Genomic DNA, 72,089 nt, shown 5'->3' on the forward strand with positions numbered 1-72,089 from the left:
TGGAATGGCCCGTTATGTGAAGTCCGCGGGTGCACCGCAGTCGCGAACCTTCTCTGCGAGTGCACCAGCTGTGACTCCGAAAGAGCCGCCCTCTCAGCTACACCAGGCCAGCTGTCTATAGAAGTGCCCTCTCACAGAAGACGAAATCCTAGGGCACTGCCGGACATACCCGGCCTCGAACGCGAGCCGCTATGAGGGCGTTGTTGCGGTTTCTTCGAGAAACCGCATTGAACGACGAATTGTGGCTGTTCACAGACAATGTTGGCGTGTCGTACTTGGGACGGCGCTGTTGCCCTCACTTCGTAGTGTCGTCACGCACTCTTCTTCTTTTTCATACTTTTACACAGCATTGCCCCTTCCCAAGTACAGGTTAGCAAACCGAAGATTTCCTTTCTAAATATCGTAGTTAGAGCGCAACTAACGTAACAAGAAAAACAGAGACAGGAAAGAGCGCTGACTTTCAAGATTTTCTTTGGTGAACATTCCTGTCTGTCCTTTCTCTCTCTCTCTCTCCCTCGAAGGTAGCTACCGAAATGTTACACGCATTTAAAACAGCACCAAAATACACGACAGCGAAAAAGAAAGCATTTTCATAAACTCCACCATCTTTTCAAAAATAAAAAGAAAAAAAGAAAGACAGCAGGGCGAAAATACAAGAAAGGGATCTGGTTCTTCTTTTGTTTTCGTGCTGCTCTCTTTTCCTTTTTTATTTTTTTATTTTTCTGATGATGAAGCTATCCGGACTTCGTAGATACGTTGAAAAGCGCCTTTGGGGATCCCTATATACGTCTCGCATTAAAAGAAGCGCCGCGGCAGTGCGCAACCTACGCAGTTCTTACATATCGCCGCACTCAGCAGGAGCGTGGGGGAAAAAGACCGCAAAGACGAGGAGGAGTGAGTGAGGGAACAGGTAAATACGCTGCAGCCGAAGGTATCGCGCGCGCGCGTCTTGCGCGCCGCCGTTACAGCTGAAACTGGAAGTGGACACACGGGTCGCGCACGCACTGTAGGCAGGGAGGACGGCCAGCGGCTTAAAATATGAAGCGGCTGCGGCAAGAGGGGCCGCCGGTCTCGCATTCCACGCGTTTTCTTTTTTGTTTTGTTTCTTTCGCTCCCTGGTAGCTGCCTCCGTTGAGCGCTGTTTGAGCTCCCGGAGCTTCCAGTCAAAAGCGGCCTGACATGTGTATCTCACTGCCCAGTCGTTGCTCTCTCCGTGGGCGTTATTATTATCATTTCAGAGCGACGTTTTATTAAGATCAAACTGCCTCACACACACAATTTGCGTGGATGGCTGCGTGGCCGTAGAAACTGGGCTGATTTCGCAGACGACAGCGTAATTAAATGTCTGGTAACTTGGTGGCGAGATCCGGATATTAAAAAAAAAAAAAACTGCGCTCGTGCGTGTGTTCTTGCAAGCGATTTAAGAGTGTGGTGGTAAAGTAACTAAATTCGTTGCTGGGCTAGTTGATTCATAATCGAAAATACAGGACAGCGGAGTCAACACAGGACAGAGAAAGAACACGGACGCACAGGACAGTGCGCTTGCCCTGCGCATGAGTATTCTTTCTCTGTCCTGTGTTGAATCGGTGCTATCCTGTATTTAAGAACCTGGTAGGATATTCCAATATTGCCACGTGCGCTTATTTTCTTAGTTTTAATGTTACGGGTCTTCACCCACAAAAGAATATGTTTCGACCACTCGTTCCAGGCCGCGCAGCAATGTTTGGAAACTTCGCGATTGTGTTAGACTGTTCCGTTGCAATTACGTGCAGGAAACGTGCAACTGTTTGTTCTATAGACCTTACGCCAGCCCCAGCGATAACGCTGGAAGGTTCGAACACCGATGTATATAAGACGGCGCGTCCCGACGATGATTAGATTAACGACGTCCGCGCTTGCAGTTGACATTGTACAGCGAGTGTTGCCTGTAGCTTGAGTCTTTCTTTTACTGGGTGCAAGTTCGCCCAATAAAGCGTTTCATCTAGTAGCGGTTGCGCTTGCTTCCTCATCGTCACTACTGCGTGGCATTAGTCACGGGGTCGTGACGTCGACGAAGACAACAGCCGGCGGGGTCAAGATGAAACTCTTTATTTGGCCGAACTTGTGGCCGGGAAATGAAAAACTCAGAGTACAGCAATACACGCTGTACACTGATAGCGGCAAACTGGCCGTCGGCCGTCGAACAACTGAAAAGCGGTCAAGCGCGTCGGCTTTTATACAGACGCTATCGAACTTTCCAGCAATATCGCTGGTGGCGGCGTTATCTCCCGACAAAGCTGGAACATTCGCGTGCGGCGCGCAATCTTAACAAAACGATCTACTACAATCGCGAAGCTTCTCGAACACTGCTTCGCTGACATCGTCGAGCGTTGATAACCGTCCTTGCTGGTCAAACCCGAATACATCAAAATAAAACAAGAAGTGGGCGTGGCAATATGATGTTTTCAACGTTTCATTTCTGGCCGGCTCCGCGGTACAGTGGGTACGGTGCTCGGCTGCTGACACGAAGGTCGCGGGATCGATCCCACCCGCGGCGGTCGCATTTCGATGGAGGCAAAATGCTAGAGGGCCCGTGTACTTTAGAGTTTGGTACACATTAGTTTGTGGTCGAAATTATCCGGAGCCTTCTACGGCGGTGTGCCTCGAAATCATATCAATTTTGCACGTAAAACACCACATATTATTATTATTATTGTTGTTGTTGGCGATAATTTTCCCAATCTTCATTAAAGAGCCTCTCTTTCTTTTCCCGATCCTTTCTTTGAACTCCCCCGCGCTGTATAAACAATGTAACTATCCAACGCAGCCTTTTGAAAATGGCGTAAGTTGCCTTTGGAAAATTTCACATGTCATAAGTAGCCAACAGACGCTTGCAGCGGTTAACCTAATCCACGGGCGCCTGCGTAATAGGTTTCGATCGCTTGTGCAAGAACAGGCGTCTCTTTTCTTTCTTACCTTTTTTTTTTTTTTGCAGTAAGGGTAACACAGCCGTCTAGTATTATATGGTTATCTTTCGTCGAAACTGGCTAAGGTTTATATTCTGGGAGTCCGTGAAACTTAAGCGGCGCGCGCTCATGCGTTAGAAACTAAATCGCGGAGATATTTAACCAGCTTCAAGAGCGTGAAAGAGCCGCCCGCGTTGTAATAGTTTATGCGGTAATAGTTATAAACTACGCTGTTCATACACACTCCGCAGGGTCCTCATATTTTCCTCGCGGCCGAATTCTCGTACACATCAATTATTAAGGCGACAGCATTGCAGGATAATGGATAGGTAGGCAAGTTGGTATGCGTCATAGGTCGGCGAACTCACTCATGAGTCGACTCAATCAGACTCAGATCGAGTCGTGAGTCTGGGTCTGAGTGAGTGCGGGGGACTAATATTTTGGTGACTTTGAGTACGAGTGAGTCCGGTTGAGAAAAAGTCTAGTGAGTATGTGTCCGAGTGAGTCCGGTTAAGGAAAACTTTGGTGAGTCTGAGTCCGAGTAAGCCCTTAGCGCAAAATATATTTTTTGAGTGAGTCTGAGTGAGCTCCACACCTTTTTGCCTACCTGTCATTCTATCTACACCACTTCAGCATTACTATCAGCTTTTTGTCGGCTCACGTTTATACTCCCGCCGGCTCACACATACTTCAAAGCCCTAGAGTTCATACGCCAGCTCAGTATTTATTGATCAGTGGCATGAGTTACAGTGGGGGGAGGTACCGTGGCCTGCCCCCGCAAACTATTTCACAAGAAGTTCTTGATTAAAAATGTCTCGTCTGAGTCATCTCTTTTAATAAAAATGTCCTTACTGGATTGCAACCACTCATAACTCATATCTGAAGGTACGAGATCAAAAGGCGCCAAGTAGAGCACCAATTATGCGAGATATTGGTGTGAAAGAGCACGGACACCATAGTCGATAAAGCTAATTATACGCTAACGGACTCATGACTCGACTCACTCAGAGTCACTGAGTCTGAGTGAGTCCGAGAGAGTAAATAATTTGGTGAGTTTGAGTCCGAGTGAGTCAGGCTGAGAAAACTTTCGGTCAGTCTGAGTCCGAGTGAGTCCGGTTGAGGAAACTTTTCGTGAGTCCGAGTCCGAGTGAGCTCTAAGGGCAAAATAAGTTTCATGAGCGAGTCTGAGTGAGCTCCACATTTTTGCCGACCTATGGTATATGGGTTCATAATTATGGTATAACAGCGCTTGACGACGTTTTTTTTGCGTGATCGATACAGGCTTCATATAAGGAATGTTTTCAATAAAATATTTCAGTTGAGAGTGCCGCGCATATCTTGTCTTCTCCTCGTTACTTGAGTATTCGTTGTCTAGCTCTGCCTTACTACAATTATGAAGGCAAAAGCCCTCGATGCCTCACGGAATGCGAGAAGTGACCGTCTGCAGCGTCGGTGTCAACACAAATCGCTCCGAGAAATATCACGTGATTACAGATGACTTCATGAGGACGCCACAATGACGTCACAGATCGCCCAAATTTGTGACGTTTATGACAATTTATGTGACAGGGGACAAGTGTAATCCACTGAGATAAAAGAGAAATGAAATGTGTAGCGATCGCTGTAGCTCTAAATCCTGCGCTAAATGCAGCTACACTACTGTGAAACCTCAGGAAGCGCGTAGCACGGGCACCCAGCGATTCCCGTTCGTAGAGTCCCCACTGCTCCGTTTACCAAACCGTCGATGACGTCAACATTTGAGGTAAGCGTGTAGAGTTTCTCCGGCACGAGTAGAGAATCCTGTTAGGGAGATTAGCAAACTCAGTGTGTGGCATGCACGCAACTTTTTGCTGAGCTTTATTGACTTCCTGCTTGTTACGGCCGTTGAGATAGGCGTCGTCTGCAGCGAGTTCCGTCAAGCTGTTTCCCCCTTCAGATGTAGCGACGAAGGCGCCGGTGGGAGGAGAAAACGCGCGCTTGGCGAGGCCGTGGCGCCCTCTCTTGAGTGGCGTGGGTGCCCGTCGCATGTTTCCGAAGCGTTTTGAGAGATCTTAAGTTAATTATTGCGATTACTTCTTCGTTAATTTTGTTAACTATAATAGTTCAGACCTTGTTCGTTTAGTTTAACTCGGTTTTAAGCATTGCTAGCCTTGTTTTAAGCCTGTATTGACCACTTAATTTTTAGCGTGATCACGCCATATGAGATCTACGAATGGACGACAAGCCGTGCGCCAAAAGCTGGCAAGCGCCGTCGAGTCGTCTTAGGCATAAGGCACTGTGTGTCTTTTTTCATAAGTGTCTTTTTTCCTGACTGAAGCGTTGGGCGCGTGCGTGCGCGTGCCGCATAGCTTTCGGTACGGTTTTATGATTCATTAGACCCCCCTCCCCATTTTGCTCTTTATTCGTTCTGCATTTTTTGTTTCCTTTTGTACGGATGATTACACATTGCCATAGCCTCGGTGCTTACTGAGGAGGACCGCTGCGATCATCGCTGTGTGCCGAAACGAGGATCCTTCGAAAACGTATTAGACGCACCTATAACTGCTTACACGCGTGCAGCCGTAACGGGGCCGCGGCGCCGCATTTTGATGGGACATTACGCATATTAGTTCAGTGCAGCACCGCCGCAGCCATGGACAGGGAGAGACCCCAAAATGCCATTGTTTTATCGGCTCGTGTTTCAAAACTGCTTCAAATCTCCGTAATATAGCGCATACTTAATGAGTTTAATAGGCTCCTAATGCTCAACCAGTGTCTCTAGCACTTATCCCCGTCCGTGACTAAGTGCAGCCTATATGTTGTCTGAACTGTTTATGTGCTTACCTGATAATTCATCTACATGACGCAAGTACCACCTGCTGACTTCAGAACTTCATATAAGGGGACCTTATTGTTTGTATTTTCGAGACGTCATATTGGAGCGTCATGGCGTTATTCAAGTGGTATATTGTATGTTCTCTGTATGTGTTATGTTCCGGTGTTACTGGGAGAACGCTGTTTTATGTTGTGCGCCAACGTCTCCTTATATCATGTCAATAATAATTATTTTAAAAAATTACAGCATATCCACGGGTGAATGATGAAGAGCTTGGGCGAAGCTCCTGAAGCAATCACGTTTACATCGTGAAATGTTCAGTGGTTTCGCCCAGCAGTAATCAAAGCGATACGCCGCTTTGAGGCGTATCGCTTTGAGAGGCTGCGCTCGCTTGGAGGCAGCCTCTCGAGCTCGCACCTCGGGATCCTGCCGACGAGCACGAGACGCAGCGGCCTTCCGCACCCGGCGCTCCTCGTCGTCCATGGTCCGCCAAGCAGCACGATCCGGCAGGCGCAGTCCTCCACGTACGGCGACGATCAAGGAGAATGACAGATAACGGGCGCAGCAGCCAATCTGAGAGCAGCGGCACCTATAAGGCCATCTAGCGTGCATTCACCCAACCGCCATATTGCACACATCTCTATGGGACAGCGCCATCTAGTATATCGTCACCCAACTGCAGTTTGCATGCATCTCTATGGGACAGCGCCATCTATTGAATGATACGGGAGATGCGATGGCGGGGGAACGCCGGATGGAGCGACGACCGACCAGGTGATGCTATAAGAGCTTCGCCCCTAAATGTGCAATTGAATAAGTACGTAACACAGTCTGCATGGTTAGAAAAACTGCTTGACAATTTAGAGGACTATTCAATCCACCATGAGAGAGCGCCATGCTGTTCCTAATACACGTACGGTGCGATCGAAGTGAACAACATCCACAGTTTTCTAGTGAAGACCAGGTACGACCGTTGTCCATGGAGCCGAGTGAACAGGACCTCCGAAACAGTGTTCTTGCGTTTCAGCGTCATCTGCGGAGCAAGTTTCTCAGGCGACATTTCTCTGAGATTGTGTGTTGATTTGAAACTCTTCCTGGCTATGACAAGCAAGAAGGTCACTTTCCGTGAGGAACGTCAAACCTTATTTGAAACACGCAATATTATTATAAGCACGCTCCGCTACGTGCAGTGACGGAACTGTCACTACAAACGCTATGCGCTTGTTCCCGTGGCACCGGACAAGCCGATTACTACTTGCCGTGGCCTCCTAGATTGCGCGCCGGCAGAAACCTACCGGCGCACAATCTCGGCGGCCATGTTAAAAAGTCACAGTTTCGGCGCAAGGGCGAAGCAATGAATGCGATAGCAACAAATTGGAATGTCACACGAAGAACGGCAAGCAGCTTGAAACTTGCAGCATGCTGGTCAAGGACAAAGTACGTATGAAAAGAACACACACTGGACGAGGACAGACTAAAAACTGTCACAGCTCGACACTTGCAGTGCTCAAACACAAAGAAGGCCACACGAAAAAAACGCACAGGCATACACAGGACGAGCGCGTACTAACAACTGTCATAGTTCTTCCTTCTTTGTGTTTGAGCAGCGTGCTGCAAGTGTTCACTACGCACGACCAACTAGCCCCTACTTTGGCTCTTCTAGCTAGCACGCAAACGCGGCCGCTGCAGCGATCGAAGTGACCTTTGTGGGGCATGTAGATTCTACGCAAACTCTGCGGTGAAAGCAAAAGCCTTATAAACCTCCCCACCTCACGAGATAAGCGCGCGACCACGCCCTGTAGGGCAAAGTAAAGATCGGACGTGCGCTACGTTACTAGAAACGTTGGACGCGCGCATCCTAACTCTTGCCGGTGAATGCAAGTTTCATCTTGCCTGGTTAGTCCCTGTGGCATATAAAAGCTACACGTCGGGTCCATTCTGTCCAGCGGTCCGTACTGGTTATTTGCATCGCACCATATTGTTCTCGGAAGATTCCGCGCGAACGCAGATACCAAAATCGCTGCGTCTTTTCTTGAAAAAGGAATTTCGATTTTCTCGACGTTGCCTACACGAAGTACTTCAAGCACAAGGTCAGGCAGTCGGACTCACCCACGTGCGCCACATGTAACACTCGGGAAGACTTGAAGCACGTACTCTGCGACTGTTGCCGTTACAACGCCGAACAACAGATTCTGAAGGTAGCACTGGTAGCACTTCATTTGCAACGCGGCTCGAGCTTGGAGCTGCGGCACCTTCTCGGCCCGTGGCAAGACAGCGGTTCTGCGATGCGCAACATAAAAGCGCTGTTGGCGTTCTTGAGGAAGACTCAGCTTAACCAAAGCGCGTGAATGACTTTTTGTGTATATATGTGCGTTTGTGACTACGTACTATTTGTGTGTATATGGTTTATATGTGATCATTGTATATACCATAGTCATCACCCGACACCTGGAGTCGCAAGCCAGGCGACAAACCAGGCTAACCTCTCCGGGAATTTCATTAAAGAATATTATCTCTCTCTCTCTCCTAACTCTTGCGAAACACGAGCGGGGCGACGACCGTTGATGATGATGATGTGTGGCCGATTACCCTCTGTACCGGGTGGACTCCTCTATTGGTGCTCTAGCATAATAAAAAACAATAACTGTACACACAGTCAAGGGGCACATAACACCAGCACTGTGCGTGTCTCGTGTCCTTCCACCACGTTACCACGTCTCGTTTCTACAACACCCGATGTACCTAGCATGGTAGCTAACGCCGCGTCTAAAGCACGCCTTTGACGCCTTCTCGCGGGTAAGTGAACACGCTGAAGTACCTCCGAGCTCTGCGTACCGCCAGCGGTAAATGGGGCATATAAGTAGCTCGCCGTTAGTATGCTCGAGGATGCATGGCGCGTGGCAGAATTGTCTATCATAGAGCAGGTAGCGCAAAAAATACGGGGACACAAGAAAGCAACATAAACACCACACGAGCGCTGTAAGATTTGCCCTATGCTCACCAAAGAAAAGAAGAAATCCTGCACGAAGAACTATGTTCACCGTTACACCGATTGTGTGACTCACGTGGTATACAAGATACCACTCAGCTGTGGAAAAGAGTACATTCGGCAGACGGGCTGATGTTTCTACACCAGAGCATGTGAGCATTTTTTAATTTAAAAAACAATTCAGGCGGACATCTTGCAGATCACTGAAACAAGTGTAAATGCGCTCTGCACTTTGATAACGCGACGTTTATCAAGCATGCAAAAACAGAAAGATAAATAATTGAGGCAGCTCACATTAGGAAATCCGGTATCAAGTGTGTAAGTACGCCAAGTGTGTATCTAAGTGACAAAGAGATGCAGGTTTTGTATGCTCACCCATGATGCGTTTGAGTTGTTGCTAACATGTGCACATGCATAAATGCGGGCTTCATGCTTTTCAATAAATCAGTTGGAAGTCAGCGTCAGTCTATGTCGTTTGTGTGTCTTCTCTTGTCTTCGTTTCATTGCGCTGCACATACTCAGTATATATCAAGACATGTACCAACTAGCCCATCAACGGATCCTTCTGCATGAATTGATTGCACGTTATTGTTTACGTCAGTGTTATTTGTTTTTTTTTCTTTCCTTCTATCTTCGTTTTCTCTGTTTCCCCCTTCCCGAAATAGCAGGCAGGCGTTGGGCCCCTTTAGGTGGCAGCTATCAACCTGTTCCGTCCCTATTTCCTCTTTGTCCCATGTGTATTGTGTATCAGAACCTAATAATAATAATAATAATAATAATAATAATAATAATAATAATAATAATAATAATAATAATAATAATAATAATAAATGGTATACATGGCACGGATGATATGACATGCGTATATGGCATTCACGATGGAGAAGTCGAGTGCAACGTGTTTTGCATGCTGCACTTGAATGTTCAACTTTGCCATGTGTACGATGGGAATTTGGAGCGCGAATAGCACGAAATTCGTGAGGTGGCTTCTCCGCGGCAACCGGGAGTTTCACCTCGCTCTGCACGGCGAATGGCACCAGCGGGACGATGCATGGAAAATAGATGCGCAAGTCTGGCTGCCCTTAGGAGCCTTTTGCTGTAGCCCTAACCAAGATGGCTGACCACAGGTGAATCCTTAGAAAAGAGGAGGCCACCTGTTGTGCGAGTTGAGGTTTCACCCAACTGGTGTCAAGCCTTAACGAACCGACGTGTTTGTTTTGAGAGTGCAGTCAACTTAATACCGCAAGCTGACCTCTGAAGTGAAAGTACTTTTTATAAATGCATTTAAGGAGAGTTTGGTGGTACATATATGGGGCGCCGGCTACTCCCTTTATATCAAAGTATATTTTACTAGGAGTTTATACCATGAGTAATTAACGGGCACTTAAAGTATCGTTTTAAACGCAAGGTCTTCAATGGAGACTTAGTATAGCCTATTGAGAAATATCCGCGTGAATTGTCGGAGTGACGAATGATTTCGGTTCAATGTTTTTCTCACAGCAAAGAATCGTGCAATAATAAAAAAGAAATGCAAAGGCACGTGACTAGGCGATAGGGCGCAGCTAGCACTCCTGCGCACGGACGAACATTCTATCAAAGACTTATATTCTATCACCGCCGTGTGTCTGCAGTGCTAAAAAAAGCGTGATGGATCCCGAAACTATACCCCAATTCATTGTTTCCTCGCCATTTCCCACTTGCATTGAAAATAGCGGCTCCGAAACTCCAAAACGCACCCACTAACTCAATTTTAAACATACAAAAGCGCTTGACGTAACCGAAATTAGGGACCATAATTGGCTGACGCATATTCAGTGAGTTTTATGGATGTACGACACGCTTTCGTTGTATGTAGGCGCGCATTGGTGTATCAGAACAAGACATTCAGGGTAAAAGATGGAAGCTTGAACTGATTAGAAATCCTCGTAATGATGAAACTCGCTTTCGGATGGACAGCGCTACTCATGCCCCCGTAAATTAGGCTGTGGTATGGTAGTCACCACGCTGCCACCCGTGCATGCGAATTTCCGTAACTACTGGCTCCGAACTCGGTCGCCACTTTATGCGCATCGCTTGAACTCAGCACCCACTCCGCGGCTGCTATCGCCGATACTCTGAATGTGTGTCCGCCGCGGTGGTATTACGGTGCTTGGGTGCTGAGCCGGAAGTCGTGGGTTCGATCCCGGCCGCGGCGGTCCCATTTCGATGGTGGCGAAACGCATTCCGGAGGCCCTTGTACCGTGCGATGTCAGTGCGCGTTAATAATAAACGAAAGGTGGTCGAAATTATCCAGAGCTCTCCGCAAAGACATATCTTATAGCCTGAGCTGTTTGGAATCCCAACGGCAACGGGTCGAAGTCTCGTGTAGCGGCTCACACTTTGGCTCTTCCACATGTAGGCATGCGCAGGGTTCCCCTTCAGGGGGGGGGGGGGCGAAGGTTCGTCGCAGCGCCCCCCCTCCCAATTTTGTCAATGTATGGCGCTGACATTGCGCCCCCCCCCCAAGTCGCAGCGACCCCCCCTCCCTATATTGCGCCCCCCCGCCAAGTCGCAGCGACCCCCCCTCCCTATTATGTCAATATGTGGGGCTGACTTTGCGCCCCCCCCCTCTTAGGTGAATAGGGGGGGGGGCGGCCGCCCCTCCCCTGTGCGCACGCCTATGCTTCCACATACGTCCCATCCTCGGTTGAATTAACAACCGCAGACTGGCGTGCGCCGCAGCTACCATGTCGATGGCCGAACGCGCGATTAGCGTGTTCTAAGACTCCCTGCAGAGACGGCGCCGTATACCATCTTAAGCACCCTTGCTCGTCGTGAGTGTAGTTAAAGGCAAGAAAAAAAAAAGTTATGGAGATCCTGAAAAAGACGTACGCCAGTGTGGTATATATATAGTATATATAAACATACATATTCGGCACGCGAGTGACCGAACCCAACCATGCTGGTTTCCCAGCTGTCCGTCCGCTTCACGATGCCGTAATTTTCTTCTCTTCTTTCTCTACTTTTCCTTTGTTAACGCAACGCCATGGGAGAGGTTGACCGGTTTTACGTCTCTACGGCTGCGTTTCTATTTCGACGTGCGCGCCGTCCCTGTTCTTCTTCTTCTTCTACGTCGCGGGCGTCGCCTAGTTTCGGCTCATTGCGCTGCTTTCGTTTCCCTAGCTCTTTTTTTCTTTTTTAATGCATTTGTTTGTATCCCTTACCTGCTTTCTTGAATGTGCACGGCCATATCTCGCCTTGATGCTCTAGCACCTTAAAATACGTTATCTTTATATTACTATGGTTAAGCCTACTAGTTCAAACTTGGGTTCTGATCTATATAGCGTCACTAAACGTGGAAAACATAACATGCCCTCTTAATGTTCGCGACTTGGGTTAGCCCTTGTACTGTTACGCTCGAGTGCGCGGGTTTGACTCCCTACAACGTAAGCCGTAATTGGATGGGCACGAAATGCAAGAAATAAATGAAAGAAATGCAAGAAAAACGCCCGAGAGCTTAGGTACAGCCATACGCGTTAAGGAACACCCTGGTGGTGATCGGAATTAATCGGGATTCTGCCTCACTACTGCGTGCCTCATTCATATTGTGGCTTTGACACGCAGGACCCAGGAGTTCTTTGACCCCTGAACTGCAGGATGGAAGGCTCTCCCAGCGATCTCTTACCTTCAGCTGCGCGAGCTCATTGCATTTTATGCTTGCGAACTTCTCTACTTCATGACCCCACCTAACTCTATGCCGTACACGGCTACGTTTCACACCCCTTGGTGTCCATTCCGTCGCCCTCACAAAGCATCGGTTATCAATCCACTAAGCGCGCGTTGTTGAGGAGTTGTGGGGCCCGGGCCACCAGAATGGCAGTCTTTTGCAGAAATTTTACGCTTGCCCGGCAAGAGTGTCCTACATATAGGCTGCCTCTCCCGATACAGCAACAACCTCATTTCTTTCGTTCATCTTTCTTTGTGACGTTGAACTTAAAGTTTTAAGGCGCTCCCACTAGAGAATGCAGTGTCTTTACTTGTCTTTATTTTCTTATTCAAGGCGTGTGCAACTCAACATACGCTGTGTAACTCTATCAAAAAGAAATAAGAGAGAGAGAGAGATCTCGCACGCTTTCATTGTTTTGCAATCAGCGTGCGTGCAGAATTACAAATCTGGAACGCCACCGGTGGTGGTTCGTTAAGCGGTCAGTGCGGACTGCAAAACAAAACAAAACAAACACATGAGGAGGGCGCGAAGCGGCCTCATTTGGGACACGCGGACGTGACTGGCCTCTTATCTTTAGCGCGATCCGTGAAGGTCGTATGCAGATGGGGTCAGTGTATCGGCGTGTTCGGCCATTATCGTATGCCTACGTCACGAATCATAAGTCAGCGTTTTATATTATATTATGGTGAACGTCGCTTTTGTTCTGTTGTACACGACCTCATCAAACTGTTACGACATCTTGACAACAATTGCAGCACGGGCGACGCGGTGGCGTTCAGCTGTCCGGGACAGCTGTTCAGCCGTTCAGCTGTTCGGTCGTGGGTTCAATCCCGGAAAGCTGCGGCCGCATTTATTTAGATGTAAAAAAACACTAGTGCACGCAAGTGAACATTAAGCAATCACAGCTTGCCAAATACAATGTGATGTCTTTCACATAGCCTCACTGTTTCTCCCGGATGCCAAAGTAAATGAAAGAACTTTCGGTCGGTGAATCAATCAATCAATCAATCAATCAATCAATCAATCAATCAATCAATCAATCAATCAATCAATCAATCACTCAATCAATCAATCGCTTCACGAAAACATGAAGAAATAACGATGAATGATGACGGGACGCCCATGACATCGCCATTGCTCTTAAATGCTACCAATGATAAGTTAATTACAGGCCCAAGAAGACAGACATCGGCCGACAAAATCAGAGACGTAACGGCAAGCTGTTGGGGCAAATTCATGGTGGATTTGTCGTCAGACGTCTTTCATCACTGCATCTTTCATCATCTGCAAAGCCTCCACTAATAGTATGTCCGACACAAGTTGTACGATCTTCGACGCTGTGCTGACCAAATACATTGTAGGGCCGCCTTTGAGTCGCAGAATACAGCTAATCGATTAGCCGGTTGTTGGTTGATATAGTCGACGGCAGCTCGCCTGGACGGAAACGCTTTCACCGTCGACAAGTTCTTGGGGCCATGGGACTGTTCCGAAAGGCAACGAAAGCGCTGCTGGGATTTTTTAAACGTAACGGACGGATTCGCCGTCTGTGATGTCCAGCTCGGAACTGTTGTTACGTCGGCGGCAGCAGTGACTTCTCTCTCCTCCTCTCTAACTCTTCCCCTTCTCCCCGTTCCCAGTGCAGGGTAGTCAACCGCCCTAGTGAACCTCGGTGCCTTTCTTTTATACTCCTTCACTCACGGAAATAGTCTTCAACTTTTCTTCGACACTCAAGAACGGAACCGGAGAGAGAGAGGAAAGGCAGGGATGTGAACCAGTCTAGAAAACTGGTACCCTACCCTACACTGGAGCAAGGGATGGGGAAGTTACGAAGGTAGAGATGGACAGAAAGAGAGAGAGAGAGACGGGCAGCACGCGTGCACAAAGTCGATATAGTGACATGTGACTTCGACCCTGAAGAGAGAGAGAAGGAATATAGGAAATGTAGCGAGGTTAACTAGACTACGCCCAGTTTGCTACCCTGCACATTGAGAGGGGAATCGACCGCTCCTGGCCTTTATCCGCGAAACCGAACTCTTTCTTTTTATTTAACTTATGCCGTAGGGCATACTGGCGCCAATGAAAAAAAAGTACTGCAGGAGAGCTCGTATGGCTTTCTGGGCTGATTCGCTATGTGACCAGGCTCCCAAGATCTTTCGTTTAGTAAAAGGGCTCTCCAGTGTGCCTTGAGGAGACTCGATGATCGACACTCAATATTACCTCCCAATAGAGCTGAAATTAATTTTCTCCTCGAAGGGTTCTACCAGAATGAATGACCGAGGTCTTGTTCTCAACAATTTCCAAACGAGCGAGGACACTGCCCTCGCTCTAGAGGACACTGCCCCATCGGCAAAGAACGCTTCCAGGAACGTCTCTCGAAGAAAGCTACAGGGCACACAAACAAACGCGCAACCGCCGCGCCTCCCTGAATCCTGAGCCACCGCCTCGGCGACGTCCAGACTGTTCGCTCGCCACCAGCTTCCCTCATCAAGACACTTAATGAGCGTGTTCTCAACAGCTCGTCGCGCGCGTGCAGGCTGTCCCCGCCTCGGGAGCCCAACACGTCGTCAGTAGGTTAAGTAGCCCGCCGTGTGTTTACTCCACTTTTTATTTCCTCCGATATTTTACTCCCTTACGAAAGAGGCTCCAGCTACTCCCTCTGCCGCGGGACTTGTTTCACTCCCACAGTTTTCACCCTCTTTTGAGCAAAGAGCGCGGGCCGACCCCGATTCAAGGTGTAGAGAGGAGACAGAGCGGAGGGGGGGGGTGTAGGCAAGGAGATGAACGAAAGCTACACCGGGCGAGCGAACCGTCTCGCTTCTACCGCCACGCGCGCAGAAGCCGGTGAACCGGATGAATGTGTATACACTATACGCAGAGATGCTGCGAGGAGGAGAGGTGGGTGAGAGTACTGTGCTCCCCTTTTATTTTGGACAGCTCTTTAGGAGGCAAGGAGGAGGAGAGAAGTCGCGTGGCTGCTGTCGTGGACCGGCAGCAGACACGAGTCGTTGAGCGGCCGGCGAGAGGCCCGACACCACCACCTCGGTGACCGACATCCTCAAGAAGCCCGACTCCCAAGGCCTCTGAGGAAAGGACCGCTCGAAAAGGATCTCGTTGAAGTTCTGAGTGGTGCGCGACGTTAGATCCCTCGTATTTTAAGGTTGCAGTTCAGTGGCGATCGTGGCTAACCGCTTGCTCTTGAGTGAACGACGATCTAATTGAGCGTGTGTCGCTTGTATGACCTCTGGACTGTTTCGACTCGAACGACTTTCTGCAGCTCCTCCTCTACTTCCGTGGATTGTCGTCAGCGACTCGTAGCGCTGGAAAGCGGCGAGATTTCGGACGTCTCCTACCCAAATCGGAATCATGCACTGGATAATCTCTTACACGTAGCAACGCTCGACTACAAGCGACTCCGATTCAGATCGTTAAGCGGATAATCATTACGCGTAACCGTGTTCGCCGCTACAAGCGGCCCTGAAGAAAAGATCGAAGAATAAGCTTCGAGAGACGGAGTCGTCGGTTACGAATCTTGTTTTGGGACCTGCGAAACGTCCGCGACAAGTTTCTCTCTGGAACGACTGACTTTGACAAGCTGACAGCCAGGACCTGATTGGAAGTGTACGCCTGCGTGTGTGTGTGTGTGTACGCGCGCTTAAGTGAACCCACGACCTTCTTGACCCGTGAGTGTCCCTCTGCAAGACCACCGACTGTGCAGGCGTCCTATACTCCAGTCGGCCAGTCTCGCGTCGTGACATCCGTTGCGGATCGTCCACTGAAGGAAAAAAAAGGTGCAACTGTCACTACCGTGCGCGTCACTCGATTACGGTGATTGCATAAGAAGGTGCGGAGGTGTTCTCAAGCCAGCGACTCCTCCGTGTCCTGGATTCACCTTCTTTCTCTCCTCCACACTGTCCCCTATAAGTCCCTGAACTTTGACCAGAACTTCGATTGCGACGCACGTAGATTGCGCAAGAAGGTGATGCAGCGTATTGTCAGTACATGTTCATCAGCGTAGCGCAGACTCGATGCAAAAGGGGTTTACGACACACCCGCTGCAGTCATAACAGTGCGAAATCGGCGCCCACGCCCCGCCTCCTCTATTGATCCTCTCAATCAAAATCGTGTGGACGGGTACGCAACATCGTGCTTGAAGGCACGCGCGGGGTTGATATCGTTTCTTTGAGCGGACGCTCCATGAAATTGCGCCGACTGTCACGTGGGATTAAGGCGCGCGCGCACTTCATTTGCGGACAGTTCTATCAATCGTGGCGCGAGGAACGCGGCGAAGGTGAGAGCGAGTCTGACAGGTCGCTGAATTTCGATGAAGTAATCAACACCTACACGGTAGCGCTCAATCAACGCCACCCCTGTTGCGTAACTATAACCATCCGCGACAGAGAGACAGACTCTAAAGAACTTTCACACGATGGTGTTTTTCTTTCTTTCTTTTTCTTTTTTTGAAATCAGCGGGATTGTATTCGCGCTCCGCAAGGTTTGACAAACTTGGTGCCTCAAAACAACGTCCCACTTTCACTATTGCTGTGTTTTTATTCGTTGTAAGTGCTACGCTTTAGGTGTAGCGCCTGCAGTGAGCCCCCTGGGTGGGCGAGAGTTCAAACACTCGGCCGATAACAGATGTATAAGCGTTTAGGTCTGACACGCGTTTAGGCTTGGGTGCTTTTTTCTTTCTTCGTCTACAAAAAAAAAAAAAAAGTCGCCCCAAGTGCAGTCCGCGTGGCCTTCGAGGTCCTTTTTTCGAAGTCGCGCTGCCGCCCCATCGTCGCGAAAGCAAGTAAAAAAATCTTGTTCGACCTTTTCTTACCGTTGTTAGAGATCGCGAATATAGTTCACGCACGTTCGTGTTATCGCCGACTACGCCTCTGTATCTACGAGTGGTGGCTTTAGCCGCAACGACTTTCAGGTCGACCGCTGTGTAACAAGCAAAAAAAAAAAAAAAAAGCCTAGCGCTTTCACACGCGGTCACGTGCTTGACTTTGTCCCAGTGGGCGGCCGTGCACCCGTTGGGAGTCAGTGACGCAACCGGTCTCTCCGTAGAGGCGAGTTTTTTTTTTCTTTTTCTTTTTAGTTCTCCGTGACTCGAGGCGTAGTTGTGCACGGCGGCAACTGCACTGCCTTATTTTCACTGCTCGGCGTGCGTGCGTGCGTGCGAATCTGCAACAGTGTGGGGACCTCATGTCGCGCGTTGTAGGGGGCGCTAGCGCTGCTGTCCCGCATTTTCTGTACTTTCGCTAGATTTAAAGTTTTTTTGTTGTTGACGACTGAGAAAGGTGTTCTCGTGACACGACCCCGACGCGGTCGTGTTTTCACGACGCTGCTGCTGTGCTGGATACACCTGTCGATTCGTAGAGACAGCTACGCGAGGGCGCAGAATTTTTCCCGCCTGCAGGTCTTCTCACGTTCGCGATTCCTTACGTAACCTACACAGACACTCACAACTGCGTATTCGCGTAGAACTACAGTGAACACACTACAATTCTGCACGTGGAGTTGTGTGTAGAATTGTGTGTGTACAAAGAAGTGCGTAGAATCGTGAATACACACGTGGTTCACGACCACAACTGCGCACTACTCGGTTTTTATTTGCTGCGGCACTTCCACTCGTCAAGTGTCCTACGCTACTCGCATCTCCAGAACGACTTCTTTGGACTCCCGTTTTGAAATCGACGAAAGCGTGTGCACATTCGGTCCAGTGACGCCTCCGTGCTTGTGTGTGCGTGGATTCACTCCGACCTGTTTTGCTGCGTGAAAGCATTCCACTTCTGTGCGGGGTATCTGTGAAAGTGTTATTGGTTGATTGACTGAGCGAGTGTCGGTGGGGGTGACAAACGTGTGCTGCCTATCCGTTACGTGTAATACCGACCGTTGAACTGTGCTTCTTTTGGGAACGTCTTCCTAGTGTGGTGCCCGGTGGGACGCCCTTGCCAAGAGCTCGTCGCTGAGGGTACTACATCGACAGCACTACTGGAGCGACGCTGCGAAGGTAAGCTCTCTCGATTTTTCGTTTACTCCTATGCGGCGCCCAATTACTCGTCTTTTAGGGCACGCTAACCAGGAGGCAGCTGGAATAAATAATCGGGCTTAATTTTATACTTTTTAAAATCAATTGTTCAGTTAGCGCTCGTATGTGAGCGCTAAACGTAGTTTAAGAACATTATCGATCTTTGACTTCGTTATTATTGAGGAATGGTACATTATAAACGTGTTTTCTTTTAAAAGACTTACGATACAGTTTAAGCGGGTAACATGAAAGAAAATTTAAACAACTTCTTGATATACTTTCTTCTGGCTACGGGGTACACATTCGTACAAGAAACGTGAAAGCAGTATGCGAGCAAACGGAAGTGGTTAGTGAGTAATAATTAGCGCGACAGCTAATTGATACGTTTTCGTGTTATCTGTATCCGTGCGGAAATGAAATCCATACATTCGTGCTGAAATTCGAGCTTATGAACAAGAAATTCCTGGAATCACTGTTCAAATGTTCAAATTTGTTGCGCCTCTCGCAGTTAATTGACGTAGTTAAATGCTGAAATCGGGGTTTCCAGGTCACGTGGGCAAAAAAAGCAACAGCCTCCTCATGCCTGTTGTGTTTTCACTTACGTGAAAATGGCTGCACGGGTATGACACTGTGAATAATTGGTACGTTGACGCTAACTCCCAAATTCTCACGTCATTGTAGCTGTATGTGAAACGCACATCAGGTGTGCACATCGCTGTCTGTTACGACTCCATGGTTTATAGATAGCTGTTACTGACGTCACTGGAACTACCGTGTCGGAGTACCACCATGGTGGGACGCGAAGCTAGTGATGTAACGGTGATGCTATCAGCACATCGATATCCAGGTTTTTTCTCGTTATTCGTGCACTGAGGCCAGTAACTTTCCGGTCGCGTCGTTATCACATCGAAGCAGGTTAACCGCGACGGGATTATGCTATATTTACGTTATCATAGCCGCCATTTTGGAGTACCAGTGCTTTATAAGGAAATCTGTCAATGACGTCACGTGCAAGCTATGAACAGAAGTCAGAGGCAAATATATGGCGCACTATTTTTCATGGGACAGACGTAGAACAGTTGGGAAACTTCGTGAACCCGAATAAAAAAACAAAACAAAAAACTGAATTTCGTTCCCTATACCGTGCGAAAACGAAGCAACAAAACTAGGTGACCAAATTCTAGGCTGAGATGGTTTATATATCTTTGTTTTTTTTTATTGTTTTTTTTCTGATTTGGAAATTGCACGCATGGGCCAGCATCCCTGTGGCCGCGGTGATGCCACGCTCATTTTTAGCCCTACTTTGATACTTTCTCGCTTTGGTACCTCGATCAAAATTTTGATTTGAATTTTCTTTCACGAGCATTGTGTGTTTCCGTGATGTATCACGGCTTAAACCCGTTCGTGTCTTTATTAACTATTTGGCGGTTCTTTTCTCTCTTCCTTCTGTCAAAGTGCACGGATTTTTACTAAGTATATCATGCTGCTCCCTGCACATGTATTTAAACATGTCCTGCTGCTCCCTTGCTGATCGGAAGTCGAAGCTTTGTCAAGCTGTAGATCGCGGCTTTTTCCGTGAACCCATAATTCTCATGGAGAAAACGATCCTGTGATTGATTGATTGATTGATTGATTGATTGATTGATTGATTGATTGATTGATTGATTGATTGATTGATTGATTGATTGAAGTGCGGCAACATTTCGAGGCCCATTGCCGTTTGATGTCGTGGTTATATTGAAGCTCACCATTTAGCTAGCTGCAACATAAGAACCTTCAAAATCGCAAAAAAAAAGTAAAAATAAAAATAAAATGCTGTGCAGGTCCATCAGGAATGCCTTAAAAGGGCAAAGAAAGCATTATTGTTTCACCTCCCCACGTATAGGGTAGCAAACAGGGCAAAGTCTAGCTAACCTCCCTGTCTTTCCCTCTTTCTCTCTCCACATTTTAAAAGGTGCTGCTACGCCTATCACGATCAGCGTGTACAACCATATCAGCGCCCCTTAAACGCAGCGTCTTCCCGTCTCACATTTACGATTTCGAGAAGTCGTGACCGTGCCTGCCGATCGGCGCGATTTGTCCCTGCCGCGCCCTAGTTTTCTCCCGCGCCATTCTCAAGTCTTGTGGAGCGCGCCATTCGCAATACCCGACCGCACGGCGCGCGAGCGCGCGCCGCGTGTGTATAATAAGCTCTAAAACAGTTCGGCGTGGCGCGGCGCCCAGCGGTAATTTGAACGCGATTAAGATAACGATCTCCTAATGAATGACAATCAATTTGCGCCGCCTTTCAACGCCTCCGTTGTTCCTCGCTCGAGCTTCCGTTTTGCTCGGTGCGTGTCACGCGTTGCTCTTTATCGGCCGCTACCGTCGGCATCGTGTTACAGTTCTCGATCGCTGTTTTATTATTTTCTTCTTTGTTATTCCTGGCGCCCGCGTGCGTGCGTGCCAACGAGCGCGCTTTGTGACGTGGCGTTGGTTTTGTTTTTATAGCGAGTTTGCGCTCTGTTCTTGACGTTGTTCGATGGAGGTTCTATTTTCTTGTCTCCCTGACATCTGCGGCACGCATGGCGTTGCGAGTGCTTGCTATTAATAAGTCGCTATGCAGGCTAGAGCGCACTAGCTGAGGCCGACCTCTCTACCTTCCAATAAATTATCTCTCTCTTTTATATTTTTATCGCGCTAATCGCGAAAATGCGTTGATATTTCGATTTTCGGTCGACACCGGCTGACGCCACAGCGAATAACGCTGGTTCTGAGTTTTAAGAAAGAGAGGAAAGAAAAATGTGGCTAGCACGTGTCTCTGGATTGAATCTAGCTTCTAGATAAGCGTTATGCCGAGGCCAAATCCTCTTTTTATTATTATTTTTATACATTGTAGCTGTACTTATGATCTCTGCTTTTCTTGTCAATATATTTACCTGCGTATCCTATGTGTTTTATTGGATATCATTGTTCTGTTTCACATGCTATTACAATGTTCAATCTTTTCATTTACGCAACACACTCCTGCTTAGGACACTGCTGCCTATGACTCGTAAAGCAAGCTGGCTGTGTGAAGTAAATAAATAACCAAAATAAAAAGAAATAAAATAATGAAATACCACTTTTCACGCCATACAGCTGTAGTACATACATCCACAGGCAATGTAAACGCAATTTTCTTGTATATCGCCATTTTTGGCGCTGTTTTCTTTCTCACTAAGATGGCTTATTTGCAGAAATGTATGTTACATAAATGTTCTCGGGTTTTTGCGGGTTTGAAATTTCTACGTCTGAATCACACTCCTCTGGAGAGATCGAGCGCGTGGTTATGAATGCTGGTGCCGTCCGCAGCTTGCTACCTTGCGTTATCTACAAGGTTCCGTTCATGCTTGAATTACTATAACGTCCTTTCACCCGGCGCTTCACTTTGACTGAAGAATGTCGATGGCACATGCACCTTTTGTCAGGAATGTTCACCGCATATACAGCCGGCATGATTTCTTGAGAACCGCTGAGTCATTTCGTGAGAACCGCTGAGAACCGCGGCGCTCTGCTCAGCTCGGTAAAGTGAAGTGTGAAATTCGAGTCGAGGCTTGTTTCGGAATACGGGGGTTATAGCTCGAGGACCTAGCGTGCGGCGTGACTACGTTTTGTATCATTACGGCGTCAGCCTCTGAATACTTTTGCAAAAAACGGCGGCTAAACTCTGTCTATCTGATCTCGCTTTCCAACTTTCTTTGCTTCATTTTGCTTCCCTGGAGAGCTATATAGCCCGACCACTGAAATCAATCCTAGGTCACCAGGCGCCATGCTATTTCCGGCGTACGACCGCAGCATCGCTTCCGTAGCTTCCTTCCTTCCGTTGACAGAAAGGAAGCCACAACTCGTTTTCAGTCTCTCTCTAGCCTATCTCATACAAAGACACAACCTTTCTGTTATTCCTCACAGCGCGCTCCTTCGCACCCGTTTCGCACTGATCTTGGCACACGAGGGCACCCCGAGGCGCACGCGTGCCCTTGGCAGAGTTGGATCGTCGCGGTGCTCCCCAGGCGAACGTAGCAATTAATGGCTGGTAAAACGGCGCCGCGCGCGCTTCACGTCAGGTGGCGCGGATCGTCGTGCCAGTGCCAGTGCTGCTGCTGCGTGCGCTTGAAGGTTCCTTCCCAATTGTTCATTTTCTTTGGCTTTTGTCCCATTTTCCCGAGCTTCATCCCACAATGCGTCACGTCTCGCGCATGATGCTATGAATAAAAATGGCTGGCGTTTTACGTGCCAAAACAACGATATGATCATGAAGCTCGCATGATTATGAAACGGCGTAACCAAAAGACACCAAACACTGGCGATGAAGAAGACACGAACACAAGCGCCGGACTCTAACTAATCTTAATATTGACTTGGACACACACTTTCATACTCGCACAGTAGTCACACACACCATAATAAACATAAAGGGAACAAATATATCGGATTTGCCTATTCAAATACAAAAAAATCTTTCTGTTTCGTTTGTGTTTTTTGTACCGTATGTGACGACGTGTGGGTATAAATGTGTGTGTCGAGGTGAATAAAGATTATTTGAGAGTCCGACGCTTGTGTTCGTGTCTTCGTCAGTTTTTCGCGTCTTTTCGTTGCGCCGTTTCATAATCGTGAAACCTTACCAACTTGCCCAACTATCAGTGCTACAGAACACGAAGCGCGCCTTTGTGGATTAGTCTGGATTAATATTAGCCACTGGGGTATTGTTAACGAGCACCTGAATATGATAGCACGGTTGTCCTTTGCATTTCGTCCCCACCGAAATGCGGACGCCGCAACCGGGAATCGAACCCACGACTTCGAATATAGCAGCGCGTCACCTTGCCTGCCAAGCTACCGTGGCACGCCGCGCATGATTTGCTTTTCTTGCTTGGGGCCATTCGGATAATATTAGTCGTACGATGAAGCCCTTATTGCCTCACTATCGTAATAATCACGACTACTGTATGGTCATCTTCTGTTCGCGGTGTCACTGGAAATATCTCAAAGGGGCACTAAATGCGAAAATAGTTGTAGATCACCCTTTCTTAACGTTAAGAACGCCTCTCTGGCCACGCGAATATGCTCGCAAAACCAGGAAGCTCTAATGAAAGAAAATAACAGGGGATGCTCGATGCATCCCTTGACGTTTGCGTATGAACTCGTCTTGGCGTCTGCTGGAGCGTACATAATTCGTTTTAGATAGAAATATAATTTACATCGTGCTCTGAAGGAGCGAGAGACAACATGACAAGGTTTCCGAAATTCTGTTTCGGTAATATGGCCACACCGTGGGCTACAGACAGTTGCAGTACGGCTCAGCAGAACCTGCGTATCGTGTATTTTTCAGAGGCAGATGGGGTTAACGTTGGGTCACGTCGGATATCTCGAAAACTCTTGCTTCCCGCGATGGTAGCACGTATGCGAGAGCTTGCCTCAACTTCTTTCCCAATTCTCTCTCCGATTTTCTTTTCCGGGGCTAGTTTGACACCGCACTTCGGAAAGCGTTGGTAAGTTGTCCTTTGGCATCCTTAAGATGTTTCAAGGACGTTTCAAATATTTATTTATTTGGACTATACCAGACCCTCAATCGTGTACGAGCATCGTCTCCTGGAGACGCTTTTTGGCCCTGGTTACTTACCAAAATACGAAGCAAGTTCAAATCGCCGGAACACAAGTTGGTCACGTTGTTCTTATCATATTCGGCAAACGTCGTCATCAAACTAGCGTTACGGTGGTGCTTAGTTTCCTCGCACTGTCAAACAGTGGCTTTCTGGTCATCTGCCCATTGGGCAGTCACCACAGGTAGGGCTTAAGTCAGGGCCTCTTCTTTAGCGCAAGAAACTTCTGAAACAACAGATGAAAAGAACGCGACACACACATTTTATTTCTGATTCTTTTGATCCCTTGTTTCAGAAGTTTCTGGCGTTAAAGAAGAAATCATGGATCACCAACTACCCCGAACGTGCACGTGGCTGTCAGGGTACAAACGGTGGCTGGGGGAGGGGGTGGTGGAGGGGGAGGTAAAAGCGCTAGACTTCTCAACGGCGGTATTAGGGCTGCTCTTTCTTTCACGACGTTCCACCCCCCTTTGTGGTGATCGGTGAGACATGTGCACATTCTTGTCCCCCTCGCAATGACACGCTTGTTTACCCTGAGTACAAGCGCGTATACAATGTGTACGCTGTTGTGTATTTTGCATACTGACACGTCTGTATACCTGACACGCTTATATAAACGCGCCACCCTCTCCTACGCAATATATATATAAGAATGAAAAGTTGCATGAAACACTTCTTTGGAGGCTCCGCGTGTGTTTTGCGCTGACATTCGAACATGCATGTCAAAGGAATATCCCGAGTATCAGGTTTATTAGGGTCAAATGAAGGTCACCAGGCAACGGTGATAGCGAGGGCGCACGTTTCACTGGCGAGAGCTTTTAAACGGTGGCCCCCAGCTCTACACTCAAACGAGAAATGCACCTGAATCGCCGACGGCATTCCAGACAACCACATCGTTTGCTACGATCGCAGTTTTTTTCTCTTTCTTTTTTGTTCCTTTGACGCTCGTTCTTGGATTTCCTTGTCGCAAGATGGCTTACTGTTCTCACCGAGGTACAGCAGGTCCCCGATTTGAGGAAAAAAAAAAGAGAAAAAAAAGTAAGGAATAGACAGCGAGGGTCCGTACTTTATAGCGACCGCTAAAGAGGAAACCGAGCGATACTTTGAAACCGGCCCGCGCAGGCGCGTATTTGGCAACAGGGGTGCATGCGTGCGGACTTCTGCTGGGTTTCTTGCACGCTTTGATGTCGGTCGAGCATCGTGTACGAGAAGCCTTTCCGGGAAAGAAAAAAGAAAAAGAGAGAGAAAACTTTTCGAAGGGAAGCTGCACCTGTTCTATATCGGGCAGCGTGCGGCATAGCATCGCTGGGAGGGAACGCGGGGGGTTGCTATGAAATGCTCAATGTGAGTGACCGAGTCTCCGCTGCCGCCTGTAGTTGCGCGCGCATTTGAGCGCTGTTTTACTGCTACTGCGCGCGCGCTAAAGTAATGTCACCTGACCCGCGCGTGGTCGAGACAATGGCGTCTCCTTGTGTGATCTAAGGTCTCCCATCGGTTGTGTGTATACAGTTGACTTGTAAGTGTAACCACGAGCTGCCGCTTCAGCTTTGCGCTTAGACGGCCTTTGTCTCAGCAGCCGCTTTTGGATACACTGTAGAAGTAGCGATCCCTTCCGGTTTTTCCGTTTTCGGGGAATGACACAGACCGTTGCTGTGTTTTTTCCTGTCAGAGGTTGGGCGGAAGACCTTTGATCTCGTGCCACTGGTGGGAGCAGTGCGACGACCCGCCACCAGGAAGAGAGGATATCTATCTATCTATCTATCTATCTATCTATCTATCTATCTATCTATCTATCTATCTATCTATCTATCTATCTATCTATCTATCTATCTATCTATCTATCTATCTATCTATCTATCTATCTATCTATCTATCTATCTATCTATCTATCCTTTCTTTCTTTCTTTCTTTCTTTCTTTCTTTCTTTCTTTCTTTCTTTCTTTCTTTCTTTGCGTTCGGTCGCTTTTTCAGATTCTCGCCAGATATACACTAGAATTTAATGGAAAGATAACAGTATTAACGTATTACCGGGGTTTCACGTGCCAAAACGAAGCTATAATTACGAGGCATTATTGGTGAGCTACGGAAATTTAGTCCAGCCCGGCCTCTTTAACGTGCATCTAAACGTAACTGCACGGGCCTGTAGCATTTTGCTTCCTACTTTCGGGTCAGCAGCCAAGCACCGTAGCCACTGTACTAACGTGGCAGCCGAAACAGAATGATTGAAAATGAAATTACTAGCTATGAATTCTGATGGTGTGGGTTACTCCGTCCTGAACCTAAGCATGGACTCCGCGAGATAAAACGTAACTAATTTATACTGTGCGTAAACAGCGAGGGTCGAAGCCTATACACCTTTTCAAATTCTCACGCCAGGGAGGCGCCATATTGAAATGCGCGCCGTCTAACGTGCAAGATTGGCGAAATCGCCATCTTGGGCTGCGCGTACTCGAACCGGCGCGCTATCTGTTGGTGTGAGGTCCCTGCTAAAGCCTGTGTTTGCTGATTTTTCGTTTCTTTAAGCTGTTTTGTTTGGTATCGTCGCTGACATTGACGTATTCGTCGCTGTCTGAACCGTTCAGCGGCGCGCATTCGCCCGTGCGACGCAAGAATTAGCTGCGCGTCTGCGAACGGCAGTGCTTCGTCGTCGGTACCAGTAGCAGCCAGCGTAGTACCAGTACACTCTAGTACCAGGTCGATCACGGCGTGAAGTGTTAGTAATCGGTAACTAGAGCGTTCTTGCAGCTGTCTACCGCTTTCCTTTATTGGCGTACTAAATGTCTACGGATTATCCATCAGTTTCAAACCTCCGCGCATACTCGTTCGCGGCGCGTAAGTTTGTCAGCTGTAAACTGTAAACACCGCACAATCCTTCTTCACAGATACAGTTGACCTACATTCACCCCGACGACATCGAAGACTAGGTCGAGGAGACCTGTGAGTGGCCAGAAATACCGCAAGCGAACATTGTTTATATCTCGTTGAGGCGAATGCGTGGGGTCTTCGCCAGGTGTGCAACTACGAGGCACTGGAGTCGCGCAGCTACGTGCAGTTTGACTGTGTGGGTCAGTCACTGGCGCAGTGTGAAGGAAAAAGTCGTGCTGGTGAAGGGGAATGTGACACCGTCGCAAGCCGTGAACAGTAGGCCCCATCGCGCGTGGGTTTCCGCGAGGCCGTCCGCTGAAGTACGGCGCGCGCAGGCTGCACATGCGTAACCGGGCAAGGTGGAGTTTGCAGCCGTGTCGGCCGCTGTGTTATGGACGATATGAAGTGTGAATCCGCAACATTCTCACGAGTTAGTAGGTGAGTCATCAGTGGCTTGCGTACCTTTCTTTCTTATCTAGGATGCTGCTTGGGAACGTTGTTCTCGTCGTTTTTCTTGCCGCCAACGAAATACCGGGAACAGAGGCGTGACCAGGGCGACACGAGCAAGTTCTTACTACTTAGTGAAGCCACCCACTGCTGCCGCAATTCAGGCGACGAAGGAAAACGATGCAGCGCGAACATGCCACGCTTGCACTCATCGCGTGGCGTACATGCGCTGCGGACACAGGATTGCACCTTAAATATTTCTCTTCCGCTGCTTGTTCGTTCACCCGTACACGACACAGTGATGACCAGATGACTTGCTATGCGAATGCAGTAAATTTTCTGCCATGGTAGTCACTTCGTATCGGACACAGGCGCATAACACATTCACACAAACGCGTACCGAAGCAACACACACACAGCACTGGCGCAGCCCAAAGCACGGAAGTTTTTCCGATTTACCGACGCCACCCATTTCTTCTGCAATTCCGGCGACGACGGAAAGTGATACAGCGAGAACATGTCACACTTGCAATCCTCGCGCGGCGTGCTGTGCTGCGGGAACACAATCACGCCTAAAATGTTCCTTTTCCGCTGATTGTTCGTGCACCCGTGCACGACACAGTGATGGCCAGACGATCGGTTCTTTGAATACGCACAATTTCCGGCCATGACAATCGCTTTTTATCGCAAAGAAGGGCCTAATTCACACACAATATCCAACCGTACCAAGCGTACAGATACAACATGCGCAGCCCAAAGCGCGATGGCAACACTGAAAACATACCCTCGACCCCTGCAGCGCACTGGTGCGAGCATGGGTGCGAGGGTGCTCCTGTGAAAAGGTGTATACATGCAACTTCTCAACTTTCTTAGATAGAACAAGGTTCTGCCCCATGCTTAAGTAACGGTATAGGATGCTAATACTGAACGCATTTCTCTTTGCGATTGGCTGTAGCCTGCCAGTCGTGATTGGGTACTGCCTGATGCATACGTGCTCCAACCCACTTTTTAAGCGTGAAATGCTTTTAGCTTCGATTGTCGGCGACCTTCGTCTAACTTTGAGCTAAAGGCGAGCGCCATTGTCCGTGCACTGAAACAAGTACGTCCGGGTCCTCAAACCAGAACATTCGTGCAAGGCATAAAACTATTCCTGTTGTGGGCTCCTGGCCAGTGGTCGGCCGGAGCCTATAGATACAACATGAAGGCAGCTACAAGAAAAATTCATCATCATCATCATCAGCCTGTCACGCCCACTGCAGGGCAAAGACCTCTCCCATGTTCCGCCAATCAACCCGGTCCTGTGCTTTCTGCTGCCACGTTATACCTGCAAACTTCTTAATCAAGAAAAATTAGGCGTCCTTTACCTATATGGAGAATCGGAGGAAGCGAAGGTTGGCGTGTGCGTGCCTAATATGTTCCATGTTTAGAATAACAGAGAGCTGAGCTAGTTGGTAAGTATTCATTCTAAAAAGACAGGGCGTGCAAACACGGACACAAGAAAAAAGGCAGGACACCACTGGTGTCCTGGCTTCTTTCTTGAGTCCGTGTTTGCTCGCCCTGTCTTTCTAGAGTGAGTACCATGTTTATTTCTTAAAGAGTTTCGTGGCGCTGGTTTTGCCGCCGCTTCGAGAGATGGCGCCACACTGTGTCCGGCACTTGAGATATATCTGTATATGGCCCTTCTATGCGGCGCACCAGCGTCCGGCCTGCGAACGCCTTGGCCTGCATCGCGTCGTGGCCGCATACGCTAGGCAAAGCCCAATATTTATCCCATACAGTGGCAGGAGCAAAGGCGCCCATATCGACCAGTGCACCGTACAGTGCGGTGTGCCTTTGCGAACACGCACAATGCCCAATTTAAGCTTGTGGCTATTTTAATCTCCAACCAATCTCTTCTGGCAGTAGCCATTTCGTGCTTATATTACATATATTCTTGATTACGGGAGAGCAAACCATTTCTTAATTGTAAGTCTCCCTTTTATGGTAACGTTTCCTTTCTACTTAGTAAGTGATGTAGGTGCACGTAGTTTTGCGCGTCTTCTCAAGATTTAGTAGCGATAATAAATCTTCATTAGCTCCCCACATTATTGAAACACTTAGGCGTGCAAGGTAGTCAATGAGTTGTTGCAATTCATTCGCAGCTTTGCTGGGCAGTGCGATACCACCTGAAGAGAGCGTACATCTCCCTGATATAGGAGGAGTTTGTCCTTACTATATTATTACTGAGCCCCATTTTAACTATTAAGATTTACAAGAATGTAGTAAATACCTCTGAAGCGCTTTGCGCGTGATGCGCGCACGCGCGCGCGCACACACACACACACACACACACACACACACACACACACACACACACACACACACACACACACACACACACGCACACGCACATACTTTGAACACAGAGAAAGAGATAGAGAAATTCTATTTAACGTGCCTGTATAGGTCGCGAGTAGAACTACGTGTTTATTATATATGATAAGGTGACGGCATGTCCTACGGCACTGTAGGACAATAAAGACCTCGGGACACGCTGAGTATAGCGGCACATTTCAATAGCACATACACTCACGCGCGTGACGTCCGCTGGCGTCTTCCGGTTCCGAAGTGTTTGTTAGACACATCGATACCTCCTCCTACGCCATTCAAGTGCGGTCAGAGCATAAGCCACGCCCCGCGACGAAATGCATATTATTAGATCTGACCAGCGTGGCGTAATATACGCATCACTGGACTTCGGCGAACGTATAGATACCGGATTCAATCACAATGCGACCTCCGTTCAGCTCCTCCCAAGCCTTTGATGCGCCCAACCGCCCCTTCCTCGGTCATTCTCGTGTACCGTATTCGCGGGCTTACGACGGCGACCCATGTATCAGTCGAATTCCCTACTCCACATGACCGGCCATTAAAACAAGTTTTGCGAACACTTCTGCTGCTTGAATATTTCTGTTTCGTGAATAATTATGTTATAGAGCTCTAACATAATAGGAATTTTGACGTTTACAGGTGAGTTCTTTATATTGGCCTTTCAATGATTGCGTTATGTTACAAAATATAAATTCACCCGACTTTGTAGTAGCACGATGAATTTGTGTCTGTACAAGTCTCTTTCATAAAGCGCAGTTCTCGTGTTATCCCTCCCGGTTCATTGTTGTTTTGTTTAATGGCACAGATACGTGTGGGTGCTCAAAACGAATGAATCCCGCCTTTCTTGGACAGCAGCTTGGTGATCTCAGCCAACCCGGAAGCTAACTAAAACGGGGTTGTTATGAAATTTAATAATAACTACGTAGGGGTTGACGTGACTTTACTGCGCCGCCTCTGGTTAGGGCTGGCTTTCATGAAAGCATGCTCTCTTTGTATTGGAATGTAAGACTGGGAATGCCCGCGGCTCCTGCAATGCGACAGCGCAGTCGACTGAAAACGCCAAAGTAATTTAATGCGTGTCTCTCACACTGCGGCTCGTTATTAAGGCGAGAGCCTTAGATGCCTCATTAAATGCGAATATTGGGCGTCGGTATCGGTGTCCCGTGGCGCTGGCGTCAACACGAGTGATGCAAAAAGACATCACGTGATGGCGTCATCATGACGTCACATATAGCCGAAATTTGTGACGTTCATGTCACTGTGACGTCACATAACTTGGCGTCGCATGATGACGTCATCACCTGACATTGTCGCTTGGTGAAAGGTGGACCGCTCACGGAGGCAGCGCCAAACCAGGTGAGGAGCAAAAAGTTTGCAATGCTCCGATCTGCTTCAAAAGAGAAATGCTGCTACATGCTGCTACAAAGTGTGACTTTTGTTAGTAGCTGCCCCGAACCTGCTCCGAAATGACGCTGGGAAAATGAAAACAATGAACTTTAACCGTGTGATCATACAGCGAACCTAAAGAACACCAAGAACAAGCTGTATGCTATCATCCTAGTATAGTATGCAGCTTGTATACTAGCCTGTATGCTAGCTGCATACTAGCGTTTTCGATGTGTGTCTGATTGAGCTGTGTATTTGTGCCTGACAAGCAGACTATTTTGGTGAAATGCGTGCGAGATTAGTCTGATATCATACTGCTTACTAACTGCTTCTGCGACGATGGTGATGTGTGACCTATTACATTTATCGCTTTATCAGCTTTGACCTAATTATTGCACAGTAACTGGCATGTGAAGTGTATAGCTGATCGCGCTGTTTTCTTTTTAAGTTTTCAGTGCAGGCTATTTTGATTAAATATGAAAATGACACATTGCTCTGATCTCGTACCGATTTTAAGCTGCTGCTTTGGCGACAGTTATATATATGGGATTGTGGTTACCCTGGTGATTAGGTGTTAGCTTTATCGCTTTTATACAATTTCTTCGACAAGTAGTGCTATCTTAATATATAGCTCATTTTGTAAACTGCTGCTTTGGCGACAGTTATAAGTGATTGTTGTTTCTTTTGTAATTTGGTATTCAGTGACCATCCCTCTGCTTAATCCATTTGCAGTGATAGTTGTATGTGGAACACATTTATTAATAAATATTAATATTTATGAGATGCCTAGACGAATCTTTAAACCCCAGTAGTCGCTCAGAATATTTTGCCACCTGCTCCAGAAACATCGGTGGCTGCCCCAAACTAGCATTTTTTCAGCTCAGAAAACACTTACGGCTGCTTCAAAGCAGCATTTTTTCTGCTCCAGAATTTGTTCTAAAAACAAAATGGTGCTTCCATCACTGGTCCTCTTATAGGCAAATGGGGACCCTGTGAACTTTATTATTCTTCCAAAATATCTAGTCTCGGATTGCATAATTTTATGAATTAACAAGCGCGCAGCAGGCTTTCGCCTTCATACTTGAATAACTATGGTAGCATAGGGTAACGGGACACAAGAAGAACGCGCAGACATGCAAACTGCGCTACACTTCCGACAAATAATTTATTTTGGGGCACCACGTGGTTCTTATCTACTTTTCTGCACGCGACTTTTTCATATCGCTGACGGAAACGAAATTCATTTATTGCACCTTTCAGCTCATGCGCAGCCATTGTAGCTCCTTTCTTGAGAGCGCAATCGACGGACTGCTGACACATGCACTACCAGGCCCCCTAGCTATCCATTCAGCATCTACAATTGAGCTTGTTACTTCACACCCACTCCTACCTAAATATGGCGGTACCTTGTAAGCATGAATAACATTTGCATTTCTTGCAGTGCAGGGATTTTTTCGCCTTCAGGTGTCAGAAAGCGTAATAGGCTGCCTTCGAAGCTAAAACGCGTTAAGTGCGAGAAAATACGGTACATCGATCCCTGAACATTGGCTTCTCCCGCCGGCTTGCCCCTGAATGAAGATGTTCGCGCATGCGGTATTGTGGCTTTCTCGGGATGGGGCCCAGCCCTGTGTTTATGCCATTCAAGACAGTAGTTGTAAAGACAGTAATGGCGGTGCGGCAGCGCACGTGATGTGTTTTCTGCTGCCCTCGCCTTTTTGCCGCGAAGTTTCGCACGTTATAACTTTACACACTCCGGGATCGAAATTTGAGACTGCGCGGCACTTGAAAATCGGTTTCGTGATGCCGTGAAGTGGCCCACCCCGTTAAAACCCGTTATTTTGATAGCGCTGTGGCCTCAGGGGGTCATGCGGCGTGGTGAAGGTTTCCGGGAGCTCCCTGCACAAAGGATCCTCTTCTCATCTATTCACGACACACCTGTCGCAGCTTAGAAAGAGAGACGTAGCGGTGGGTAATTGGCGCAGCCGGGGGGGGGGGGGGGGAGTTCTGTTCAACAACACCCCCCACCTTCTCCTCAGAAGTTCTGCAATGTTGAATCTCTGCGCGTGTACAGCAGGGGTCTCAAACATGCGGACCGCAAACTTTTCGCTAGCGGCCCGAGGCTTGACAAGGAATAAAACGTTTGTGGCTTTGCTAAATGGTACTCGCATTACGTACTCGCCTATTTCGATTAATAACGCTTTGTTCGGGTAAGCTATAGAGACGCGACTGCGTGTCAAGCATTTTTGTTGTTGTTGTTATTACGTGAGGCACCGCATGCGATCACCATGTGTTGAAACATAATCGTGATGCAAATCCTCTATATTTCAGAATGGGCGTCCGGATTTCAGACATCCTGGAGATCAGTATCGATATGTTTCTCGAATCGTGACGCCAAATGCCATGCATAAATGATCCATATATGAGATATCGTCGGAAAGGTGTTCCTTCAAATGTCAACCTTAGGTAACATTCTATGCAAATTATGGCCTAGTGGGCACTTCGGAACTGCACTTCCAGTAAGCGTTATATGATAGTCTGAAACGGCCAGTGTTAGGCGGACAAACGTTCCTCTACTTGCGACACGGTCGAAGGCGATGCATACGGGGCAGATTACGCTATGGGATTCTCCTCTTGAACGTGAAGCTCAAACGTCCTCCAAGTTTTTTGGCGTGTCATTTCTTAGCACAAGGTTCTTAAAACGTAGTGGTGCCAGTACAAAGACGCAGAGGAGTCAACGTGCGTCGGTCTTTTTACCCGCTTGTGGTAGCCTATAGAGGCTAAAGTTAGCGCTACTAAGCCGGGGGACGCGGGTTCGATTCCCTGCCATGGCGGTCGCATTTCGCTGGGGGCGAGATGTAAAAGTGCCGGTGCACTTTACATAAGTGCATGTCTTTGGGAGAGTGCGGTTTAGGTGATAACCTCTTTCTTGGCCATATATATCTCTGGTATTTTTTCTAAATAAACTTTCATTTGTTAGACATCGCCTGTGCCGTCGTTTCTTTTCGTCGTCCGCGTTCTGTTTGTGTTGGCTGTCATGGGTATTTGCCAACTCGCCCAGTTTGCTACCCTATTCCACGTGAAAGAGCTTGAGGTGACCAAATTGATTCTGAAGTCAACCACTGCCCTATGATTGTATGGTGGTGCTTGGCAAGTAATATCCCAGATTTTTTGTGTGTGTGATTTGTTGCTTCTCTCCGTCATTGTACTGGTTGTTTTACACTAAAAAAAATCAGATGTCTCAATAACAGACAATTACCTTCAAAACTTTAGAGAATGACATGTCTTAAGATTAATGCATTTCAAGTCTTCCGATCTTCACGAGTCTAGCAGAAGCATGGTATACTGTAGCGACAGTGTGCACGAGACGGGCACTGCTCAGTTCTGAAAGAAGTCCCCGACAGTAAGACAATCGAATTCGCGTGTTCCGGAGAACTCGAGAGAGAAAGAGAGAGAAAAAAAACCCAAAACAAACCAGAACGACGGAATACGGCTCCAGAATACGAAAAATTCCTGTGCGTCGCGTCGAAGTGACGATCGCCGCGCTCCCTCGGAATGCGGAAGAAAGCGGCGACAACTCGAACGTGCGTCATAAACGTAACGACTCTGTTGCGCTGGTGAGATTAAGAGACACCAGAGCAAGAAAAAGAAGCAAAACTCAAACAACAAAAACGTGAACGACACTGCGAAGGCGGGAACATAACGTTTCTTCGGGTGTGCGCAATTTGCCCGGTCTGCACGGCAAAAGAAGTTACGGTCGTGTGCCGCAAGGGGGAGGGGTGAGGCGACACGAGGCAGCAGTAACGTAGCAGTGCGAGGAAGTAGTTGGGAAACGAAGCCGCTGTTATACAAGGTCCAATAAGAAAGAAGCAACCGAGAGTCCACGTGTAGTGCCGGAAAGATAAGGCGACACACCGCTCCTCTCCAGAGTGGAGCGCCCCCTGTAAGCCTTTCATCTTTCGCACCGCGGGCGTATGTAATTTGCTTCCTTCCGCAGGGCTTAGTTTCTCTCCTCTTTAGTACTTCCAGCGATGCCCCAGCCGTGCGAGTCAATATCGTCAGTCCATTGTCTCTTCTGTGGGCAGGGAACGCAATTACCAAGTCGAGCGCCTCGCGATGGCATCTTTGGTATTCTGGGACTCTTTCAGAGGGGCTGTAAAATAGAAAAGAAAAGCTGAGCAGCGTCAAATAAGTTTATATAAAAAGGGCAATACGCCTTACATCCAAGACCACTAAATGAATGTGTGAGATGTGTGTGTAATAAGCGCCGGGGCCTAGCCAAGAGTGGGGGGAGAGGGGGTTGAACCCCCCCCCCCCATATTTCAATTTTCCTTGCGTATATTGCCGCGAGTCTTATATTTCATGAGTGTAAGCTTCACCCACAAAGACTGTGGGCAACGCGTTGCGCAGGCCTCGCCGTGATGTGTAGGAAGCTTCGCGATTGTTTTGGAACAATCTGTTAAGATTGCGCGCCGCACGAGAATGTTCCAGCTTTGTCGAGAGATAACGCCGCCACCAGCGATATCGCTGGAAAGTTCGATAGCGCCTGTATAAAAGCCGACGCGCTTGACTGCTTGTCAGTTGATCGACGGCCGACGCCCTGTTCGCCGCTATCATTGTACAGCATGTATTGCTGTAGTTCTAGTTCTCATTTTCCCGGCCACAAGTTCGGCCAAATAAACAGTTTCATACTGCAAACGCCGACTGCTGTCTTCGTCGACGTCACGACCACGTGACATCTGGTGGAGGTGCTGCTTCATGATCCGGACACCACCGCGGAGCGCTGACCCAAGCCCAAGCCGCGAAGAAGACGACTCTAAGGACAACCCGAATCCTCGAACCAGCCGCCGGCAGAAGGGACTACAACCAGAGTACGGGCTCCTTCCCGAAAACGCCAGGCAGCCGAAGACCGTCACATCGACCGCCGAGACGATGACTGACGCAGTGCCCCCTACGGCGATCGTGATGCAGCCACCCAGGGAGCCGCCGACGTTCCGTGGTTCGCCATGTGAAGACCCCGAGACTTGGCTCGAGACCTTTGAAAGGGTCTCAACATTTAATAACTGGAACTGCGAGGACAAGCTGCGCCACGTATACTTCTACCTAGAAGACGCCGCGAGGACGTGGTTCGAGAACCGAGAATCCGCCCTACAAACATGGGATCTCTTTCGGACGACGTTCCTAAGCACGTTCACGAGCGTGGTCCGCAAGGAACGGGCCGCGGCTACACTGGAGACACGTGTGCAGCTACCCAACGAAAATATTGCCATCTACACGGAAGAGATGAATCGCCTGTTTCGACACGCCGACCCAAGTATGGCCGAAGAGAAGAAAGTGAGGTTCCTCATGTGGGGTGTCAAACAGGAACTCTTCGCTGGATTGATAAGGAACCCGCCGAAGACGGTCGCTGAATTCGCATCGGAGGCTTCCACGATCGAGAAAACGCTTGAGATGCGAACGCGGCAATACAACCGCAGCTTCTCGGCTACAAGCTACGCCGACGTTCAAGCCCTAGGACCCGCCGACCTGCGTGAGACGATTCGAGCAATCGTGCAAGAGGAGTTGCGAAAAATTCTACCTCCGTCGCAGCCGCAAGTAGAGTCCATCGCCGACGTCGTGCGCCAGGAGATCCAGCATTCACTCGGCGCGCCTCAGCTAGCAGAGCCGCAGCCGCAAGCTATTAGCTATGCTGCTGCAGCCCGCCGTCATGCTCCTCCTCCACGCCCCCGCCAAGACGCCACACCGCCGCAGTACCGTCGCCAGACGCCGCCGCCGCCACCGACGCCCTACCGACCACCTGTCGGCCAGCGCAACACCCCGAGGAAGACCGATGTCTGGCGTGCCCCCGACAACCGCCCGCTCTGCTATCACTGCGGAGAGGCCGGCCACACGTACCGCCGCTGCCAGTACCGACAGATGGGACTACGTGGATTCGCTATCAACGCGCCGCGCCCGCAGCCAGGCGAACGGCCGCGCGACATCAACGACTACCTCACCGGAACACAGTGGCAAGAACGACGACCTTCCCGCTCGCCGTCGCCCGGCCGCTACATGTCACCGCACCGCCGGCCGTACACTGGCCCAAACCGGGGCCGGTCGCCTAGCCCGTATCCGGAAAACTAAGGGCAGCAACCGATGGAGGTGCGGTTGCTGAACGACGAAATGCTGAAGATCCTCCGCCGTCGACGACGACGCCGCGACGAAGTTCCGAGCCCCCGCCGCACGCCGAACGACGTCCTGAAGACGAAACTTTGCGACCGGAAGCAGACCTGACGACGCAACGCGGAAGCAGCGGTGCAAACCGACGCAGCCGTGACCCGACGCCGCGACGTAACCGCAACGCAAGACGGCGGACTAGCGACCTCGACGTTCTTATCGACGGCCACAACGTCACCGCTCTCGTCGATACTGGAGCCGACTATTCCGTCATCAGTGGGCCGTTCGCAGCACAGTTGAAGAAAGTTACGACTGCTTGGGAAGGCCCCGAGATCCGGACCGCTGGAGGCCATCTGATAACGCCGATTGGTGTCTGCACGGCACGAGTCACCATCAATAACCGGACTTATCCTGCGAGCTTTGTAATTCTACAAAACTGCTCCAGGGATGTGATACTGGGAATGGACTTCCTAAGTGACCACGGCGCCGTCATCGACCTGAGGTCTGAGTCGATAACACTGAACTCAGACAAAGCGCTCCCGCCCCACGCGATGCCAGGCAACCATGCATTGAATGTGATAGAAGAGCAGGTGACCATTCCGCCGCGCTCCAGCGTCATTATTTCCGTCGGCACCGAAAAACCTGCGAACCTTGAAGGCGTCATCGAGGGCGATCAGCACCTACTCCTGAACCGTCAAATTTGCGTCGCACGAGGTATAGCCGAGCTGCGTGACGGTAAAGCAAAAGTAGTGCTGACAAACTTCAGCCACGAATATAGGCACCTCAACTTCGGTACGACGGTTGCCTACATCGACGAATGTGTAGCCGCCAGCGATGCTTTCGCCCTCTTCGATGCTGCCGAACCTGCTTCGACGAATAGAGGTCCCGAACCGGATTTTGACGTCAACCCAAGCCTTCCGAAGGCCAAACAAGACCAGCTCAAAACCCTGCTCTTGCAATACAAGGACTGTTTCTCGTCGTCATCGCGGGTCCGACAAACGCCCCTTGCGAAGCACCGCATTATAACAGAAGAAAATTCTCGACCACTCCGTCAGAGCCCATACAGAGTTTCTACTCGAGAGCGCGACGCGATAAAGAAACAAGTCGACGAGATGCTATGCGACAACATCATCCAGCCGTCCAAGAGTCCGTGGGCGTCACCCGTGGTGTTAGTGAAGAAGAAGGACGGGACACTGCGCTTCTGCGTTGATTACCGGCGCCTGAACAAAATCACGAAGAAGGACGTGTACCCCCTCCCACGAATAGACGACACCCTGGATCGACTTCACAACGCGACGCACTTTTCGTCGATGGACCTCAAGACCGGCTACTGGCAAATCGAAGTCGACGAGAGAGACCGAGAAAAGACTGCCTTTATAACACCCGACGGCCTCTTTGAGTTCAAGGTCATGCCTTTCGGTCTTTGCTCGGCACCTGCGACGTTCCAGCGTGTCATGGACACCGTACTGGCCGGATTGAAGTGGCAGACGTGCCTTGTGTATTTGGACGACGTCGTCGTGTTTTCCTCGACCTTCGACGAGCATCTCCGGCGGCTTGAGGCAGTACTTCAAGCAATCAAGGCCTCTGGACTGACCCTGAAGCCAGAAAAGTGCAGATTCGCGTATGACGAGCTCTTGTTTCTGGGTCATGTGATCAGCAAGTCTGGAGTGCGCCCAGACCCGCGGAAAACAGCTGCCATCGCCGACTTTGCGCCACCCACCGACAAGAAGGCCGTGCGCCGATTTCTCGGCTTATGTGCCTATTACCGACGCTTCGTCAAAAACTTTTCACGGATCGCCGAACCACTGACGCTTCTCACGAAGAATAACGTGGAATTCAGGTGGGAAACGGCGCAAGTGCAAGCCTTTCAAGAACTTAAACGACGCCTGCAGACGCCACCCATACTTGCGCATTTCGACGATTGCGCCGATACGGAAATACACACCGACGCAAGCAGCGTAGGACTCGGTGCCGTCCTTGTGCAAAAGACTGACGGGCTTGAAAGGGTTATCAGTTATGCTAGCCGGTCACTATCCAAGGCAGAAGCAAACTATTCCACAACAGAAAGAGAATGCCTTGCCATTCATCTGGGCTACGTCAAAGTTTCGCCCCTACCTCTATGGCAGGCCCTTCAAAGTTGTCAGTGACCATCACGCCTTATGTTGGCTAGCTAACTTGAAGGACCCTTCAGGTCGTCTCGCACGATGGAGTCTGAGGCTTCAAGAATTCGATATTACCGTCGTGTACAAGTCTGGACGAAAACACTCTGACGCCGACTGCCTCTCTCGTGCCCCCGTCGACGCGCCGCCGCAAGACGACGACGATGACTGCTTCCTCGGAACTATAAGTGCCGACGACTTCGCCGAAAGGCAACGGGCCGACGCGGAACTGGGGGGCCTTATTGAGTACCTCGAGTGCAAGACCGCCGTGGTTCCGAAGGTATTCAAGCGAGGACTGCCGTCGTTTTTCTTACGGAACGGCGTTCTCCTGAAGAAGAACTTCTCGCCACTTCGAACCGACTACCTTCTCGTCGTGCCCTCATCATTGCGACCAGAAGTCCTCCAGGCCCTACACGACGACCCGACGGCTGGACACCTCGGTGTTTCCCGAACGCTCGCCAGAGTACAGGAAAAATACTACTGGCCACGCCTTGCTGCCGACGTCGCCCACTACGTTAAGACTTGCCGAGATTGCCAGCGACGGAAGACACCGCCGACTAGGCCAGCGGGACTTCTGCAGCCAATCGATCCACCTCACCGGCCGTTCCAGCAAATCGGGATGGACCTACTGGGGCCGTTCCCGACGTCGACTTCCGGCAACAAGTGGATCGTCGTAGCGACTGACTACCTCACCCGCTACGCCGAGACAAAGGCCTTGCCCAAAGGGAGTGCCGCCGAGGTAGCCAAGTTCTTCGTGGAGAACATCGTCTTGCGTCATGGCGCCCCAGAGGTCCTCATCACAGACAGAGGTACCGCCTTTACTGCGGACCTAACTCAGGCGATCTTGAAGTACAGCGAGACGAGCCACCGCCGCACCACCGCCTACCACCCGCAGACCAATGGCCTCACCGAGCGTCTAAATAAGACCATCGCCTGACATGCTCGCCATGTACGTCGACGTTGAGCACAAGACGTGGGACGCCGTCCTTCCGTATGTGACCTTCGCTTACAACACGGCCGTCCAAGAAACGACGCAGATGACGCCGTACAAGTTGGTCTACGGAAGGAGCCCGGCGACGACGCTCGACGCCATGTTACCCAACGTCACCGACGAAGAAAATGTCGACGCCGCCGCTTACTTACAACGTGCCGAAGAAGCTCGACAGCTGGCCCGCCTGCGCATCAAGACTCAGCAGCACACCGACAGCCGTCGCTACAATCTTCGACGACGCTTCGTCGAGTACCAGCCCGGCGACCGTGTCTGGGTCTGGACGCCAATACGACGACGCGGACTGAGCGAGAAGCTTCTTCGACGATACTTCGGACCGTACAGGGATACTTCGACGTCTCGGCGTACTCGACTACGAGGTTGTCCCCGACGGCATCACGAACTCCCAGAGGCGCCGAGCTCGACCCGAGGTCGTGCATGTGGTGCGCCTTAAACCGTACTATGCTCGTTAGCGCACCTGAGGACTCTAATGTTTGCTTTCTTTATTATATTTCTTTAGTATTGCATGTATTCATGTTCTGTTTTTAAGCATCGGGACGATGCTTTTTCAGAGGGGGGCATTGCCGCGAGTCTTATATTTCATGAGTGTAAGCTTCACCCACAAAGACTGTGGGCAACGCGCTGCGCAGGCCTCGCCGTGATGTGTAGGAAGCTTCGCGATTGTTTTGGAACAATCTGTTAAGATTGCGCGCCGCACGAGAATGTTCCAGCTTTGTCGAGAGATAACGCCGCCACCAGCGATATCGCTGGAAAGTTCGATAGCGCCTGTATAAAAGCCGACGCGCTTGACTGCTTGTCAGTTGATCGACGGCCGACGCCCTGTTCGCCGCTATCATTGTACAGCGTGTATTGCTGTAGTTCTAGTTCTCATTTTCCCGGCCACAAGTTCGGCCAAATAAACAGTTTCATTCTGCAAACGCCGACTGCTGCCTTCGTCGACGTCACGACCACGTGACAATATATACACACACATACAAACGCACGCATGGACATACATAAAGTATAAATGAAAGGCCCCCCCCCCCTTCCCTAACCCGAAAAAAAATTCTGACTACGCCCCTGATAAGTACTTAAGTTTCTGTAGTTATGAGAATACGCGATATGCCCCATCACGGTGGTCTAGTGGTTATGGCACTCGAGTGCTGACCCGAAGGTCGTGGGATCGAATCCCGGCAGCGGCGGCCGCATGTTCGATGGAGGCGAAAATGTCTGAGGCCCGTGTACTTAGATTTAGGTGCACGTTAAAGAACTCCATGTGGTCGAAATTTCCGGAGCCCTCCACTGTGGCGTCCCTCATAATCATATCGTGGTTTTGGGACGTTAAACCCCAAATATTATTATTACACTCGATATGATTATGTGCATGTATGGATAATACTAATTGCTAGGGTTTTACGTGCCGAAATCATGACATGATTGCGAGGCACGTCGTAATTTAGGCCTTCGGAAATTTCGACCACCTGGTGTTCCTTAACGTGCACCTAAAGCCAAGTACACGGGACTATACCATCTCGCCTTCATCGAAACGCGACCGCCGCGCCTTGGATCCAACCCGCCACCTACCGGTCCGCAGCCGAGCACCACACAAGGAGGTTAAAAAAATTGGTCGCGTATCTGCGTGCTTCGCTGCAAATGTCGTCTAAAGACGATAGAAGAGGCGCTGCGTGAGATATGGACGCCATCTGGCAATACGTCTGGAAACATGAGTGCCGTGTTGCGGGCTGGTAGTCCCGGCGCAGCAGCAGGCGAAGACCGGTGGTGACGAACGCGACCGGCGGGGACGCCAGCCAGCCCGAACACGCGGTTTGGCGCGAAGCGCTGAAGCAGAAGAAACGTCCGCACTCAACGAGTACTCTCCACACACTCTTTTATGTACACGTCGCCTGGGTAAAACAGGAATGCCAGAGCGGCGCCCCATGGCATTCGTACAGTGCAATACAGAACCGAAACCGAAACACAACAATGAGCTCGTGCAGAGGGCACGGAGGAAGGCAAGTTTCAGCGCAGTCGCATTTTCAGCGCAGCTTAAGAAACTAGGGTCTTTAGAATTATGTATGAATGCATTTTCTATTAAAGGAACACAGCACCTAATACTTACCTAGTGATGTTGCGCCTCATATATGCGTAATATTTACTTTCTGATCGACAACGTTCACAAGTATGAACAGCCGTACCAGTTCAAGCTGGGTGGGCGGTAAGCAAGTGGTTCAACTTTGGTCGGGTGGCTGAATCGAGTGACGTGCCGACAAACAGAAAGACAGACAGACCAAAATTTCTCCGTTTAAGTATCCCAAGAAAGACTGTCGTCTTTAAAAAAAAATCACAGCATATCCACGGAGTGAATGAGCTTCTTCGATTTACCAAGTCCCGGACGCGTGCGGACCAGTCGCCGGCGGCCCGCGGACGTCTCGGCTCAAAGGTAACTACGTCACATGGCGCCGTTATCACGTGTTCCAAGAGTCCCGAGCCGCCCGACGGGCCGTCTGCGCACTCGTGATAGAAATGCTGCGGCCGCGTCCGCTATGGCGTCTGCTACGCCGTCTGCTCCTCCTATGGCTGCAACACCAGCCACAACACCGACCCAATCCCGACCGCAACGACGGTTAGGTCGTGAACGATACCTGTTTGCGTTGTGGCATAGCTTACCAAGCAAACTATACTGAAGCACGCGCGCATCGAAGACGCGCGTGGGCGTTCCGTCGCTGTTTTTTCTCGCGAGCACCGCGCGTGTTTCACCGACCTACAGAGATACGGACATGCTCGACGCGGCTCGCAACGCCGACGACAAGAAATGGGTGCGAAAACAATGCGAAATCCGGAAACGTTCGAGAAGCGGACAGAAAAGCAAAACGACAGCAAGAGCACGTCAAAAACTTCCCGTGTCCAACTTAAGATGGCCGCACGCGTGACGCACCGCGCCGTCGTCTGCCAGCTGCCAGAAAGAAATGGTTCGGACAGTCCCGGGCCGTCCGCAGGCCGCCAGGCACGCGAAAAACGAAGATGCATCCGAGCGGTCCCGGACCAGAGGGCGGAGCTTCCGGTTGGTCTCCGAGAAAAACGAATGCAGCGCCGGCGTCCGGGGCCGTCCGGAGCCGTCCGGGACGTGTAAATCGAAGAAGCTCAATGATGATGAGTGGGCGAAGCTGCGGAGGTTCATCGGTAAACCGTGAATCTTCCGTGCATTCTGCCCAGTACATCATCACCGACGTGAGATCGGGCGCGTTTTATACTAAAGGTTCGATGAGAGTTATGACGACTGCAGCTCACTTTAATTTTACATGTACGCTGTGAATTTTCATTGTTTAGAAAACCATTGCTTTAGAAGACATCTGGCGTCTTTCGTTAAGCAGCTGGCGTCTTTTCGTTTTGCTTTAGAAACATCTGGCGTCTTTTCGTTTTGCTTTTAGAAAACATCTGGCGTCTTTCGTTGGTTTATTTCAAGGAGGTTTTAAAAAAAATTCTGGAGTGGAAGCTCTCGCAACGCCTTGCCAGCACAAGTGAAGCCAGCTTTTGCCCACCAAAGAGCTCATAAACATGCTCTTTTCTGGTGGTGCCTACTAAGAGATCAAATGCCTTTGATCTGTTAGTATAAATACTACGTTAATTATAAAATAAAAGATAGTTGTTGCCGACAAAAGTAACCCGTCGAGTGGAGTATTGGCGATTGATCTCCAATAAAATTTGCCATGACTTTGAGGCTTACTGAAGAAAACTAGTAACACAAAGACATGCTTGGAGCAGTATCTGACCCGTAAAAGTTGCCATGTTAAACTCGTCTGGCGAGCGTGGAAAACGCGCGCTTTCCTTCGCCGAACGCCGATGATTTATCGTGCCCCTACTAAGATGGCGGCCGCAGCCGCCATCTTTTGGTGGGCATGGCTTCACTCTTGCGCAATAATCACCACTCCAGCAATTTTTTTTTAACCTCCTTGGTTTATTTCATCAATCAACGGCGTTTTGAACAAAATTTTTATTGTTTAATCACGCACAGGAGAAATCTCATCAGGCACTACCTTGGAGGTAAACAGTGGCTGCTAATGGGAATGAGAGACAGAAGTCGGCTTTTAGCTAATACTTACACTTCTACTTCTACTAATGTTTCCTACTGGAACATGCCAATGGCTGCTAATGGGGAATGAGAGACAGAAGAATTCGGCTTTTAGTTAACGCGCACGCTGCGAATTTTTTATTGTTCAACAACGCACAGGAAAAATCTCCCACCGGCACCATCTTGGAGTTTTCAAGATCTGGTACTAGCGTTACGACTGGTTACGCACTACTACGAGGGACGAACGGGTGCCGCCTTAAGGAGCTTCGCCTCTAAAATTCTGGAGTGGAAGTTCTCGCATCGTCTTGCCAGCAAAAGTGAAGCCAGCTTTTGCCCACCAAAGAGCTCGGAAACATGCTTTTTTATGGTGGTGCTCACTTAGAGATCAAATGGCTTTGACTTGTTAGTGTAAACACTACGTTAATTATAAAATAAAATATCGTTGTTGCCGACAAGAGTAACGCGTCTAGTGGAGTATTGGCGATAGTTTCCCAATAAACTTTGCCATGACTTTGAGGCTTACGAACAAAAACTAGTAACACACAGACACACTTGGAGCAGTATCTGACCCGTAAAAGTTGCCATAGTAAACTCGTCTGGCGTGCGTGGAAAACGCTCGTTATCCTTAGCCGAACACCGATGATTTATCGTGCCCCTACTAAGATGGCGGGCGCAGCCGCCATCTTTTGGTGGGCACGGCTTCACTCTTGCGCAATAATCGCCACTCCAGCAATTTCTTGTTAACCTCCTTGGCACCACATAACCACCGTATACCACCGGGGCATGCAGCGACCGACGCACAGTTTGCTCGTTGAGTCGGCGTAAAAATATTTACTAATTTCAAACAAACAGTTGCTTAACATTTTTACAGCGAAGTTGTACACCTTTCGTTGGTGTGACGATTTCGCGGCGTGAGCACAAAACTGCTATATGTGCTACAGAAATTGGGCAAATCCCAATAGTAACTCACCACAGACGCTCGCGTGCTCCCCTGCTAGGAGATGCGCTCGCTCTTTGCATTTTCACCTCGGACGCTGAGGAAGGGCATTCGGAGAGGTGGACAGACGAGCCGATGAACTCAGCGTAGCGAAGGACAGAGCGAAACGAGCAAATGTATGTAACTCTGCTAGCGTTCGTTGGAGACTCGTGCACAGCTGCAACGTCACAAGTAACACGACCTGCTTTTTTATGTAGCGGCCGTGCAAGTAAATTTCGAACTCTGGGTGGTTTCGAGGCCCTTTACAATTGACGGCAAACCACATATCTTTGCAATCAGGCATACAACATTCTCAGTAGCTCAGTATTCGTTTCAATAAAGAAAACCACAGAACACCGCACGATGGATGATAAGGCGCCCACGCGTTCCCGGTAAAGATTAGGTTGCAGCTGCTTCGCACTTTACACGAGGGCCTCGAATGACGTCAAACGGTCCTTTCTTCTCCCCGCGTATGTTTCCCCCGTTTCATATAAAAAAGGAGGACCAGTCTAGGAACTCATTCAGTTCATTCTAAGACTGTCATGGGTAAACCACGTAAATTGAACACACCAGAAAACAACGTGAATGCAATGCTGTACGAAAGGAACAAATTTCTCTAGCTGAAGATGGTCGCGCAAACAATCACGGTCCGCCACAACGACCACAAAGCGATAATCACTACCATTACTGTAAAGTAATAATAAAGAATACCCTCCCCCTCTTCAGGATGCGTGGTGTTTGATACAGCTTCGCTTGACATTCACGTTCGCAGGGCGTCATGGCGGCCAATTCTTGGAGGGCTGCTTCAATGTTGCTGACCATGTATATTCATCGCCGAAACAGTTAGAGTGGCGTTACTGGTTGCAGGGGGAGTCTCCGCACTTTTCTCACGGAGGTCCTTAGCTCCGGACAGCTATTCAGTGGAAGTTGCCGCGTGCTCTTTGCCGTTAAATGAGACATTATCGGTAAAAAAGGCGCAAGCCACTGGCAATTTATGTTAAATGATCGCGAGCGCAATGCTGAGGCGCATCAAAATCTGATAAAAAAGTGCGAAATGTTTGAGTGGATCCCAGAGTATTTAAGGTGGTCGTTGTTCAAAGGATTCGTCTACTTCTCATGAATGCATTCGGGTGCTACCTCAGTGGTCTTTTTGCGGGTTTCTATTGTAGAGCAGCTCTAAGGTTCGGGACGGCTCACTGCTCTCCCATAGTAGAGTTTAGACCTGTGCGCCGGTCCGAAAATCGCCCACGGCGGCGCGTCAACGGCGGGGGGGTTCATCGATCGGCGGCGGCGTGGCGCGGGGGGGGGGGGGGGGTGAGGTGAGGTAGATTTGAGAGCTGGTGGGGGGGAGCGACATTTGTCCCGCGAATTTCGAAAAAGGTCTGTTTTGAACGAAAAAATTACACCATTTCCCGCTAAAAGAGACCATGAGGCGATGCGAAGCCGGAGCACTTGCACGATCGCGTTCCGTTGGCGTTCTTTGGGCATGCTACCGACCTTGCGTCGTGGAACGCGAAGAGGAACGCTACGCGCGTCTTATCTTCCCTGTAGCCTGGCTGTTAATTCTCACAGGGCGAGCGGGAACGCGGTCGGCAGGCGTGCCAGAGAGGGGCAGCGTAGGAGAGAAGAGAGAGGGGGAGGGACGCGCATGCGCTGGTACTCATCGCGGCGTTGCGCATCTAGCCCGCGTTTCAGAGGAAGAGTGGAAAGGGGGAGGGGAGAGGGAAATGGAGAGGGGGAAAGAGGAGAGAGGGAGGGGAGAGGGTATGCGCATGCGTAGTAAGGGTGGTCATGCCGCACACCACCACCATTACCGGATTGAGCTCCGCCATAAGATACTTCGCATCTAAAAGCGAACCTGTGAATGCGATAGCAGCATGTCGTAATGTTATACGAAGTATGGTTAGCAGCGAACTTTTAAATGCGGAGCATGTCGCACCTGCGGCGTCGGCCGCCGTCCACACCCGCACTGCGCATGCTCGGCTCGTCGCGTGCCGGCAGCAAGCCTTTCCTCTCCCTCCCTCGCATGCTCGGCTCGTCTCGTGCCGGCAGCAGGCCTCTCCTTCCCTCTCTCCCTCCTCTCCGTCCCTCCCTCCTCTCGATCGAACGCGGGCGGTGTGTATAGAAGCGGCGGAGCGCGCGCTCGGAATTCAGTCAAGGGCGTCTTTACTTGGCTTTCGCTTGACGTGACCCTTTGCTTAGATGCGCTGGAGTAGATACGATGAAAGCAACAGTACCTTCAGTCAGCGTCCCACCACTCGTTGAAGGCAACGTTACCCCACCCTCACCGTCGTCGGCGTCAACAACTGCAAGCAACGCAGAAGACAAGGCTGCGAATAGACGAGCATACGACGCTGAACGCAAGCGTTTGAAGCGAGCTGCGGACCCGGAACTTCGTGCACGAGAAGCTGCTGCGAGACGGCAACGACGGGCTGCGGATCCTGAACGTCATGCTCGAGAAGCAGCAACCGTTCGTGAACGTCGAGCAGCGGATCCAAGACTCGGGCAGCGCGACGCTTCTGCGAAACCCAATTAAGCAACATTCACGCGATACCCACACCACTCTGCGACGCATTTACTCGAGTTCCCCCCGTGGGAAGATGCGGGCGACATTTTTTTACAGCGAAAGCTGTTATGAGATCATTTCAGCGGCCGTTTTTGGCGCCGTAGTTGTCCGCCGCGCCGCCCCGCCGCTGGTGTCCGTAACCACTATCGCTCGAAATAAGAAAAAAAAAACGAAATAAAAAAATTCCAGGATGGAACGAGATTCGAACCTGGGCCCTCTGCGGGGGAGCCCAGTATTCAATTTCTGAGCCATGCCGGTGCTTGAAAATGATTTGAAAAAAGGTCCTATACAGGCTTCATGTCGGGAAGGAACCACATTAACATATGCAGTATAGCGTGGCAGAAGAGTAAAATAAGCACCAAGCGTCGCACAAAGCGAATTCTGTAACCAGGCGACACACAATGCGAATTGCGCAACGAGTAGGTTGTTGAATGCTTCCAACCCATCACAAAGGGCTCTGCCATAATTCTTCATCGTTATCAGGCACAGCATCAACAAGGTGCGCATAATGCCTTACATGCGTTTAGCAGGTACCAACGCTCTCCGTAGAATGACGAAAAATGGCACAGTGCCTGCTGCCCTACTTCTAAAAAATTATAATGATTTAAGCGGAGTGGGTTCCTCGCAATTGCACTTGTATTGATTGCCAAGGAAGCCCATAAGCGCATGATCCATTTCCTCGGGGTCTCAGTAAAGTTCTTCGTCCCCCCCCCCCTCTCTCTCCCACGTGAACGTATGTTATACAGCATGACGGGAGAGGGAAATAGTGACCGGGCGTCACCCAATGCAAATTACATAACTGGTGGGCCGTTTAAAGCTTCCAACCCATTACAAAGGGCTGAGCCATAGTTCTTCATCGTCATCCGTCGTCGCGTCAACAAAGTGCACATAATGCCTTACAGACGTGTAGCTGGTGCCTCGCTTCCCCGCAGAATGACGAATAATGGCTTAGTAGGTGCTTCCCAACTTCACAAAAATTGTGATTTATGGCGTAGTGGGTACCTTACCAGTGTACTTGTATTAGTAGCCCCAAGAGAGCTTACAACGGGCTCTAGAAACGCCGCTCTTCCAGCTTTCGCTGTGTCTGTGCTGCGGTTTCAGCGCAGGTCTGGCGTTTTTATGATCTGATCTCGCGTAACCCTACAAAACGCTGGTGTATTGGAATATGGCCGCTCCCGGGAGAGAAGCGGTTTTCGTGCAGTTTGTCGTATTAATGGTCACAGCACGAAGCGGTGAGATGACAGCGCGTAGAAGGGTATACGAAAAGGGTATACGGGTTTTCTGATATCTGCCGAGATAGCGCACGCGCTGGCGCTCCCGACCGCGCCCTTATAGTGAATGTTCACACTTGCTATTCGAACCACACAGCACGCCTTCCCCCAGCTTCCCTTCATGCTCCTTCGTCCAGCGAAAGACGGGCGGGGCGTTTCCTTTCTGGTTGAGGAGCAATCGACGGAAGGCGTTACACGCGGGCTGATGTTATCACATGCGCCCTCCGGGCAACGTAGCTGAGCAGCTTGTTTTGTCTCTTCTTCAGCCGTGTTCCTCGCCAGCGCTCGCCAGCTTTTACTCGGGGGTAGAACATGCGATGCGCGGAGCGATGTTATTAAATGCGAAGCATTTCTTAGCGAACTTCTGCGACTTTGAGCGTATCTATCTATCTATCTATCTATCTATCTATCTATCTATCTATCTATCTATCTATCTATCTATCTATCTATCTATCTATCTATCTATCTATCTATCTATCTGTCTGTCTGTCTGTCTGTCTGTCTGTCTGTCTGTCTGTCTGTCTGTCTGTCTGTCTGTCTGTCTGTCTGTCTGTATCTATCTATCTATCTATCTATCTATCTATCTATCTATCTATCTATCTATCTGTCTGTCTGTCTGTCTGTCTGTCTGTCTGTCTGTCTGTCTGTCTGTCTGTCTGTCTGTCTAGTCTGTCTGTCTATCTATCTATCTATCTATCTATCTATCTATCTATCTATCTATCTATCTATCTATCTATCTATCTATCTATCTATCTATCTATCTATCTATCTAGCCGCCTACGACTTTGTGCTCTCCTGGTCGCTTGGTTCATCGAATGTGCACCAAAATTGGTATGGCGTAACATGACTATATGACGAACATAAATGACAAGTCATAACATGAAAATCTTGACATGCATGTCATGTACAGCATGATTTACATGCTACGCTCATGGTGCGCTGGCGGCCGTTTCGCTAGTTTGATATACACCAAAATTGGTATCTTGCGACGTGACTGTGTGACGAACATAAATAACACGAGTTAACATGAAAATCATGACACGCATGTCATGCACAGCATGATTTACATGCTACGCTCATGGTGCGCTGGCGGCCGTTTCGCTAGTTTGATATACACCAAAATTGGTATCTTGTGACGCGACTGTGTAATGAACATGAATAACACGAGTTAACATGAAAATCATGACACACATGTCATGTACAGCGTGACTTACGTGCCACGCAAATGGGGCGCTGGCGGCCGTTTCGCTAGATTTATATACACGAAAATTGGTATCTCTTGACGTGACTGTGTAATGAACATAAATAACACGAGTTAATAAAGTTCCTCTGTCTGTCTGTCTGAAATGAAAATCATGACACGCATGTCATGTACAGCATGACTTACGTGCCACGCTCATGGAGCGCTGGCGGCAGTTTCGCTAGCTTGATCTACCCTGAAATTGGTATTGCGCGACGTGACTGTCTGACGAACATAAAAACACGAGTTAACATGACAATCATGACACGCATGTCATGTACAACATGAGTTACGTGCCACGCTCATGGGGCGCTGGCGGCGGTTTCCCTAGATTTATATACACCAAAATTGGTATCTTGTGACGTGACTGTGTAACGAACATAAATAACACGAGTTAACATGACAATCATGACTCGCCTGTCATGTACAGCGTGACTTACGTGCCACGCTCATGGGGCGCTGGCGGCGGCTTCGCTAGCTTGATCTACCCCGAAATGGGTATTGCGTGACGTGACTGTGTAACGAACACAAATAACACGAGTTAACATGACAATCATGACACGCATGTCATGTACAGCATGACTTACGTGCCACGCTCATGGTGCGCTGGCGGCGGCTTCGCTAGCTTGATCTACCCCGAATTTGGTACTGCGCGACGTGACTGTGTAAGGAACATAAATAACACGAGTTAACATGATAACCATAACACGCATGTCATGTACAGCATGACTTACGTGCCACGCTCATGGGGCGCTGGCGGCGGTTTCGCTAGATTTATATACACCAAAATTGGTATCTTGTGACGTGACTGTGTAACGAACATAAATAACACGAGTTAACACGAAAATCATGACACGCATGTCATGTACAGCATGACTTACGTGCCACGCTCATGGAGCGCTGGCGGCCATTTCGCTAGCTTGATACCCCGAAATTGGTATTGCGCGACGTGACTGTGTGGTGAACATAAAAACACGAGTTAACATGAAAATCATGACACGCATGCCATGTACAGCATGACTTACGTGCCACGCTCATGGGGTGCTGGCGGCCGTTTCGCTAGCTTGATGTACACCAAAATTGGTATCTTGCGACGTGACCGTGTGAGGAACATATAAATAACACGAGTTAACATGCAAGTCATGACACGTATGTCATGTACAGCATGACTTACGTGCCACGCTCATGGGGCGCTGGCGGCCGTTTCTCTAGCTTGATCGACCCCGAAGTTGGTATTGCGCGACGTTACTGTGTGACGAACATAAATAATAGGAGTTAACATGAAAACCATGACACGCATTTTCCTCAATGACATACAAGACGATGTATGCAGCTCTTTGCTGGCTGCTTCGCATTACATCGATTCCCACAATGCGTGGGATCTGCCGGCTTTTGATTTGGATTTTATACGGAACATGACGGCGACGTTCAAGACCTGTCCAGAGTGTCCATATGCATGTTATCGCAATAAAAAAGAAATATAGGGAAACCGTAGATCCGAGCTCGCCTTTTTTTTCTGGAGAGCTGCATTGTCTCCGCTGTAAAGAGTTCGTCCGTTGGAAGAATCAAATAATCCGGCGCCTTTTCCATTGGTTTCGTCCTCGCCTTCACTACTCTTCTTACAGGCGATATCTCCTCGCCACTTATTTCTTTATAAAGCAAGCGTGCACTGTCAGCACTAAGCGTTGAACCTATCAGGATTTCGCGCTTGTCGGCTACACCCTGTTTTCTCCGCTTGCGCAGTCGGAAACGCATAAAATGGAGCGAAATCGGTTGATCGCGCACGATGGTCATGCGAGACAAGGAAGAAGGGGTCGGCGACTGCATGGCAACGTAGGGTGGGAGACAATTCACAAGTGATATTTCTCGTATGTGGACGTATCGAGAGTATGTGCCCGAATGATGTCGGGTGAATCACCGTTCTGGCGTCATCAAGTGCGACACAAAGACGAGAAACGCCATGAGAGAATAAGGAGCTCGTTTTTTAACACGGAAGCATTCTAGCTCGGCGTAAAGTGTCTGACCGTGCCCGAAAGCTATCATCATCATGAACGGAATGTGCCACAATCATTTCGGCAATTCCCACTACGGCGGGGCCTGTAATAACCCTGATGGGTGAGAGAACGAATACAGAGAGAGGGGGAGAGAAAGAAGGAAAGAGAGAAACAGAGACAGAAAGAAAGATAAAGAGAAAAATACTTCACGAGGTCGAATTCGAACCCGCGTGCCCGAGATCCGAAAGCGAGCTTCCTATACCACTCGGCTAATCGGGCACGCTAGCAGAGCATAGCATAGCCTTGTATAGTATAGTGTAGCAAGGGGGTGGGAAAGGGAGATGAACATGAGGAGGAGAGATGGGATGGTGAAGTGGAAGGAATGGAGGAGGGGAGAGAGAGTAAAGCGTAGCACAGAAAGAATGAGAGAGAGAGAAATAGAGCGAGAGAAATGCAGAACGAAAAAGAGAGAGAGAGAACCAACGAAGGAGAGAGAAAGAAGTAGAGAATGAAAATGATGTTTCTGAGCAAATGTATGGGTGGAGGGACCCTAGTCAGGCAGAGGTAATCTGCCTTTAGTCCTTTCAACCCAGGCAAAATTTTCCTTTTTGTCTAAATAAACTGAATGAATGAATGAATGAATGAATGAATGAATGAATGAATGAATGAATGAATGAATGAATGAATGAATGAATGGAAAATACAGAAAGAAACAGGAAGCAAGCATCGCGTCGTCCATAGAGTTTCCTACAATACTTACTAGAGGGAACTCTGATGCTGGTGTCTATGGGAGCTGCAACGCATTGTGCTTCAGCGAGCATGGGAATGATGGGTAGTACACGGATTTGTCTTTGTGCTTTCGGCTCCGTTTGGCTGGGCGTCGCCTGCATCTGCTTTGTCGCAAGACAAAGTTCAACAAACGTTCAACAGTTACACTTAACCACTTAACTTTTTTAGGCTCACCAGTTCAAACCTGGTCGCGAAGTTCACAGCGATCGATTCTTTTATCCGAAAGAAAACCAAAACACGGCAATAAACAAAGCCACAAGTGCGTTCGAAGCCCGCAAGTAGGAAGACTAGGCAAATCTGTGTACTACCTATCATTCCCATGGTGGCTGAACGATCGCAGCGCCAGAGTCCCCTCTAGTTAATTTTAGGAAACTCTATGGCGTCGTCTAGCGACCAGACCAGGTCTAGCGACCGTGGACGGCTTGGCCGCTACACCAGTCGTCTAGCGGCCAAGCCGCGCACGCGCAGTAGCTAAGCCATGCCCACCGACAGAGACATCGCGCGCAAACTCCGGTGTATTGGCCGCGAGATCGAGCGGAGTCGCCATCTGGCGGCTTCTGACTTAACCGCGCCTAGTGTGGATTGCTCCATGCGTCGTCTGCTAGCCATATTGTGTTTACATGTGCGCGTACGTCATGCAGGTCCTTAAAAGGCGGTTTGTTCCGCTGCGTTAGTGCAACTTTAACCGCTCGTACGTATGCCTAACACGATGTAAAGAAGCATTTGGCCTTGATCGGCTGTATATGTACTGTAATAAGATCAGTGAGTGCACTTGTCGAGCGTGCTGTGTGTGGTCGTCGTACCCTCCGTGCACGAAAGTCATATCAGTGTAGGTGCCGCTCTGTGGTTCAAGCGCATTGCAAAGTGCACTTGGCGTTGTCCTAAAGATGAGAAGTATTAAATCTCATGTGAATATAGCCTTTTAGCGGCTCGGTGGTAAAAAAAGAGGCTCTCATGCACTTGCGAGTTGTGGTTAGGTGTATAACTTCGGGACTGTCGTTTATAGGTTACGCGATGAGCTTTAGTTGTGTATAGTCCTGGTCCCACTGCACAGAAATATTGCTGTCAAGTGACGTCTGACATTTCGGTACTTAAATTGTCCCCTAAAAAGAACAGAAAATGGAATGTACTGAAATCGCAAAACTGAGTTGTCTTGCACAATTTTAACTTGTGGCGAAATTTATACAAAAACACCCGTGTACTTATATTAAGGTACGCGTTAAAGAGCCCCGATGGTCACAATTAATCCAAACGGCGTACTTTACATTTATGTCGTAGTAAATTTCACGCAAAGCCACATCTTTTTTTTTTCTTCACATTATCTTGATCGTTTGTGTTGCGTTGTAATAGATTGACAGAAGGCAGCGGACATTATTCGCGTGAAAAAACGCACTTTGGTCCCGTGAAATAACCGGGCGTTTGTTCCATTACTTTCGTGCAAGTAATTAATCGTAGAAAGTTCCGTGCTGTACAGTTACCCCTGTGTACTGTTACTGGAATAAAAACAAGCGTGTGCGTGTTAAACGGTTCGGCAGCGCTAAATAGCTGTCAGCCACGTAGCTTTCCTCAGTAAACCTATCAACTGTCCTACATTGGAGAACTGAGTAAAAAATGCGGTTGAATATGAGCACGCAGTGCACATAGTGCTATTTGAACTCATCGTGCAGGAACACGGACTTTCTTTTTGTTGGGGGGTATCCAGATGAACAAGAAGTAAATACTGAATTCAGTCGCGCTACAGCAGTGCGTAGTAGAGGAATACAAGCTGAACACGTACAAATAAAACTAGAACACGTCATTCATTGCGAAAACGCCGACTGTTGCCGAAGGCGAGCGACCCCGTTCGTTGGCAGAATACGCTTCTCTACCAGTAATAGTAACGTTCGGCGCGCTTCGTGCATTTATTCGGGAATGATGAGCGCATATATTACCAGAAAGCTGCAGTCAACGCATTTTGTTTGCCGGAAATCGGGTCAAATCGCTCACAACGAAGCGCTGTTGTGTGCGTTTGTATGCGCGCCGACGACCGCCTATCCACACTAGCGCGGCGACGGTGCTGCCACCTGTAGCCCGATCTCGTGGCGAATAGTGCATAGCCTGGCTGCGCCCGATCGCGTCCAGAGTCCTGAGGCGTCCGAAGAAAGTGCATACTCCCGAGGAGGAAGCCACGCATCTCGAAGCTAGGCGTGTAGGTCGACGGGGAGTACGAGCGGCAACTGGCCCGTTCATCGTTGTGCCAAGCTTGGCGCCACTTAGTGCAAATTGCCCGCATTTTTTGTATTTGCAGAGGCTGTTTTGGGGCCCTTTTAAAAGACAGGGCGTGCGAACACGGACTCAAGAGAGTGGTCAAGACACCACAAGCGCCGCTAACAACTCAAAAATGATACAGCGGCGGAAAAGAAGGTGGACACAAATACTTATCTGCGCATTCCTAGGCAAGAGGCGATGCCTATCAATCAGGTGCGCGTGGCGGTATACATGACAAATAACTGTTCGCTATCTTGACTTCTCTCTTGTGTCCGTGTTTGCACGTGCACGTCCTGGCTCTTTAACATGAATACCTAACTACCTCAGCTATTTGGATTGGAAAAACTTTGTCTTGCAGGACGCGCTTATAGGTATCTGTTTTTTTTAACACGAAAGTGTTTTATGCCGGGGTCCACCAAGTGCATCCGTCACGGATATGACGTTGATAAAATGGACGCCAACGGGTGAGAAAGAAAAAAACCAAGAAAAAGGTACCCCCGCTGGGAATCGAACCCACGACGTTGCGGCCACGACGGCAAGCGCCCGACGCGCTACCGACTATAACTCGGGAGATGGTAGACACGGCGCGAACGCGCCTTATATCTTTCACACATTCTCTTTCGCGGCGGGCGGAGCGGGACGGTGCCGCCGTCTGTGAGATGTGAAAAGAAGTAATGCTTCACGATCGACACTTACTAGCGCTTACTCCGAGATTGCATGCGATATCGGAGGTCATGGTTAAAGCGTCTCGATACCACAGAGCTAGACTGGCCGCGCTGGCGTCGCCGAGGCACCCTTGACGCAGTTACGTTCTTTGCCTTTGGCTTCGTGTTAGCGTGCGTCGGCTCATCGGAGTATGCAGCTTCTACGTGCACCAACGGGATTTCTCCGCTGCCGACTGCTTCAATTGCGAGAGCACCGACTAACAAAACTGCTGCAATATGCGTCGCAGAAAGGACGCGGTTTCGACGGGCGAATGTCGTGCCTTGGTGGAGCGAGGGCAGCGCCTGCGAGACAGAGGCCAGCGGGACGCACGCGTTTGCGGCTTAGGCTACGAACCTCTACCTCCCGTGTTGCTGAAGGGCAGTGTGTGTTATGTATGCACGAGCACAGGCGTCGGCTACCCATTACTCGAAAGCGCACGCCATGCCGTTTCTCTCCTTAATTGACGACGCTTTGAAGAAGCGCATACCGGGTACCAGTGTTGATTATGAGCTTGTTGATATCATCCTTACGCGGGATTCACGATTCGCTGTGTCCAAATATATGTTCACACCGTCAGCTACCACAACGGTTTAATCACGATCATGGGCGTTAGTCGTCGCGATAGAGACATGCTGTCAACATGGGTGCATCCACGTGAAACGGTGCTATAGCTTCCAAACACGAATAGACATTGTACAAGCTCTCATATATCACTACACAATAAGCACTACTTCTTTGAAGACACGTTTCACTTTCATGTTATACCGATTCCTATGTCGGAGGGATCAGCCATGTTTTTCTCCATGGTTGAAGCGCATTCCGTGCCTCTCATTTCCGTCGAGAGTTGTGAAACCTTCGTGACGTCAAAATGACGTTGCAGAAGAAAACCGGAAACAGAGCGCGCGCTGCTCGCCGTGCTCCGGCCACTCTGCGGAGGTTGAAATGGACAGTCCATTACACAGAGACATCGAGAAGAGCTCCCCCGGTGAAGTGATGTATTCTATGTCCCGATTGCCCGTCCGGGTTAAAAAAAAGATAATAACGGCGGCGCACCGCTATTTGTGCGCGGCGGCGGCGGCGGCGGCGTGATTACTCTCGAGACTTCGGGGGCGGCGCGAGCGACGTGAACAAAACTAGGCGGGGGTGCACAGGTCGAAGTAGAGTACATATAAATGTGCTCTAAATCTAATATAATATATAAATATAAATGTGCTCTGCTAGTGCTCTAAATCGTGAACCATTTTACACACACACACACACACACACACACACACACACACACACACACACACACACACACACACACACACACACACACACACACACACACACACACACACACACACACACACACACACACACACACACACACACACACACACACACACACACACACACACACACACACACACAAACACGCGCGCGCGCGCGCGCGCGCACACATGCGCTCTGTGGATGCTAACAGCGGCGCTGTTTAAGCTTTGTAAAACTCCAGGATCGTCCATCCAAAACTAGGCGGGTATTCCCCACAGAAAGCGGGTATGTGCCAAGCAACCGTTGGCATAGCATCGCCATGTCCAGTATAGTATAGCAAAGGGGTGGAAATGGGAAGTAAGGGTGAGAAGGAGTGGTGGGAGGGGGGAGAGTGTAAAGTATTGCCTAGCCTTGTATAGTATAGGCTTCCCAAGCAACGCTTAGCGGCGCTGCTGGATGGATGGATGGATGCTATGAGCGTCCCCTTTGTAACGGGGCGGTGACATGTCTGGCACCAGGCTCGAAAAAAAAAAAAAAGCTTCCTTGTTTCATGTTGGCCTAATACCTTATCTACATTGATTAAATCTATGTTATTATACCAAAAAATACAAATTCACGGTCTATCTCTCTGCCTCTTAAGGCAGAATGACCTTATTATTCCCCCATTATTTATTTTTGTTCTTTATCTCTACTTTTCTGCCACCAAATACTCTAACCGTCTCTTACTTATTTCTGTCGCGGACGTGTTCAGCTTTCCATTGTTGTCCCTAAAACCCAAGGCTTCATGTAGACTCGTGCCCACACGTATACCTGGGTGAATATCGCCACATTCAATCAGTACATGTTCCATCGTTTCCTTAGTTCCCCCGCAGCATGTACATTGTTCTTCTTCGTTACTGAATCTCGCTTTATAACTACGCGTTCTAAGGCAGCCCGACCTTGCTTCAAACAGTAAAGCGCTTCCCCTTGAATTATCATAAAACCTTTCCCTCCTTATTTCCTTTTTTTCCCTTTCGGTAGTTACTCAGAGCCGGCTTCTTTTCCATCGCTGCCATCCAATAAGTCCTCTCCGCCTCTCTGACCTTCCGCTTAATGCTCCTTGTTGCCATATCGCCCGCACTGCTAGCCGTATATTTACTGGTGAGCCTCCTAGTTCCTTTTCTCCACTGCGTGTCAACACTGCTGCTCTTGACAGGCAGCGCCATCTCTGGCAGAAAAAGAGAAACTGGGGTGTAAGCAGCGCGCGTTTTCCCTTTTCTCCACCGCGTTGCTGCTCGCTTTTGTGCACGTGCAGAGCTCTCGCGGTGCACTTGCGGCGCCTCACAATGTGCCGCTTGCAGTGCGGCTTCAAAAGGACTTTCAAGCTTGACTGGCACTTCCGAAAAGCGAACTTGATAAAATGAGAAAGGCTCGTCAATCACGTTAACGGTGAAGAGCAGACGATCGACGACAACGACGCCCGACTCGAAGCGAAATGCATTTCCCAAGTCGCGATTACACCGTGTAGGACGTATACCTCGAGGTAAGTCTCATTCTGTCATGTTAAAGATGCGTAATGGTCCACATGCACTCCGAAATGAAGCCGTGCACGCTATCGATGTTCTGCGGTGTGGACTACGAAGCATATGATTGCTGTTTTGATATGGCATGCTTGCAGTAGCAGCCGTGTACTTTCGTGAACAAACGTTTGCGGCGTGCGAAAAAAAGAAATTATATGGCCATGGCACTGTTTCCTGAGAAGGTTAGAGTCAAGTCCTCCGTGCCGCTGGAGAATCATCCGCCGATTAAGACGTGAGGCAGCTAGCTGAGCTTTAACCACTGTGAAGCAAGATGAACTGATCGCCTCGTTTTTTCGGCTCTGGCGTCATGCTTGCAGTCTCTTTTTATGATATCGACTTGACAGGCGTATAAAACCTGTTGCGTGAACGCGGCTAGAAAATCGCACAAAGTCAGAAGGTGGTTAATTCAAGGTTGCAATTGCAAAGCATGTATTAAGTGCCAGTTATATTTGGCGGCTTAAATATATATCACCCTAATAAAGTGACAAAAACAAAGCAAACCTGCAGAACGATGTCAAAGCTTGCTCAAAATGCACAGACGTCCGTTCCGGCGTGATAAAGCAGCCTTCCCGACGCGTGAAATGCAGGCGCCGAACTTCTGACAATGGGCCGAGTTCAGTTGAAGTCAACCAACCGCGCAACGCTAACGGTATAACGCGAATGTGAACGTTCAACAACGACGGGTAGGGCTCACGAGCACGGGGAATCAAAACACAAAGTTGCTTCACCTACAACCGTAACTGGACTTTAACAATGCGAGAAGACGGCGAGTAATCATTACTGTAGTCGCTGCGTGCATGCGCCGCGTTACTTACCGATTCAGGTAGTCGGAACGCGATGAACTCAGACTGCCAAAATAGAAGGCGAGACAGCGCTGTCAGCTATCCACGCTTGCCGCCTTTATTTCTCGTGCGGCACGCCCGGGAACCGATACAGTTTAACGCGTGAACCGTGTGCCTTGGTGTTGTCTGCACTGTTGTGGCTGGCCACTAAACCGCAATACTTCGGACCACGCTTGCGCTTCCGCGGGGTCACTTCTGCCATCGCGGAAATGCGCAGCTTCGAACAGCAAGCCTCTCGGTTCAACGTACCCAGCTGACGGCCCCCCAGTTACCCGCACCGTGAGAAGAACGCGTGCGCACGTGCGCTACCGCTACCGTGAAAGGGGCTGAGTCGGCCGCGCTAAGGTTCGGAGCTTTCCGACAGAGCCGCAGCGCGGCTGGCACGGCGCTGTCGTCGCGCCGCAAACTTGAGCTTGGGTTCCCTATAGTTTAGCAACGGTATGGGAAATGGAAATGAGGAATGAGGATAGGATGTGGAGGAGGGAAAGGAGGAGATGAGAGGGTAAACGATAGCATAACCATGTACAGCAAGTGTATCAAACTCATCTCAGTCAGCGGGCCGCAGTCACGCAAATTAGTCCCAGAAGGACCAGGGCAGTGAAGAAGATGAGAGGGAGGGGGGGGGGGGGGGAGGGTTGAACTGATTTGCAGCCGACTAGCTGGTATGTGCCACAGAAATTGGGCAAGCACCACTACTCACCTCCGGTCCACTAATGATGACGTGGGGGGGGGGGGGCTCAATACAATTCGTCTGAGAAAAAAAAAGAAGAAAACGATGAACAAAACCAAACGTGAATTAGGCATTCGAGTCTTGTTTGGCGTATGCATAAGGGACGTGTAACCTTCAATTATTTATTTATTAATTACAGCAGAGCTGTTATGGAAGAGGTTTGCAGTGTCGTAGATAATTATCATCATCATGAACCGCTACGCGCTCAATCACCGCCTAAGCGTTCTGTACAGATGGTTAACAAGAGATGCCGAAACCTGCCCAGCAGCTCTGCGCTGACCCAGCCTTGCGCGGCTTAGTGCAAGCTACGCTAGTTTTAGGGGCGAAGCCAGGGCTGGGCAAATATACTTTGAAATTGTATCGCGATACGATACAAGATACTCAGGCAAGACCAGGGCTGGGCAGTATCGCGATAGTACTTTAGAGATATTTTTGAGTATCTGTATTTCTGTATCGAGATACATTTGAAAAATGTATTTGTATCTTGGTAGTGAAATACTTTTACGTTGTATCGCTTGTATCGCGATACTACGTAGGACGCGAGTATCTCGTTACATTTTTTTTTTGTAGGAAATGGGTTGAGGCGTGTTTCCAAGGGAGTGGGAATGACTTTTTTTGTTTGTTTTGTGCTAAGACAAGCAAAGGCGCTCCGCCGGTCCCCGACAGAAAAGGCGGCGATGGTTTCCCCTCATGCACAGAATGACCCATGTGGTAAAGCGCGCGACGCCTCAGACGGCAGAATCGCGGAGGCAGCGTTGTCGGCCTCTGCCGACGAAAGTGGCTGGCTCTCAAGGCCAGTGCAGCGCGCCTAATTTTTTTCACGTGGCGAACCATTACTTCGTGACACCCCCGCGCGGATACCGCATTGGAACAGAGGCGTTGCAATGCTTCGCGTGCGTTCAGTTCTCAAAGCGGCGGCACTTCGAAAAGAAGTTGCCGTTGTCGCGGCGGAAGTGACCGATCTTTGTCGCGCATTCAGCCACCTCTCCAGTGTGTCGGCGTGTGTTCCTAATTGATTACAAGCGTGAAACGGTCTTTTGTGGTACCAGGCTCCACCACCGCCGGAGCCCACTTCGCCTGTTGTGGCTTGCTGAAATGGGTGTTGGTAGCGTTGGTGGTGGTGACAGCTTTATTGAAGAGTGGCCCTTTCGGCCCAGGCGACGAGTGCGTGCTGGGGTTTCTGATGGGGCGCTCTGAAGCAGTTGTCCCTGTTTCCACGTCTGTTTAGAGAGCTGGCAGGAGCGGCTTGGGAGGGCTTAAACCCTCCCACCCCCAAATAACGTGATATTAGAAAGTCAATGTTTGAATTGTGCAGTTTTGACGTATTGGGTTCCATTGCGCGCAGGTAAGTAGGGCCGGCTCGTATGGGCAGAGGAATCCTCAGCCGTCTGACCCGGCGCCGACCGGGCCAGAGGCTGAGGATTCCGAAGATGGGGACAGACTTCGGCTTCTGAACGGTCAGAACAACCCATGTGAGGACGGAAGCTTTTCGGTATCTAGATGACCCGAGAAGAGATATCGCCACGTGGCAGGGCTATTCGGCGAAGGCGGTATTTATTCACTGTAACACGAATTTGTACTCGTCTGCAGCGGTAGAGAGATTTTTCTTCTTTCGCGAGTCTTGTGCTGAGGCCGAACCGAAGCTGTCTAGAAGACAGCCTATTTGAGGTGCTCACACATCAACCTTCTCAGCAAAGCAAATGTTATGTGCTAAATAACTGTATACTTTTTTCTAAATTCACTGGTGTTCATTGGTGATTCGAGTGATTTGCTTAAACTGTGCTATTTCTAGCGTATATAGCTCATTTTGTTGTCACCAAGTATGTCGATTTCGGTGTCCAATGCTTGTTACTCTTGTTGCTAAATAGTGTACTTGTTTATTGCAATTGATACGTGTAATTATGTCATTATTACTAATTATGTACTTTGTAACCCCCCCCCCTTTGTTTCTCTGTAATTTGTTAATGATGCTGACGGTACCGTAATAAATAAATAAATAAATAAATAAATAAATAAATAAATAAATAAATAAATAAATAAATGAACTGAAAGTATCAATGCGCTGCAACTTGATTTACATCATTATACTGCCCTTATTAATGTATTTGCGGAGTATGAGCATCCTTGAAAAAAAAAATGTATTCCAGTATCTGTATTGTAGTATCTGTATTCCGGAATACTTTTTTTCGTCTTACTGCGAAAGTATCTCCGAAATATCCCATTACGTTAACGGCAAATGTATCTCAGTATCTGTATTTTAGGCTTCCAGTCCATGTATTTCGATATCTGTATTCCGGAATACTTTTCCGAGTATCTCGGCCCACCCCTGGGCAAGACGTATTGGAGATACAAGATACCACAACACTGATTGTATCCGATACGATACATTGCAATTGTATCTTAAGATACATTGGTAAATTTGTTAATATATATCTGTATAACGTAGCACTAAACGCCTGTGTACAAAAATGTTCGCCTGAAAATTTAATAAAGGGACCATAACACCCACTTTTCGATTATTATCTGTATTATATGGGTTAATCCTTGCGCATTCACAAAGTGGTGAAATTTTAGCGCATTTGGTCGAGAACTTAATTTATAAAAGAATATTTTGATTAACACGCGAGCGGCCTGCGAGTCGGGCAACACTGGCGCACTCGCGAGCTATGACGTAACAAGCAGCTAGCTGTGCAAGCGCATGCAATCCGGCGAACGATATCGTCCCGCGGTCAGCTGCGCGTGAAATCGAGATATTTTATCTTCCTTTACTTCGGCACTGAAACTGAACGATTTCCATCGTCTGAAATTTTTGTAGAAGACGATGGCCCCGCACCTTGCTGCACATGACGTCACACGCGCCATGGCGATATGGCGGTCGCCGGCAGTGGGAGGGGCTTAAAGCTGGCGACTTCTCGGGCTTGTTTTCCACTGGAATAATCTTTTACGGCCCACTTTTCTTATCTGTATAAGCATAATAGACCACCTAATTCTAGTTTTAGCTGAAAACCACAAATTGATGGGTGACCGTGTCATGGCCCTTTTAACTGCAACCAGTTTTCTTTCATTCGAATGAAATATCTGTCAGTATCTCAAAAGTTTTGTATTTCTTGCTCAAGGTAGATTAGTTCCATTGCGGAACAACTTATTGGCGTTGCTTTAGCTGCTTAACATGAGAGCTCTCTATACACTTCGCTAATTATATCACAAGAACTTTGTAAACCTCCGCACGATGGTTCAAATACGCTTGTGAAGTTCTACATTGGCCGTAAATGTATTACGGCTTTCGCAGTACCGGATCACCGGACAGGTGTACATCAGAAAGAACGCTGGTAGCGACATTCATCGCGACGCATCGTGTTTACGTAGATTACATAAAACTGAAATGACCTTTATATTCACTTATCTGCTGGTGTAAAGCGTTCGTTAGCGACGTACTCAGTAATGCACAATATTATAAAAAAAATTTCTTCTACGAGATAATATGTGCAGCCCGGAAACGTTTTAGACGTACTGTATAGTTGCACAAAGCGCCGCAGGACACCACTGCTATTCACACTACATTACTAATATTTCCGAATATCTGGTGATTAGTAAGAGTAAAAAGCCTTTATGAAACCTGGAAAAGGAAATCCAATATATCTAAGTAGAAAAGCGGTTCCGTATCAATCACAGGGAATAAGTATAGAAACACAGTGCAGGCGGTACCTCAAGAGCTAATAATAATTGCTGCGTTTTACGTCCAAAAACCGCGATATGATAATGAGAGACGCCGTAGTGGAGGACCCCGGAAATTTCGACCACCTGGCGTTCCAAAACTTACGCACACGGACCTTTAGCATTTTGTCTCCATCGGAAAAAAAATAAAATAAATGCGTCTGCCGTGATCTTCCGCTCAGCAGTCAAGCACCATAACCACTAGCCCTCCGTCGCGGGTAACGCCCTACAGCTATAACAATTAACCACAGAAAGTTCAGTGCCTATGGAAAATAGCGTGAAACGGCTCGTTCGGATGCTCGTGAGAAAAACGGAGCATTTTGTATAATAATATTTCCCGAATTCCTTTCCTAATATCTTTAAGATAGCTCCTAATAATTTACGTTATTATAATGCAAACTCAATTACGCTATTTTACAAAGTAGTAAGCAGAATTCTTGTTACTGTATACTCCAGGCACCAGCAGATAATTATATATTTGTTCTCAACATCGCCTTGACATATAACAGTGAACTCAAGTGGAATATAAGTGTGCATACACCAGCAGAAACGACGCACACAGTTAAAAGTAAGAATAAATGAGAGAGCTTACCTTGGCAGCTCGTTAAAGACATATTGCAGTAAGCGGGCCAAAAAAAAACAATACAGTGACGTAGGTAACGTATGGGATGGAAAAGACGGACAGCTGAGAAAGAACTTGTCCTAACAAAGAAATATTATTTGAAAAGCTTACTCATTGAATAAATAAAAAAAGACGTACGCCAAGATAGCTTCTGTTAGGTGAATGCTCGTTCTGTTAAATCCAGCATCGGTACTGGTGGCGCTAGAGCTGTTAGAATCTTATTTGCATATCTCATTGCGCGTAAACTGCAATGCATTGCAGTCAAACTTACATCCACGAGGTCCTTCAAATCGCCGATGCGTGAAAGCCTGAAGAGGCAAAGCAACCCCATTCTTCTATTCTTCAGACTTGGTGACGAAACACAACGAAAGAGAAACTTCGATAACGACATTACAGCCTCACCAGAATTTGTGCGAAAGACGCCGCACGCATTGGAGCATGCGGCACAGGATAGTGGCTAAGAGCCAGTGTCATGGCAATGACACAATTAAAAATGAAAAAAGAACACCGAGAAAGCAAAAGGTCGGCCGGGCGTCGATATTCGCGCGCTTGTCTTTCGATACGATGCGAGCGCCACCACGTGACTCTGCTCCATCAATACAGACGCTCAGAGCCCATCATCCCCTGCCGCCCTAGCTGGAAAACTCTGACGGAAAGATAAAACGATGTCACTGACTTTAGTTTTATTTTGGTGACTTGCTTAGTAGCAGCAGTATCAGCTTGAGAAACGGCGTTCAGCAAATGTTTTTGTTTCGCACGGTGGTGGAGTGATCGCAGTATCTTGTATGTCCTTGCGAGACGTATCGCGATACAGATACAAATAAGATACTCAAAGAGTATCTAAGATACATGTATCTTCGATACTGCCCAGCACTGGGCCGCGAAGAACCTTAAGGCCGAGGCTTGTCCGTCCGTTTGGCGTCCGTGCTTACGGTACAGCACCGTATAAAGCACCGTGTAAAATCGAAACATCAGGTTTAACAATAGACTGATATCAATCATAATTGCGACAGAACAATATAAAACACCTACCAGCACAAAACCTTTATACTAGTCGGCGACTTCAACGTGCACATTATGGACTTTACGATCTGCTTTGTCCTCAACTCTCGCTGTCCGTTGTCACGGTATAGAAAATCGTTACTATAGTCGAACCGTATATGTGTGTATGTGAATAAAAAAAAAGGTTTACAGTAGACGAACATCAATCATAATTGTGACAGAACAGTATAAAACACCTACAAGCACAAACCCTTTATACTAGTCGGCGACTTCAACGTAGACATTATGAATATTAGGAACTAGCTTTGTCGTCGACTCTTTATGTCACTTTATGTCCGTTTATGTCACTCAATTTACATTGTATGGGGCAACGCTCGGGTAACATACGGTTACTCCTGGAAGGGGGAGATCACCCTGAAAACGACGCTTGAATATTACCGAAATAAAGATGTTTATTCAACCTCTCTCTCCCATGCGATACCCAGAGCATCGCCCACTCGTCATGATTCACTTCGTGGAGATGCGTGGATGTTTGTTTGTTTATTTATTTATTTATTTATTTATTTATTTATTTATTTATTTATTTATTTATTTATTTGGAGAAAACGTCCTGTCTCGTGTAAAGACAGCTACTGACGCCAAGTATAAAGCACTCCGGCGGGGTCACGCATTGTGGCATGGCGTGACGGAGCTTCTCTTTTCGGCGTGCTTACGTTATGGACCGTGTACGACACGACTGGAGCTCGGAGGGGGCGGCGATGGCGCAGTCACGTTATGCGACGTGTGGGCGTCGTCGCGATCATATAACGACGTCGTGACGACTTGTTCGGGATCCTTATGCGTGTGCCACCCTCCTCGCTGAACCAGCATAGCGTGGCGAGTTAAGATGAAGGTGGGCACGACGACGGACTCCCTGGCATGCCAAGTTCGCGAGACCTTCGTCCGTAGCAGATGGATAGAGATCGCAAAAGAGAGAGAGAGAGCAAACTCACAGGGTCCTTCATGCCTAAGACTACTCGAAGGCGGAAGATATCTTCTTTTGCTTCTCAGTCGATGTATTGATGCTCCCCCGCCATCCTCCGAAAGCTTTCTGCACCTAACGTGGATCACGCTGCGAATACACGCCACGACAATTGAACCAACGTGTTTCACTACAGTCAGTTGAAACCTAAGAATAAATACAAGCTCCCTCTGCAAAACCGCGGCGCGCTTGTCAGTAACCTATGTATACGGCAGTCGTGCAAGCTGGTTTGCTTTCGAACTGTAAGTACTTTTTCTGCGCTAACGTAAACACCAGGTATATCGAAAACTAAAGGCTCGTCGTTCCTACCTAAAGTACGATCTGTGGCTAAACAGTGATATTAGAATCTCTTAACCCAATCGTATTTGAAAATGTTTCGTGAAGAAGTTGAAAAAAGATGGCTTTTTGTATCCGAACCACTGGGTTGAGTATAATGAACGTGTCTCCAATTGCTTGTCCTCATGTAAGAGACATCGTGCCACTTATATATGTCCTGTGTTCGAGCCCACTCTTGTGAAAATCGTTGCATGAGATTAGCGGTGTTGATAAATAAAACAAAAGAAAGACTCGATACACTTATCTACAACCCACGGTAATTCGTTTATGAAGAGAGTATGCTATGAGTCAGCATAACGCCTTCGCGGTAAGCACTTTTGAAGAGCCTTCTTCCACGCTGACTGACAGGCAGACTTGGCTCCTTAATTTCGAACTTGATCTAGGCGGCGGTGTTAAGATGTGGCGATTTTGAAACGTCTTGTTCATTTAGATACGAACTTCACTCTTGATAATCCGGAAACTGGTGCTTCAAACTTTTCAATACGCCTGGAAGATTGCAAATCAGCGGACTAGTCCACGCAGATGAGTTAACGCATGTGTATTGGACATACATAACTGACACGGGTACGTGTCGACACATAAGTGAGCAATCACAAGACCACAGCGCAAACGTGGACAAACTCGCATGAACAAGCGCTGTTCCATCAACAAGTCAAAGTATGTACACGGGAAAGCTCTCTGGGTCGACGCGTTAAAGGCTAACTCCGGCGATTTTTCGACCATGCAAATGTAATGATGCTTCTATGTTCCTGAGACGCTCCTGTCACGGGCCCGATAGTAGAAATACTCGGCAAATTGGGCAGTAATTTTAAATAAGCAAAAAACGCAACACCGAAGCCGAAACCCAACCGAGCAGTACTGTCTTCGCGTGACGTAAAAGCTGGTAAAAACAACCGTGCAAGGTACGCCGGTCCCGCCGGCGCGGAGTATGAAAGCTGCAAAAGCGGGGAAGAGCCGACGCTCAGCGAAAAGGTGACTACGCCGCAACAGCCGTGCCATGTCTGTGACTGACCGTGCCACGTGCGCAAGCTGCTCGGAGCTGTCGGACAATGACAGCTGTGATTCGGACGCATTTGGAGGCCAACTAGGATCGCCATTCGTCTTCGATGAAGTAGAACACACCTGCTTAGGATGTGTTCCAATGCAGGCTACTTTGTTGTCCAAACAAGATGGCGGCTCAGCGAAATGCTCGGATCTCGCCGTTGTGGTCGTCTGCACACCAGCAGCCGCTTTTCCACCCATTCAACGCAAGCTACGTTCAAGTTTTCATAGATTAGAACACGAAAGAAGTTCAATAAGTAGCAGTTACGTTTGTCATTTTCTTAGCTTTCTCTTCTCGGTGCGAGGTGGCGTTCCAGACGCGTTCCATTTCTCGGACTGCTGCGGCTCGATGCTGTCTTCTAAGCTGTCAGCATATACTGTACACAATGCTGTCCAGAATTGCAACACAACATTAGTTATATGCTCTCTTAGTTGCGCATTCCACCAATAGATGTTGGTACCACCTGTCCAGGCGGCTCAAGTTCGTGCCACAAGTGTTAAGATTGGGCGAGTTGGTACTTGAACTGGTTCAAGTACGACGTAACTGGTTCAACTGGTACTTGAACTGGTTCGTGGCTGCTGCGATCGGCTAACTCTGAGAAGTTTGCGGACAAACTAAAGCTGTTTAATATTGCTATGGGAAGGGCGCACAAGTTTGTGGATAGCGGCGTTTGACATCGCGTCGGTAGGGTTGATGAAACTTAATGTACGCAGTGCTTACCATACGGATGGGCCAGGTCATGGTGAAGGGAAAGCGTTTCCGTACGGCAATGGCAATGTTCGCGCTCGTGCACTCTTCAGCAGGTACGGCATTACCGTACTTTACTTGCAGTGATCATGCAATGCTAGCTAAGACACTCTTAATGTGGAGAAGGAGGGTAATCGTTAGCGGCGAGTGTTTCGTGACTGTTAAAGGGAATCGTGTGCAGCCCACAGAGCAACACCACTTGCCACCCATCGCATGCACGCCCACAAGAAAGTGAAATTCACAAGCCCAACCAACGAAACGCTTGGCAAGCACGCACGATCGTTGCCCTGTGGACAGCAGACGCTGTAGGCGCGCCTTGGTTCCGTCACTTCCGTCGCTTTGCCCTAAAGGACGTCACACCCACACTGTTGCCAATAATTGTGGGAAGCAAGGCGGGAGATATGGGGCAATCAATAAAATTCATTTGTAAAGAATCTGCGCGTCTATCGAGCCTGTAATATGGCACAAATGACGGAAACGTGCAAAGGACCGTACCCAGCGAATTTTATTCAGATCCACTGACCTCGAAAAATCGCCGGAGTTGGCCTTTAAGGCAGACCCGTATAACGCCCAAGGAGGTTTAAAAAAAAAAAGACGTATGCATTTGCACTCAACGTGAAAGCTGTAGGAAGTCCGGAGCAGTGATTCGCCTGTTCTTCAGCGACGCTCGCGTTCACGTGCAAGCGCGCGCTGTCGTTCCAAACGTGGAGCCTGCTGGACGCCATCGAAAGGAAACCCTTGTTTGCGACGCCCTGGCGCCCGCTCCCCTCTTCCTCACTCTCACATTACTCCTTCTCATCCTCGCTGCCCTTTTCCACTGCCTTGCTATGTACTGTACTATAGACGGCTATGCTATGGTTTACCCTCCCTCTCCAGCTTTCGCTCACCCTCACCCTATGGATGGCTATTCTATACATGGTTTTGCCTCGTTACGCCAAGCGACATGAGACGACGACCACAGAATACGATGACAGCATACGACAGCATACGACAGCCAGAGCCCCTAAAGTGCCTCTAAAATGGTGCAAGCTCCCGCATCGCCTTGCCGGCTGAAATGAAGTCAACGCTAGCGCACCCTCAATCTCGGAAACATTCTTTTCGAGTGGTCCATTCTTTTCGCCCCGTGCTTTCCGGTCCACTTAGAAGTAGTTATTTCGCGATGTTAACGCTAGGTTAATTCTAAAAGAGATCGTTGTTCGCGACGAAATCAACATTTCTAGGTGAGCATTGATCACTTGATCGCCAATGACATTTTCGAAGGCTTTGAGGTTTCACGAGGAAACCAGTAACACAAAGACACACATTGAGCAGTATCTATCCGGGAAACGTTGCCGGTTAAACTAGTTGGGTGTGGGAGGAAAACGCTCCCTTCGCTGAACGCTAACGTTTTCTCCTGTCCCTACTAAGATGGCAGCCGTCATCTTAGGGTGGCCACGGCTTCACTGTTGTGGCGTAATTTCCACTCTAGCCATTCTTTTTAGACCTCCTAGATGGCTGCCAGCTTTACGAACAAAACAACTATCGTAGTCGGGAGCATGCAGACAAGCGACGTTTAACCACACGCCACTTCCATACGCTGGTTGTCCTTGACACTGTATAACATAAATAATATCAAAGACGACGCGACTCGAAGACGTACTGAAGAGCGGCCTTGTTGTTGGATAATCTCATCGTCGATCGCGATCGTTCTCGGCTTTTTAACTCCACGCTTCGTCAACGCTGCACGCAACTTCTTAAACGCGAAAGTGTTTCTCATACGGGTGCCTTGCGTGGGCAGAACATCGACTGCGCACGAATTCGCATTGCGGCATCGGTAGCGGCAGATCCAGCAGCCAATGCACGCATTTTTTTCCCCCGGTCATTCAAGGACTCGGCGGGCGAAAGGGTATGGATGTTGGGGGACGAAGAATTGGAGAAGCGATGCACGGCTAAGAACTGATTAGCGCTCCTTGAGTTTATTTTATTTTATTTATTGAGTTTCTCTTCTTAGTTTTCGTTAATCGGTGAGTGCGCCATCTATGTTGGTCATGGTGGCGTTGTTGCTGCAGGTAGGTGGCGCACGGTGGTGCGCGCAGGTTTCCCACGCGTACCGGGATGCGTGCGTTCCGTTCAAAGTCGCGTGGTCTTGCCGGAGGTCAACCGCTTTCGTTACGTGCACGACATGTTGTGGGCTGCCGTTCACTTGCGGAGAGAGTGTGAGACTAATAAAACATAATCGAGGAGAGCGAGAAGACGCGCCGGTGCGGCTGCGGTACGAATTGGGTGTCGTGTCTTTGTAGTCTGCGAGTGTCTGGTGCGGCATCGTGCGCATTTACACCGTCAAGGCGTTTGATGTGCGAGCGCACACCATAACGTAATTTTAAGGGACACTTTTATGAGTTGCAAGGTTTCGATGGCGGCGGCATCGTTCGCGAAAAACCCGGCACCGGCGAGTGTACAGCAGTGCGGCCCTCGAAGGTGCCTGTGTATGAACAAATGACCGTCGTTGTTGCCTGTAGCAAATGAACCGTTACGCTGCTAAGCACGTGGGTAACGGTCCATGGAGGAAGGAGACAGTTATGAGGGAGCATTGCGCAATCTGATAGACGAGGTCGAGAGGCTGATGGACGTCGACGACTTCAATGACCCAAAGCAATGCGTCATGGCTATGAACGCGTCGAGTCAGACAGTTTTGTACGATGAAACATGCATGGGCGGTCTGCAAAATCAGACGCACTTCTCCGTCATCGCTCCCGGTGGTGATCAGACGCCAATCTCACTCTTGTAGGATTCCAATGCGGCAGAACATTCAAGCGACGTCGTAATGGGTAATCGTTCTGGGTGTCGTTTACGGCTTCGCTGTCCGACCACCTTGACAGCGCGGATTGGAGCCATAATTTTTTTTTTGCACCTTCGTTCCA

Source organism: Rhipicephalus sanguineus, chromosome 9 (genome assembly GCF_013339695.2).
Source record: "Rhipicephalus sanguineus isolate Rsan-2018 chromosome 9, BIME_Rsan_1.4, whole genome shotgun sequence".
NCBI classification, from domain to species: domain Eukaryota; kingdom Metazoa; phylum Arthropoda; class Arachnida; order Ixodida; family Ixodidae; genus Rhipicephalus; species Rhipicephalus sanguineus.